General features: G+C 43.7%; 3 protein-coding genes across 3 annotated transcripts; all 3 read right to left on the bottom strand.

The window, feature by feature from the left end:
* Positions 1-25013: 25013 nt before the first annotated feature.
* LOC123122216 (uncharacterized) lies at positions 25014-29323 on the bottom strand. The gene is made up of 5 exons (XM_044542361.1): positions 28888-29323; positions 27043-28658; positions 26757-26968; positions 25720-26673; positions 25014-25639 (listed from the first exon to the last, which is right to left on the bottom strand). The coding sequence occupies exons 1-5, from the start codon at positions 29154-29156 to the stop codon at positions 25202-25204; spliced, it is 3489 nt and encodes a 1162-aa protein (XP_044398296.1). The 5' UTR covers positions 29157-29323; the 3' UTR covers positions 25014-25201.
* Positions 29324-29670: 347 nt separating this feature from the next.
* Positions 29671-31383, bottom strand: LOC123122217 (uncharacterized). The gene has a single exon (XM_044542362.1). It carries the CDS (start codon positions 30981-30983, stop codon positions 29964-29966), a length of 1020 nt encoding a protein of 339 aa, XP_044398297.1. The 5' UTR covers positions 30984-31383; the 3' UTR covers positions 29671-29963.
* A 6152-nt stretch (positions 31384-37535) lies between these two features.
* LOC123122215 (cytochrome c oxidase assembly factor 5) lies at positions 37536-40685 on the bottom strand. The gene is made up of 3 exons (XM_044542360.1): positions 40419-40685; positions 40111-40215; positions 37536-38020 (listed from the first exon to the last, which is right to left on the bottom strand). The coding sequence occupies exons 1-3, from the start codon at positions 40485-40487 to the stop codon at positions 37979-37981; spliced, it is 216 nt and encodes a 71-aa protein (XP_044398295.1). The 5' UTR covers positions 40488-40685; the 3' UTR covers positions 37536-37978.
* Between the last annotated feature and the right edge of the window lie 31404 nt (positions 40686-72089).

Raw genomic sequence — 72089 nt, 5'->3', positions numbered from 1 at the left:
GGACTGTAATAGCATGTACTAATTATGGTTGAGGGGTGCGGGAGAGCAGAATATATAATGCACGAGGATGCGCATTATGGTAGGGTGATAATTAATCTAGTACGTTCGGCATTTGTGTCTTCAACAACATTTGTACTTGCATCCATTAATAGTGAACAACAAGGTAAGACAGGGAGAAAATGACAAATTTGAAGGATCTTGTATAGACAGAGAGCCCATGGGCAAGCTAGTGTGGACCCTTACCTCTAGCCATGTATGGGCGTCCACCGTACAAGCGCATGCACGTACTATTAGGCCTTGTACAATGGGAGGTGCTTAGAAGAGATGCTTAAAGAAATAAACCAGGGTTTTCTTAAGCACCGGTGCTTATTTGTACAGGGTAGACGCTTAACTAAGCGTCTCTCGTATAGAAATAGGTACCGGTACTTCAGATAAATCCGGTTTATTTTTCTAAGCACCTCCCTAAGCATCTCTCATTGTACAAGGCCTTAGGGGTAGGTGGCAGAAACAAGCCTGCAAAAGAGAAATGTTGATGTGCTCTCCTGGACGACGTGTGATGCATATCAATTGTTGACACCTATGTGCCTCACTAGTTATAGGCGACTGTTCAGTTGAGTCGACTGAGATAGACCTTGATATCCAAGTTCCAACAATTGTACCGGGAAGTTATAAAGTTTTCCGGGTCGGGCTAAAGGGCCTAGGCTCGTTTGTAAATAAATGTTTGAAATTGTAACCAACAAGGTGTATCGAGCTATTTGTAGTGTGAGGTTAGTTAGAGTTTATGTCTATCTATAGCAATATAAAAAGACGGGAGCAGTAATCTCAGCCACCAAAACATGTCAATCTAACGATCTAAATTACTTTAATAGTGAGGACTCAACATGTTTAGCGTGCAATTAATTAATATCATACCAATTATCAATGTGTGTGCTAATCACATAATTAACGTGTAAATAATATCCAGTCTAATATCAACATGCAATTAATTTTCCTTCTTAATATTAATGTGCATCGCCCGTACGAGCATTTACTAGTTTCTAATAAAAGATTGAAGCTTTGTTACCATGGCCTCTCCATCCAGACCCGAGGAAATCGGGTTCAGGGAGGACATGATGGCACGCTACAATAGCACTGATTGGCACTATAGCTCCGAGGTTGGCCCAGGAAGGAAATCGGGTTCAGGGCGGACTTGATGGCACGCTACAATAGCACTGATTGGCACTATAGCTCCGAGGTTGGCCCAGGGAGGAAATCGGGGTCAGGGTGGACATGATGGCACGCTACAATAGCACTGATTGGCACTGTAGCTCTGAGGTTGGCCCAGGGCATACCTCCACTAGTAGAAAACAGGGCATGAATCCTGGTTCGAGAGGGTCTTTAGTCCCGGTTCTGCAACTGGGACAAAACGATCGGGACTAATGCCCATTACTTTTAGTCACGGTTGGCTTACAAACCGGGACTAAAGGGGCTCCATGTGGCCGCTGTCTAAAGCGGGGTTGGAGGACATTTAGTCCCGGTTCACCAACCGAGACTAAAGGATTTTATTTTGAATTTTTTTCTGATTTTCAAAATTCTGAATTATTTGACAATTTAATACACCCCTCATCACTGATCCAGTGTGGAGCACTCATTCCAAATCGTCTAACTTCTCGGCCGGTCACCCATCCTCTCATTACTCTAGCCTAAGCATGCTTAATTTCCGAGTTTTATTTCCCCTAGTTTCCAAGTGTGCACTTGTTGTTTTCCTAACAATAGTAAGCTATCAATCCTATTAACCCTTAGGTCTTGATGTCACATGATTTAATTTTTTGAATTCCAAAAAAATACTAAAATAAAATAAGTAATAATATTATTTTATTCATTATTTTTTGCCATTTATTCATTTAATATGGCTTAATTATATCTTTAAATCTGTATATCGAAATTCGACAAATAATATGTCCATTATTATCAAAAAAATGTGAGGAATCCAAATATGACATCATTAATTTTTAAAATTATTTCTCATATGCTGGAATCAATTGCTTGTTATTGATGTGAACTGGATGAGAACTAATGAGCTTTCTATGTTTGGCTAAGCACAAGTGCCTGGTCTGGATTCATTGATAAAATGGTTATAATTTGCTGATATGGTACTAGCTTAGGTATAAAATGGTGAATCCCTGAATCACTATATACAATATCTGTCCGGTTGCAGCAATTGTTGTTATTTGATTTTAGGAGTTGAACTTGAGCATGAAGTCATACGTTTCATCGTTTGAGTTTGAAACTATTATTCTAAAAACCAATAATTAGCTGGTAACATTAATATTTATTGAATAAGTAGTTTGACCATAGTTTGACCAAAGTTTGACCAAAAATTCAAAAAATATAAATTTGGGGATAACTTTTTTTCCTTTCAGAATTTGAGAATTCCAAAAAATTTCAAAACGACCTAAGGTCGTCGAAATCAGAACCGTCTTCTCGTGCTGAACATTTTGATATATTATACGGTTTTTTCGACATCGTATGCAAAAGTTATAGTCGTTTTACTTTTTCATAACACTTTTTTGCAAAACATGTCGAAATTTATAATTTTTTAATTTTCCTAACTAGTAGATGTAGTAATATAATTACATCTTGAAGGATTTTAATTTTTGAAGTTTTTATCATTTTCTTTTGTTTTTCTTTCAAAACTGAAATGGCGATAGGAGGGGGGGTAGAGTTTGAAAATTGCAGAACTTCTTTAGTCCGGGATGGTGTCCATCCAATCCTACCGTCGACTACATCTGCTAGCACCGTCCTAGCCAGAGTCACAACTGAGGTTAACCAAGCCAGAGTCACGTTCTATTAAAGTGGCAAAAGAAACTTGCCATTATCATCACATATTTTTTGTACAACCTTGCCATATATGTTTTCTTGGGCTATCTTTAGTGAAAACAACTCTCTAAGTAGCAGCGTAGCCAGGTCGGAGCATTAGTAGAAAACAGAGCTTTGGTCCAAGCTCGATCTACACATTAGTCCCGGTTGTGTGAGCATTAGTCCCGGTTCGAGCGGCTAGGGCGTCGGTCAGGCATCAGTCCCGGTTCAAATGGGACCTTTAGTCCCGGTTGGAGACACCAACCGGGACTAAAGGGTGCGATGCCTATTAGTCCTGGTTGGTGTCTCCAACCGTAGAAAACATATATGGCAAGGTTGTACAAAAAATATGTGATGATAATGAGCATTTGTTTCTATATTACCGTTTGCTACCATTTCATGGTGTATTGTTCATGTAGCATATATCTTATTACCATATACAAATACTACGAGTACGTTCGGAAATTAGTGGGTGGGAATTCACCCTATGTTTAAGGCTCAAATCTATGGGGTTATATGCGATCTTAATTTGGGTGAGATGAAATTGTTGTACTGATACTGCTTTTATTAGCATGAAAAATTGCAATTTTTAAAGGTTATTTTCATGGCTTCCAGCTGGATCAGTATGTGGTCTTATCTACAGCTAGCAGAGGGTTGGAAGTTCATGGACTCTGGACTCTGGGTGTAACCAATGGGAAACAATAGCTAGGGGCTATGTTCAAACGATATGGATGGTGGTCATTATAGAATTACTGAAGCACAAGGCGTCATGTAATATTATTACCATTTGGGTTATCTAGTCCTTTTTGCCTTCTGCACTGCACATATGTCTGAGATGTTTTGAATTATGAAATTTTTGCAATAATAGAAGACTGTATAAAATAATTGGTGCACAGTACGGTGGCAAGGACTTGCGGTAGAAGTTAAAAAAAACAATTCAAGTAGCTAGTGGTCTAAGTATATAACCGATGATTTTCATTATACAATACAGTCATTTGTAATCTCTGCAGAAGATAATAATCATTTAAGTCTTCTGTGTACATGGCGGGTAGTCATATTCTTCAACCAAAATTCCATATTATATAAGGAGAGCTTTGTAGCGTAGGTGCGGGGGCACGCAACCCTCTTTTTTCTTTTGGTTTTTGATTTTTATTCTTCCATATCTTTTGAACCAAAAGTCTAAATTAAGTTTCATTTGCATATACATGTTTTCGATGACATGCGCTTTCAAATGATATCATTTTGAATATGTTTTGATGACTTTTTTGAAAACTTCATCAAGTTTTAACTTCTGAAACTTGGTACAAGCGACCAACAAAATTGTAAGTTTCAAAACCTACCGACAAAATCGTACGCTTAATCAACTATGGTGTAAAACTTGTGCTCTCCCGCGGGATTCAACGACTTTGCAGGTCACGAGGCACCTGTGTGCCCCTGCGAGTTTTCGTATGTATATACTTTAGTCCATCGCAATTTTATGGAGACAAATTGCTTGGAGATCATCAATCTCTGAAACTCTCTTCACCACTCACGTTCAACTGTGGCCAGTGATCAGTTCTATCAGAAATTGGTGAGCTAGATTTAAGCTTTACGTTTTTCTGTTATTCAACGGGTAATAAGGTCTTTATCGGAAAAAAAACAGGTAATAAGGTCTGATAACCACTCTACTCTTCTCTGTGCGTGCATGCACACTGATTCTGAGCAGCAGTTCGCTCCTGACTTTCTTAAGGCATCTCAAATGCGGACCCTCAAACTGCCTGCATTCGTCCGGTCGCGTTGTCCGAATGTTATATGCCATCCAACACGATACCCCATACGTCGGCAGATCGGTCGGCGCGTCAGATTTCTGCAAAACCGGAAGCAACCAGGGGGCTTTGCGGGCGTCCGAAGCGTTGCCACGCACGCGTCCGACTCCTTGGACCCACCCAAAACCCTCCCCCTCGCTCGCACCCTTTCCTGCCCGAAGTGGTTGCCTCACATTCATGCCGCTCTAGAGCGGCACTCCGCATTGATGCCGGCCCAGAGGGGACGTGACCTCCCACTGGTATCGGCATTGAAGCGACTTGCCAGCCAAGAGTGCCGCCTGCGCCGTGTCTTCGGTATCCGTGCCTGTTTAATGCCGAAGAGGCGTTACTAGACAGGACGGGACAGATATCTACCACATTCAAATGGTTTGCCCATCCGCCCGCCTGCCATCATTAAACACGCACGCCGGCCGAGAAACTAACTCCGGCGCCCGCACTGGCACACCCCGCCGCTTGTCCTCGTCGGCATCCAGTATTTAAACGAGGCCACTCCCAACACAAACGGCACCACAACACGTTCACTCCTTATCCTCCACCCGTGGATCACATCCACCATGACTGCGAGCGGCAATGCGTTGTGGGAGAGCCTCCCGATGGAGCAGAAGCATGAGGTGGCCACCCTTGCCCCCGGCTGGCAAGGCCGCCGTGCCAGGAAGATAGAGGTTGGCATGCTGCACGGCTCCCCGGAGGTCTCCAACGACGACCCGACGATGGATACAGGCTCCGACGATGACTCGGCACACTTGCTTGCGCCGGTACATGTCGCCTTGATCGTGGAGCATGCGCATACGCACTTCTACGACGCCATGGCAGAAGAGCGGGCGACGCTGCCACCGTTGTTGGCGTTCCGGCAGACGCGGGAGGAGCAGCGGTACAACTTCTCCCTCCTACAGAGGGACAAATCTACTGCAAGCGCGTGAGCGAGAACCCCAACTTCGCCACCGAGCAGCAGGCGCTCTACGAGGCCACGCGCGTGTTGGGGAACGTAGTAATTTCAAAAAAATTCCTATGCACACGCAAGATCATGGTGATGCATAGCAACGAGAGGGGAGAGTGTTGTCTACGTACCCTCGTAGACCGAAAGCGGAAGCGTTATCACAACGCGGTTGATGTAGTCGTACGTCTTCACGATCCGACCGATCAAGTACCGAACGCACGGCACCTCCGAGTTCTACACACGTTCAGCTCGATGACGTCCCTCGAACTCCGATCCAGCCGAGTGTTGAGGGAGAGTTTCGTCAGCACGACGGCGTGGTCACGATGATGATGTTCCACCGACGCAGGGCTTCGCCTAAGCTCCGCAACGGTATTATCGAGGTGTAATCTGGTGGAGGGGGCACCACACACGGCTAAGAGATCTCAAGGATCAATTGTTGTGTCCATGGGGTGCCCCCTGCCCCCGTATATAAAGGAGCAAGGGAGGAGGAGGCCGGCCCTAGGAGGGGGCGCACCAAGTGTGGAGTCCTACTAGGACTCCCTAGTCCTAGTAGGATTCCACCTCCCATATGGAATAGGAAAAGAGGAAGGGAAAAAGAGAAGGAAGGAAGGGGGCGCCTCCCTTCCCTAGTCCAATTCGGACCAGACCAAGGGGAGGGGTGCGGCCACCCTTGAGGCCCTTTTCCTTCTTTCCCGTATGGCCCAATAAGGCCCAATACGTATTCCCGTAACTCTCCGGTACTCCGAAAAATACCCGAATCACTCGGAACCTTTCCGAAGTCCGAATATAGTCGTCCAATATATCGATCTTTACGTCTCGACCATTTCGAGACTCCTCGTCATGTCCCCGATCTCATCCGGGACTCCGAACTCCTTCGGTACATCAACATACATAAACTCATAATAAAACTGTCATCGTAACTTTAAGCGTGCGGACCCTACGGGTTCGAGAACTATGTAGACATGACCGAGACACGTCTCCGGTCAATAACCAATAGAGGGACCTGGATGCCCATATTGGCTCCCACATATTCTACGAAGATCTTTATCGGTCAGACCGCATAACAACATACGTTGTTCCCTTTGTCACCGGTATGTTACTTGCCCGAGATTTGATCGTCGGTATCTCGATACCTAGTTCAATCTCGTTACCGGCAAGTCTCTTTACTCGTTCCGTAACACATCATCCCGCAACTAACTCATTTAGTCACAATGCTTGCAAGGCTTATAGTGATGTGCATTACCGAGTGGGCCCAGAGATACCTCTCCGACAATCGGAGTGACAAATCCTAATCTCGAAATACGCCAACCCAACAAGTACCTTTGGAGACACCTGTAGAGCACCTTTATAATCACCCATTTACGTTGTGACGTTTGGTAGCACACAAAGTGTTCCTCCGGTAAACGGGAGTTGCATAATCTCATAGTCATAGGAACATGTATAAGTCATGAAGAAAGCAATAGCAAAATACTAAACGATCGAGTGCTAAGCTAACGGAATGGGTCAAGTCAATCACGTCATTCTCCTAATGAGGTGATCTCGTTAATCAAATGACAACTTATGTCTATGGCTAGGAAACATAACCATCTTTGATTAACGAGCTAGTCAAGTAGAGGCATACTAGTGACATTCTGTTTGTCTATATATTCACACATGTATTATGTTTCCGGTTAATACAATTCTAGCATGAATAATAAACATTTATCATGATACAAGGAAATAAATAATACTTTATTATTGCCTTTAGGGCATATTTCCTTCAGCGCGCTCATGCCACTTCCAACACGGTCGTGGCGCAGCCCGACGCGGAGGCGGCGCTGCAGATCGCGGACGAGAACACCGGCAGTTGTGCGTCATTCGGGCCACCAACAACGCTTCGTTGGCGCCGGTGGCACGACAAGTATGCCGGCCATCCACGTCCATCGTCGACCTCACATCTACAGGCAACAAACAGATCGCGGACTCCGACGAGGAGGATTAGTGCATGGGAGTCGGCGGGGCTTCGAGTGCCAACTGGGCTGGTCCGTGTCTCATGTCCTACTCTTCCTCACCGGCGACCACTCCTTCACTTCAAGGGTCTCATCTCCCCTGGACACGGACACGGCCAACACTGGAGGGGAATAAGCACTTGGAGGTCGGGCGCTGTCATAGATTTAGGGTAGGTTTAAATCCGGTCACTCTTTTTAATGAAATACGTCAAAAATGTAATGAATATGCTCCGGTTTAGATGAAAATCATTTGGTTTGTATGTAATTCGTTCGGTTTGTTCAAATTTGTTTTGAGATGGATGAAAATAGTAGTTTTGAGCATCAAGAGATCCTAGAGGAAATAATCTAACGAAACTAAGAGCATCTACAGTCGCGTCCCTCTAATTCGACCTCACAAATGTCCGTGGACATGCCCGGTCAGTGATCAAGCGTGTCCGTTTTGAACCCTTATTTGTCTGTCCGCGCACAGCCACACTCCTCATTTTCTTTCTCATATGTCCAAGCACGTGGAGATGAAGAAAAAGAAAACAAAGAATGAATAAAGAAAGAGAAAAGATGGTCCGGACGCCCTCATATCCTTCTTATATTTGTCCTCAATATGAGGGTTCGCGGACAGACGCATAGGAATGATATGAGGGTTTCGGTTGAGTCACGGTTTCCCTTCTCTCGCCTGACCGGTCATTGACCGGACGCGTCCGTGAGCATATTAGAGATGGTTTAAGGCGTCCGTGAGCATATTAGAGATGGTTTAAGGGCATCTCCAACGGCAACTCGCAAAAAATCTCCGGCATCCGCTGCGGACAAGGGGGACCAGTCCACGGACACGGGTGTGGGAGGCAGTCATCCAACGCTAGCCGCATACATTTCAAATCGCATTTTAACTAAATTCATACAAACCGACCGATATTCATCAAAATTCGGATAGAAAATATCACAAATCATCCACACATAGCATGCAAATTAAGTCTAGTACAACAAGGTCTTAAATTCGACTAGATCCCGGATGTCCAACAAATTTTTCATGAACGGATCATGTCCTTCCACACATACTTCCCATTCAGCTTCATCCAGTAGCGTGTGCACGTAAATGGTTGTCCCTCTGACCTGTGATACAGCACGGCAGCGCGTGCAAGCTACATATAATGTGTAGATCAACATTGAGTGAATGAATCAATTAACAAGTTGAGCAAGAGGAAGTAAAACTTATCATCTTCTCCTTGTCCACGTGCAATGGCCAGCTTGCTTCGAGCTGACTAACCAAGTTGCAGAACTTGATGAGGCTGACCTGGATAGTGTGGCAGCGATACGACAACGGCCTCACGTTGTGTGGTCGCATGATGTACACGTCGTAGGGTGCAATGTGCTTTCCTGCGTGAAACTTTTCATGCACTTGCTCGCAGAAGGGCTGCCCTCTGGTCCTGCCTATGAAATCTGCGGTTACAGCTAGGTACGCATCGCACAACAACTCATCCTCCATGATCGAGTAGATCACCATCCTTCGTACTCTAAAAAACGACATAGCATTTAAAAATAAGCTCAATGGCATTTGACCAAACACCTGTCGGGCATGGTGTCCGCCATGAAGGTCGTCGACAGGGGGCGGGGTGTACCTAGGTACAAACGGCTCCAGGGTTGAAAGCTTCGTCAGAACGGTGAGCGGGCGCATCGGTGCTGGTTGCGGACGTCCGGCAATGCCTCTGTGGCGGTCGGAGACGAACAACAACGGCGACGAAGATGAAGGGTGCGGATGCAAAGCAAGGGGAAGAAGGGACGGAGTGAAAGGAAATAGGACCGGGAGGGGAGATTGGATGGGCCGGGGGCGTCGGAGTCCTATGTTTCGGGTGTCCGGACTCCCGCAAACCTTCCACACCTTTGTCTTCAATTTACGGGAAAAATCAGGTCCGTCCGCGGACTGATACAAGTCAACATTGGGTTGCTTCCGCAATCTGGACAGTACAGTCCGGATGATAGGGCAAAGTTTACGAATCCGCCTTGAAGATGCCCTAACAAACGGTTGAAAAGACACTCCCTCATAAATGCAAGCACCGTACGTGGTGATCGACCATGATTATGGTGAGCCGCGAAGCCTGGAAACGGAGGCCCTGCAGCCGCCGGCCGTAGAACAGGCCACCAGTCCCGGTGTACACACGTCGGCACATGGGCGTACACGGAGTCGAGCATGGATGGCACACAACGTGCGATCGCAGGTCCGCAACGTGTGATGGACGTCGACGGCGTCCAGCGAGGGTAAGTACGTGAACTTTCTGGTGGTCGACCGATGCTGACAAGTTTGACATCGTAGCGCATAAGGTATCTATGTAAACGTAATACTCCCTCCGTTCTTAAATATAAGTCTTTCTAGAGATTCCACCAAATGACTACATACGGAGTAAAATGAGTGAATTTACATTCTAAAATATGTCTACATACATCCGTATGTTGTATTTCATTTGAAATGTCCAAAAGACTTATATTTAGGAACAGAGTGAGTATATACTAACAAAAGAGCCAGTGCGTTGTAACAGGAGAAAAAAATAACACACACTCTTAATTCAATAACCATCACTTAAGACCATAATAGGTCCACGTCCATTATTTCAACGAGACATCACATTTGTGTTGCCACTTATTCTCCTTCTCACCCTTGATGGTGGTGGCCTCAGTGTCCACACAAATCAAAGCGTGTTTGAATATGATGATAAAAATTTGTTGTTTTTACCCCGCGTGGTTTTTCAGGGTTGTGTATGTGTGGTCATAGACTATTTTATTTTGTCTCTTTATGGTTTTAGTGGGTGTTTATTTGCAATCCGGATCACCGCCGGTACGAAAGAAAAATGGACCTTGCGCTATAGATTATAAGTTTGCTTCCAAAATAATATTTAAAAAATATTTAGCAGGTAAAAATAACATCCTATTCATATTCTACACATCTTTCTAATCAAGTTTCAGATATAACATGTTAAAATAGGAGTTATAATTTAAAAGATATGAATAATTTAGAAAAGCATTTGTTTGACTTGAATATCTTCCAAAATAATATTTAAAAGGTAAAATAACATCATATTCAAATTCTGCATATTTTTATAATCAAATTTCATATATAACATGTTAAAATTGAAGTTAAGGTTTAAAAGATATGGATAATTTAGAAATGCAGTTGCTGGACTTAAATATGATCCGCGGGTGAATTGTCTGAAAAGTCATGGGGTTTCCAAAAAAATGTAAAATAACGGTTTGGTTGTGAATTAAGTGTGTACAGCGGGATAATTTATAGAAAATGTACGTTTTTCTGCAAAATTGCGTGACGGGGGCGCCATAAGCACTCTTTGCTTTATTATTAGAGCAAATATGCCCGTGCGTTGCACCGGGTGAAAATTAATCAGATTATGCAGATGTGGTAGAGATAAGAGCATGTACATGCATAGCCTCAGGGTGATGCCTCGCATGCCATGTAGGATCGGATATCAGGTAAAGTAGGCTCGGATAGGGAAGCGGGATCTTCTCCAGGAGGCGGGTGCTTGGAGAGAAAAAATATGGTCCGGTGTCAAAAGCTGGAAAGGTTGGAGTGAAAGTAGAGATGCATGTGTACTAGAGTCTTTATTTCTTTTTTTTTAATGAGGCCTACTAGTGGTAGCTTGCATTGGGGAGAAAAAAATAAATGTAGATGCCTCAAACTACTTTTTATTATGGGGCATCTGTATCCATATGCCATCATTGTACATGCCCTAAAAAAGTCTGAATCAAATGCCGGGATGAGATAAAGACTTTTAAAATGTTATTTTACAAACTATGTCTGAGTGATGTCATGATGAGATAAGGGACTTTTAAAAATTCATTTCAAAAACTGAAAATGTATCTCATCACGACTTAACTTCGTAAGGCAGCACGAAAACAAAAAATTGACTGAGCAAACTACATTAATGGACCCTGCTTGAGCTAGACCGATGAATTATGTGTCTTGCCTTGACCCAGCGGAGCGGTGTTTTCCATAACCAGATACCGTGGTATCAAAGTAAACATAGTTGTGTATGAAACCAAAAGACATTTAATTAACCACGTGATGTATGTGGTAAACAATCCAAATAATTAAAAAAAGACATTTACTTATTTTTATATAACTTGCAAGAACTAACATGTAGAAAGTTGTGTCAATTTGTATTGGGGCTGAGCACTGTACAGAACACATAAACCTTCTTTTTACCAGATGCACGAGGGACTAAACAAAATCATAAAATAACCTCTACATATACCCTAATAAAACCTCTACCTAAGCGACGGTTCGTTTTGTTTGTTATTTACGAATCTGTTTTAGTTTCTGTGAATATTTTCTATAATTTCTTGGACATTGTTTTGAAATTCCCGAAAATGTTTCGAATACATGAACATTTCTTATTTCACATACAAATTTTTGACATCGCAAAATTTTATAATATGCAAACAGTTTTTGAAATCACGAACATTTTATGATTTCACGGTTTTCTTGAATTCACAAATATTTTTTAGTTCTTAATATTATTTTTCAGAAGTCGCTACTTTTTGAATCTGTTTTAATTTCTGTGAACATTTTCTAAAATTTCAAGGGCGTTGTTTTCAAATTTCCGAATGTGTTTTGAATACACAATTATTTTTTAAATCATGAGCATTTTCTATTTCACGAACATTATTTTGAAATCACAAATTTTTTTAATACGCGAACAATTTTTTGAAATCACAACATTTTACGATTTCTTGATTGTTTTCGGAATTCACAAACATTGTATGATTTCTCGACATATTAAAACTCACAACTTTTTGAAACTTGTTTTTTAGTCCCAAATTAATTTAAAGAAGGAAAAGCAAAAGGAAAATAGAGAAAGGAAAAAGAAAAAATGAAATAGAAAAACATGGGTCGTCAACAAGCGACATATGGGCCGGCCCATTACGGCGTGCGGGAGGAGGCGCGCTTGCTATATAAGAGAGAGAAGAGGCAAAAAGTGGATCGAACCAAGGATCGAACCTAGTCTATCGCGTGGAAGATTATGACCTTAGCCATTGAGCTGCTTGAATGAACATTGTGTATGAGTGTATCAACATATAAGAGCCAAACCTGACGGTGATTTTAGAAATAATCGAATCATTTTCTTCACTTATGGATGGCATAATGGGTAATTTACGACTACTTCGAGGGTAATTTTAATGACGGACGAACAAAAGCACTAATTTTTTTTTTAAAATAAAGCACTAATGGCTTCATTATTAGGTAAAGATGAGATAGTATGAGATTCTACAAACAATCAGAGATATAGTTATGCACATCTCGGGGGGGGGGGGGGGGGGGGGGGGGGGGGGCGCATTGCTCCTGGCCTTGGATCAAGTGGACAAGGAATTATTTTGGGCGAGCTTAGATTGGATTGTTTTTAGCAAACTCCACCACTGCTTACAATAGTTAGTTCATACCCATTAGCAAAATTCCCTGCTTCCGCCACTAAGCACGATAATGTCGGCCTAGAGCATGGTGATTTGGAACAGTTCTTTGGTTACGGCCTCCTTGAAGACAACCATCTCTCAAGGCACCTGCAAGCAACCCCATAAAGCAGGCAGAGCAACACAAGGTCAGTATAGGGAGAAGAACACAAAAATGCAACAGCACAAAACAAGATAAGGAGTGTCAATGGCGTAGAGAGGTGCACAACAAGAACAAGACGAGATAAGGAGTTGGGTGTCGCGAGGCAGTTCAATTGATCTCTCGTGGGGGTGGGAAACAGAGCCACCAGTCGGATTCTCCCGTGGTATTTTTAACCTTCCTGCACTTACTCTCGCGGTGGCTCACATTGAGCCATCCTTCCCTAGTTTAATTATCCACCCGTTTAAATATTACATCCAGCCAGCACATATGATCGCCATGTCCATGTCCAGCTATGGCTCATGCCTCGGTTTACACAGCCGAATTAATCTCACAAACGGCACCCATTACCATTAGTTATTGATTCTTAAGGCTGCTTGTTGATTGTAAATCATAGACCTATATAAATTGGTAGAGCACCATGTAAAGAAACGAGGTGGTAACTATTTAATAATTAGAAAACCTTGAATTTTGCACATTGATGTGCTAGCCCGGTTGGCCCAACTGAAGTGCAGGCCAAGGCCTACTGAATTTCGCACATTTTTTGAGATTTGACGCGCTGACGAGCAGGCCCAACTGAAGTGCGGGCCAAGGCCTAGTGAGACGATGTAGAGTAGAGTAGCGGCGCTCCGATGGTCAGTTTTTTTTAAAGAAACGTGCCAGATCAGACTATAATAGGGACTGCAAGTTCAATAAAGAAAAAACATAAATGCATTTTTTTATAAAAAGACTGCAACGGTGAACTGACAAAAGCAATGCGTGTTTTATTATTAGGTAAAGATATGTGACCACTGCCAGGCTATTTTCAGGGTGCAAGCATTTATATACGAGATATTCATCAGTGGGAGGTGACGTTCCCATCAATAACGAAGTGCATGTAGCGACTTCATCACTGCCGACTCATTCTCGTAAGGTGCTCGTGGTGTGTAAATGCGTTCGTAGAAATGAGCATATTTGTGTGTATCTGGGTCTGTATTGCGTTTAAAAAAACATTTATATACATTTTTTTGTTGAGCAGATCATTCCTATACAAATGTTATAAGGTCACAAAAAGTTCTATCTTGCCTACTACGAAGTGGAAGATAGCCTGGCCACAAAGGGTTTTCCTTAGTGGCCCTGCCCGATTGCACAGTTTTTGGAAAGGTTCTATCAATCCGTGTGAAATAATTTTGGAAAGCGTTTTTTTTCTATCGGTTTTAATGAGTTTTATTTTGGGCTTTTTCAGTAAATTTTTCATATGGTATTCTTTTTCAGCTTTCGTTGTTTTTTTTCTTTTCTGCCTTTAATTTTTTATTCATTGTTAATTACGGAGTTTTTATAATACACCTTGTACATTTTACGTATACATGCTGATTTATTTTTAGTACACGTTTAATATTTTTAAATAGATGTTTGAAAAAAATTGTTAAACATTTTTAAATACACGTTGAATTTTATTTAGTACATCTGAAACATTTTTTAGATATACCTTGAACATTTTTAAAATACATGATGCAAATTTTCTCAAATAGACGTTGAACATTTTTCAAATACACATTATACTTTTTTCTTATACATGCTGAAAATTTCTGATATATGTTGAACATTTTTTTAAATAATTGCTGAATTTTTTAGTGCATGTCAAACATTTTTTAGATACACCTTGAACATTGTTTTTAAATATATGATGAACATTTTTTTAAATACACGTTAATTTTTTTAAGTAAATACACTTGTACATTTTTTGTATACATGTTGAACATTTTTTTAATATATGTGAAACATTTTCTTGAGTAGTACAAACATTTTGTAAAATTTCACACAAACAATTTTTTACACTACATGAACAAATTTTAAATGGGATGAACAATTTTTTTTTGGAAATGATATGAGCATGTTTTACAAATTACAAGCACAATGCACTCGGTCGGCCTGGCAGACACCTTGTGTGGGCTTGGGTTTTAGGGGTCGCCACATGTTGCGGTTCAACCCCATGGCCAAACATGTATCCCACTGTCTGTGGATTTTCCTGAATAAAGTTTGGTTTTACCCCTAAAAAAAGCTGACGGATACCCCTTTCGGGGCAATCGTAGCGGTAACTTTTCTTGCCTCTAGAACGTGCCAAGTTGTTCACCCAGACACTGCCATATGTCACACCATGGGTGCACCTTCAGGATTTTATTTTTTTCCTGCATGCGTTTTCGTGTTTATGTGCTTTTACTTTATTTTATTTTGGGGAGGGGGGTTGTGGTTTTTGACTGATTTTACCTAGGTTTTGCCGAATTTGTTCGCAAAGGAGCGCTTTTTCGCGAGAAGCACAGTTGTGCTTCCCAAAAAAGGGAAAAGCACACAGCTATGCTTCTGCGAGAAGCGCAACATGTCCCTTCATGAGAAGCAAAACTGTGCTTCCCGAAAAAAGAAAAAAGAACACAACCATGCTTTCGGGTTCCAATTTTTTTGGTTTCGTATTTTTGGGTTTTTTGTTTTTTTATTTCTGGTTTTTCCATGAAGAAGGTTTGTCCAAACCTATTATCACGATATCTAATTTCAAAGATCTCAGCACGAGAAATCCAACGATGAAAATGGTTCGTAGATTGTACGGGTGGTTCAAGAGATAAAACATTTTGAAAAAAATGAATCTACGGAAAAAAAAAAGAGAAAAACTCTCGGGTCGTGACAACTGACGGACATGCAGTGTTTCCTTGTCAGCACCAGAGATGGTGGAAGTGACCTTTGCAAAGGCACCCATTAACACTAATTTCTGTTATATGTTCGAATTTCTTTTTTGGCGGGCCATGGGGGATGAGGTTTTACACGGTTCGTCTACATATAAGCGCCCCACTATGGGCAAAGTCCAGTAGCACAAGGCGCGCTCGTTCCAGTGTACAAGCTATGCGCGCTCAGAACCAAATGTAAGTATGATCTGCAACTGCAATGAGGTTGTGGACACTTGGAAACACATCCTTATAGATTATCACATGGCGAAGTGTGTTCGGGACATGGTGGATGAAGAGCTAGTCCAGCATATGGTAACAATCAGAATTGATGATGCTCGTCTTTGGTTGGTTGAACTACATGGATCAGCCAATGAAGAACAGTTCATCAAAGCCATAGTAACACTCTGGTCAATATGGTGGGTTCGAAAAAAGGCCATACACAAACAACAATATCAATCGCGGCATTCGACCTTGTGTTTCATCAACAATTATATTTCTGACTTGGAGCTTGTTCCGGTGAAGCAAAAGTTAGTGCACCCACCTAGGAGGGATCCCATCATGCAGCGCAGGAAGAAGTGAAGGGCACCACCAGCTGGTTGGGCACAGGTGAATGTTGACGCGATGCTAGCTCGTCAACATGATAGAGGAGCAATTGTTGTGGTATGCCGTGATTACACAGGACTTCTCCTCGGTGCTTCAACTGTGGTAATTGATGATCTAACTAATCCAGAGACGCTTGAAGCAATGGCATGTAGCAAAACTATATCTTTGGCGCTCGATTTAAATCTTCAGAAGGTCCAGATTGTGTTGCTACACTCAAGCACATTGAAGAACCATATGTAGTCCCAAGCAAACTGCTTCTGGAGGAGATTAAAGCAAAGATGCAGATGTTCAGATTCTCGGAGCTAGTCCACGAGAACCGCGAATTTAATCTTGAAGCACATATGCTCGCGAAAGCTGCGACTAGTTTAGCCTATGGACGCCATCTTTGGCTCACAAGAACCCCATATATTATTTGTATTCCTATGATTATCGTTTATGAATAAAGCAGCTTTTAGCCCTAAAAAATCTAGTTTAGCGCAGAGTTCTTTTTCCTTTGTTTACATTTTTTAGTATGACTTATGTATTTTTAGAAATGTTCTATAAAACATATTTGGATAATATACTCATAAAGTGTTCATGCATTTTTTTTGTTCACATAAATAAAGGTTTGTGCATTTTCAAAAATGGTGAGGTGTTTTGAAAAGTGGTCCGTATTTAGAAAAGTATCCATCTAAATAAAAAGTGCTCACAAATGTTTTCTTAAAAACGATGCACGTTTTATAAAATTAAGGATTTTCTTAAAGTACCAGTCGAACCGGTCTGAAACATGACACGATGAAGTTTTTTTAATTTGCAAAGAATGTTATTTGAAATACACAATGTATGTATGTAAACTACATGGTGACCATTTTCTAAATATGTGATGAAACACTTTTCTAAAATGCATGTTGACTAACTTGGAAAATACACGATTACCTTTGTAGAAGTTCTCAAAAGGAAATTTTTTTGTTTTTGTTTTTTTCGGTTTTATGTTTTATGTAGAAACGTTTTTCCATATGTCATGAACATGTTTTCCAAAATTATGCAAAACAATGTTTTATGTTTTCAAGAACATCTTTTATAAAAGTATGAACATTTTTAAATACACGTCAACATTTCTTTTTACGACGTGCTGTTTTTACCTTTCGTTTTCCTTTCCAATTCTTTTTTTCTTAGTTTTGATTTTCAAATTCATGAAATTTGTAGTTAACATAATTTTTGTGTAGGCATATTATTTTAATATATCATTAACTTTTTTTGCAAAATTGCGTGAAGAAAGTTATATATTTTGATGAATAATTTTTAATGTATGAACATTCTTACATACACATCGATAAATTTTGAAGTACCAGCTAAACTTCTTTTTCTAAATATTTTCAAATAAACTTTGACATATTTTTCATAATACACATGGAACATTTTTTGAATACATTTTAAACATTTTTGTTTTACTTTTCTCATGATTTTTAAACATGTCAACATTTTTAAGTATTATGAACAATCTTTTAAATGATACAAACATTTTTTGTATTCCATAACGTTTTTACATTAAAACATAAAATAAAATTATGTCATGAACATTTTTATAAATGTGCTAAAATTTTATAAATGAAATTAACATTTTTTTACTAGTAAGGTATGACATACTTTAAAAACCGCGTGAATAAAATTTTACATTACATTGAAATTTCCGAAAAATGTCATGAATAATATTTCCGTGCATATCAATATTTTTTAAACGTTACGAACCTTTTCTTCTCAATGGTGTGTAATTTTTCTTTATTGCATGGACAAATTTTTACATTTCATGGTCATTTTTAGTGTGTAGTAACATTTCAAGAACACAGAAACTATTTTTTCATATAGTAAAAATTTCAGAAATATAAATAAAGTAATAAGAAAACAAGAACAAACTCCAGAATGGGACATGCATGTGTAGTGGATTTTTTTCGAAAAGGGCACTTTTTATTACTTAAAAGATTTAAGTATTACACCCGGCCTCTGCATAACTAAGATGCACACAACCAAATAAATTCTTCTCACACAAACAAAAAATTAAAAATATGAAATACAAAGAGACATGTAGAGTCTGTATAACGCCTAAAGTGTGGGGGTGGGGGGGGGGATCCTAAGATCATGCTGCCACCCATGTTGTGTAAAAGTATCCCCCGTCGTAGCCTCCAACTGTGTACGCACCTCCGTAAACAGGTTTCGATTCTTCAAGCATTGTAGAGAGGACCCTAAACGAAGAGTCCCAGTACATCTATAGATAACCTGCATCAGAGAAGTACTTTTATCATTAAGAACCTTATCATTTCTACATAGCCAAAGCGACCAAATAACTGCAAGCGCTCCCACCCTGAGAAGAGTTCTAAACATGTGATCAATCCCATGTAACCATTTGCCAAATACATTTGCAACACTGTGGGATGGATACAAGCCAGAAGCTATTTGGATGATTGACCATATAGAACGAGCCAATTTGCATTGAAAGAATAAATGTTTTATTGTCTCATCATGGTGACAAAAGACACATTGCGTATTTCCATGCCAATTCCTCTTAATAAGGTTATCTTTAGTAAGAATGACTCCGCGACGAAGATACCATGCAAAGATTTTATTCTTAAGAGGTATTTTCATCTTTCAGATCTTTTTATTATTATCAACTGGCACATCAGACTGGATTGACGCTCTATACATTGACTCCACTGAGAATTGTTCATTCCCATGGAGGTTCCATTGGAAGACATCAGATCCATGTGACAATTGCACCGTGGACAACCGCTGGAGCAAGGTGTTCCAAGATTGGAGTCTGGGTCCAATTAAATCTCTTCTGAACGTCACATTTGGCGGAAATGATTCCATTACCATAGTGATAGTATCACCCTTGTGACACACAATGTTGTATAGAGCCAGATATTGTTCCCGGAGTGTGGCATCTCCTAGCCACTTGTCTTCCCAGAATCTAATTTCCGAGCCATCCTTAATGGAGAAGGATCCATAGCAAAAGAAATATTTCTTCGTAGCCATTAGACCCGCCCAAAAATAAGAATCCCCAGGCTTTCAGTATACTTGGGATACCGCCTTGGAACCCACATATTTCCTCCTTAGGAGGGTTTGCCATACACCATCTTCCGTAGTAATTTAAACAATCATTTGCCGAGGAGGGCCCTATTCTTAACCTCAAGGTCATGAATGCCCAACCCGCCTTGGTCTTTGGGACTGCAAACCACATTCCATTTGGCCAGTCGATATTTCTTTCTCTCGCTATCTCTTTGCCAAAAAGTCTTGATCGGAAATAATCCAATCTATGTAAGACTCCTTTCAGATGCGTGGCAGAAAAGAACGCGCGCCCTACCAAGAAAGCACCAAGCAAGGCGCTCGTTCCTGTACTGGGCCTGCCCATTTAGGGAGGCATGTAGCCGCCAGACATACTGATTCATAGTTATAATTGGCTCAAAGAAAAGATTCATAACTATAAGCCCGTGATCTTGGAGAGTGATTGTGCGGTTGTTCAAATGCCGCTATACCTTCAGAGTCTGGAACATGATTTATGATTGACTGGGAATGTAGTCCACAACGCACTTATGAAGTGATATATAGACGGTCAAGCAATGGTGGTCCGCTAACGTGGGACGACCTAGCTATTCTAGAAAGGCGGGAATCTCCCCGCAAATGCTTGTCTACTGGGAAATCAGGAACGAGAGAAATGCTCGGGGCTTTCGCAACAAGGAATCTCTGCCCACGAGAGTGGTGGCAATAATCAAGGAGGAGGCCAAGACATGGGTGATAGCCGAGGCTAGATCTCCGGGCAATTTAGTTTCGAAAGAGTGATCCCTTCTGTTTTCATTGGACCTGTGTGGTCCTGTAAGCATGAAACCTTGTCTAAACTCCTTGAGGCAAAGCTTTTCATCCGTTTCAAAGAAATAATAATACAATACCATTTCCCTCAAAAAAATATACAATACCATTTCAACAACCTGTCGCGGAAACGAGATGTGGAATACACACAGCGACACGATCAGAACCGTTCAAGGCCGACCCGCACACGTACACCCAAGCTCGATCGATCGGCCTGTTATATAATGTTTGTACGCTCTGGCGATTCGTGGAGGGTCAAAATGCAACCATACCCTTAAAAAAGGACAGAATGCAACCAGCAGCGAGCTCGATCGCGCGCCCACCGGATGCACGTACCCCAGCCGAGCCGGCCGCCGTAGCTCCACCTCCACGGCCCGTGCGCCGCCGCCATTCCCGATCGGGTCCTTTCCAACCAGCCACGGACACGCTGGTCATCGTGACGAAGGGCTTACTCATCTGATCTACTAGCATCTGTGATCTTCCTTCTTCTTTTTTCAGGCAAATCTGACATGTATTCCTTAAACAAATTAATCTGGTCAATGTTTTGTTGCGCGCTCGAAAGTTTGACGGCGATTCTAGACCGGCGAATGTGGATTTTGGGGCACACCGATCTCCATATATTTGAACGGAACCCAGCAAGAGCAGTTCAGTCGCCACCGTAGACTAGACTCATCCCTACGTAGCCGTACGTACTCTCTGCTTTCTAAATGAGCTTGAGGTTAGTTCCGTAAAAACAAAAGCGCGTGGTTATATGCATGTCAGTTGCGTGAAAAAGAATTAGGCCAGTTCCTGTTTTCAGCCGTCTGGTGCGAAATAAATGGCGGGATATCCTTCTTCAAACTCCGGTTGTTCTTCTTCTTCCTTCGAACCGTCGGGTCGCCGCTTGCTTCCACCGCGCATGAAAAATTCTCCGGCAAAGCAGCACCCAACCCGCCACCTGCCACCCTAGCTAAGATAGATAGTAGGGTTGTTCCTCCCCGGCACCGGCGACCTTGCCGTCTCCTTCATTTCCAACGTTTTCTTCTTCCTTCTCAAAATTAAGTGGCCCAAATAAAAAACGTCAGTCGACTAACATTTAGCTATTGTGAAAGAGAGAAAGTAAAACTGTAAAAGCTTCAGGTTAGTGTTACGGGCCACTTGCGTCGTTGGTTGACAGCTTTTTTACATAACTGTGAACATAAAATACGTGACGCCAGCCGCGCGCCATACCACTTGTTTCCCGTCAACGTCCGAGAAAGCCTTGTAGTGGTGTAACCGACAAGACCCACACGTTTGGTGGGACACTCTAATCTGATGAGACAGCATAGTTGTGAGACATGACTCCACTTCCGTAAAGCTATGTAACTATGTTTATGCTTTCGTTAAGAAGGCGCACAGTGACAACAGATGCATCAAAAGATACATCAACGTATGTATGCATTGACCGAGTCGGATATCACGGGCACGCCGGTGTAATGCTGACATAGTCGGGTAGCGACGGCTGCTGTGGAACAGCCAAGCAAAAACGGAAGTATCAAATGGATTTCAGTCCAGAGTTCCTGACTTTCTTGCGTGAGGTTCAGCGCGCGTGGTGCGTCTCCTCCACGCACTCCCAGATCGAAAAATCCAAAGAACCTGCATCCGTCCAGCAGATTAATCCAAGCGGGGTACGTGCGAAGAAGCTTAGCTAATACTACGTGCTCCGTGGGCTCGACCGGTCACAGGAGAGATTGACTTGTAAATCACTCGAAGATGATGATCGAACCAACAGGCAAATTTATTAACGAAGCACCTAACCAGTTTGGCCACTACTCTCTCCCTTTCCCACCATTGCCACTCCCACGCTAAGCATCCAGTACGTACGTCGTCCTCAGCGCTTTCGGTCGCACCGTCACCTTCTTCTAGCTCTAGCTCTAGCTAAAGCTTCCTCCCTCCGGCAGCCGGGAGTAAATAGCAAAAAACTACCAGTTTACAGGATAGGGTTCCAAAAAACTATAACTTTTAATTTTTCTCAAAAACCTACCAGTCGCGTGGTTCGATGTTTCAAAAAACCCAAAACGCCCGTGACTAGCGATTTAACCCTTTTTCTGACCGTCTGGACCCCCATGTCAGGCCACCTGGCCACGCGCGCTCACGGCGCGGCCGTTGACGGCCGTTAGCCCGTGCGGTCCGGTTCGGTCGGAACCAGGGTAAATACCCCACCCTGCTCCCACTCGCTGCTCGCTCACTCCCTTGCTCGCTCTCTCCCCTGCTCCCACTCCCCTGCTCCAGTACGAGCTCGCCGCCGCTCGCCGTCTTTTGAGGTCGGTCGCCGTCGACCTCCTTGCCGCCATGCCTTCCTGGAACGACGAGGAAACGAGCTCGGAGGAGGAGTGCGAGGTCGTCAGCATGGACATGGGACTTATGGTAAGTTCTTTGCCACCTAGGGTTAGGGTTAGGTGCTAGTAGGCCGAGGCTACCGCCATGGATCTTGCTAAGTGTAGTGTTGCTGTTGTAGGATTCTTGTTCAAAAGTGAGGCTGGGGTTTGATTGTAGGATTGATGTAAGCTAGGGTTCATCTCTGTATAGTGTTAGGGTTCATGCTGAGTTGGGGATTTTTTTAGTGTTCATGTTTAATGAACCGTGCAAGTTGATTCTGGTGTTTAGTGGAGATTGAAACTAGTGTTTGTTGGTTATTTTGGTTGCAGGAGGAACCAGGCACCACTGTGGAGCCCCTTTTCTGTGGCCAACTTGAGCTTGCTCATCCCAAGTGCATTCTGCACCAAATGAGGCCTATTAAGCGTGTTGCTTTTGAAGGGCCTGTAACAGGAAGGCGTTTCTATGGCTGCCCAGTCCAGGTTAGATGCCAATAAACTTTTCTGCTATGTATGTTCACTGATGTTTGATATGATGCAGCACTTTGTTTGATATGACAGTCACATATGTATTTTTGTTACTTTGGAAACTTAATCATGGCATTGTAATAACTTATCATATCTCATTTATGTTATGCATTGTTAGAAAATATCAAGTCTATATAAGTTAATCATGGAATTGAAATAAGCTCCTAGTCCATTTGTAATAACTTATCACATTTATAAATGCAGGAAAATGGTGTGAATTGTGGTGTTGTAGAGTGGGTTGATGGGCCTTGGCCAACTGTTCTTCAGAGATGTTTGTGCAAGCTATGGGAGATGTTCCATGAGCAGAACTTTGGAAGGGTACAGGACAAGGAGAAGTTTGAGAAGGAGTTGGCCAGGCTTAAGAGTGAACATGAAAGGGAGTTGGCCAAGCTTAGGACTGAAAATGACAAGCTTTGCATTGAGTACACCAAGCTTGTTGATGATGTATCCAAGATGTTTGATTGGGAGGATTGTAGGGTGGACAAGCAGGTGTACCATAAACAAGTGGAGGAGGAAGAACTTGAGAAGAAGAAGAAGGAGCTAGAGGAGAAAGCTATGTTGGAGGTGCAGATGGAAAAGCTCAAATTGCAAAAGAGCAGAGGTGCATTTTGCAGAGCCAAACTGATATCATCAAGAACACCAGGAAGGCTATGAAGGATGTTGAAGTTGACAGAGATGTTCTTAAGAAGGAGAAGGCAAAGCTTGAGCTTGTTGTTGCTGAGCTGCTGAAAGAAGGGTATGGCAGCAAGGAGAAGTTAGAGCAAATCAAGGCCATTCTTGAGTCTTGAACTTGCTGTGATATGTTGGTGAAGTAAGTACATCCAAAGGCCTTTATATAAGGATGTGGCCTGGCATGACTGCAAGTGATTATGGGTGTACATTTTGGGGAAATGTGAAGTTTAACCTAGTGTAAGAACCTTATTTCCTATGTTGTTAAGTTGTAATGGATCACCTATGCTATTAAGTGTTGTAATGGATCTCCTATGCTATTAAGTTGTGGAAATGGATCTCTTATGCTACTAAGTTGTGGAAATGGATCTTGTATGCTATTAAGTGTTCAACTTGATCTTATATCTTTTATATGTTATTTGTTAGCCTACATATATTATTTCTGTGGGTAATTGGGCTTAGTGGCCCACTAGTCTCTGACCAAATGCAACCCTAGGCCTACTAAACCCAACCCCATCCATCTATCAATATAAACCCCTCCCCACCCCCACCCTTTCCCAGTGACTCCACCAGCCGCCACCCAAAAAAAACCCTACAGATGGATCCTGACATGGGAGATGTCACAGAGGAAGAGGGGGAGGCTGTGGAGGTTAGGACAACAGTAGCAGCACAGAGGAGGAGGAGGCGCAGGCAGAGGGCACTAGAGGTGGCCCAGGATGAGCAGCAAGAGGAGTTCAGCCGCCGACTCTCCGACAAGGTACTGGAGAAGTGCAATGATGAAGAACTAGAGCTGGTTTTCACTGGTGGCAGGGGAAGGTCATTCATGGAGATCATTAGGTGGGCAAGGATGAGGGCAGTCATGGCTCCTCATCCAGCAACTAGGGCCAAGTGGGTCCGTTTCTTCGAGCGCTATGACTGATATGTCAATCTCATCTCATCCATCTATATACCTATCTATCTATCTTTCTATGTTGGTGTTCTATGTAAGATCTGGTGTACTATGTAAGATCTACTCTATTCTATGTAATAACTGGTGTTTGATGCTACTCTGAACCAATGTATCTATGTATTAATGCTACTCTCAATGAAATTATGTAGTGGATATGAAATGTACTGACTGAATTAACTGACAGAAGATACACTGACTGAAATGTACTGACTGAATCAACACAGGAATGACTGTCTGAATGAACACACTGCATAGTAGTTATTACAAACCATGGTAGGTCAACTGACTGAATATCTCTGAAACAAAATAAAGTATAGTCATTACAGACCATAGTAGACCCAAATCCATCCATATTTGTTCACTGACACAAACAGAACCATACCAAATGAACTCAAGTTACCCAAATCCAAGAGCTAGTTACCACTTGCATAAAAATAGTCTTTCAGCCTCCCACTTGGCTTCCTGATCCTCTTTGACCCCTCCTGGACAACAGTTGAATTTGATTGCCTTGGTGCAATGAAAGTTCTTCTCTGGGCACTTGAAGATCTGGTGTTCTTAGCAGGAGAAGCTGTAGATGATCTGGTGTTCTTAGCAGGAGAAGAAGTGTTAGTAGCAGAAGAAGTTTTAGGCCTGCTCCTCTTAGCTGGTGCTCCTTGTGCAATTGCTGCTGTAATAGTTGAAGCAGCCCTTTTTCCCCTAGAAGTAGCAACTGGAGCTGGTGAAGGTGCAGAAGTTGTAGCTCTTGCTGTAGCTGGTCTTGGTTCAGGTGCAGTAGCAGCAGGTACTCTTGGAGGCCTCTGAGCATTTGTAGCCATAGAAGAACCAGCTTGAGAGTAATTTGCTCTATTTTCCTACACAATTAAGAAACATTGTAAGAAATTTAACAATGAAATGAGACTATAATCTGAAATGAAACATGGCCTCAAATGACCTGGTGCTTGTTCATCCTCATCTGAAACTTAGGCTTCAAAGGGTCACCACAATTGTTGAACCTATGACCCTGCTTCTTGCAATTGCTACATGTGACAGTACCAATTCTCGAGGTGTCCTTTTTTGCTGGCACCTCAAATACACCTTTTCTTCTGGCAGTTTGCTTTTTGCCCTTCTTTTCTTTGAACACTGGTGGAGATATGTCATCTTCAGGTGTATGAGGCCAGTGGTCAGGACCTGGAACTGGGAAAATTATATGCTTGTATGTTTCACAGTACATGGGCTTTTTGAAGAAAGCATTGACAAAGTCTTCAGGATGTAGCTTCACTTTCTGCATTGCAGCAATGGAATGACTACAAGGCATAGCTGTCATGTCCCACCTCCTACAGTCACAGGTATGGTTGTTCAAGTTAACACAATATGTGTTCTCAGAGCTACTAGTCACTTGCCAGATCCCTGGACCTGCCATGTATGCATCACAATACTTAGCCCACTTCTTGGCTTCTTCTAAAATTTCTGAGTATGTTGGTGTGATCTCCCATCTGCATGACTCTGTTTTCTCTCTGATTTTCTGAAACTTGATCATCAACTTTGTTCTTATGCCCTCTAGCATAGTCCTGATTGGCTTGTTCCTAACATCCAATATCATCCTGTTGAAAACTTCACTAAGGTTGTTAACAACCAGGTCAGTTTTGCAAACAGTATCCATTTTATATCTAGCCCATGTATGGTCTGGTATCTGTGACAACCACTGCCAAGCTTCAAAACTTTCTTTCTTCAAATTTTCCATCCCTTTTTCATGACCATTCTTAGTGAAGGAATAGGCAGCTTGATCTAAGTGTTTCTTGAGTTCCTCCCCTCTAAAACCAGCAGATTGGAAGTTGGCATATATATGTCTAAGACAAAACCTTTGTGGGGAGTCAGGGAATACATCATTGATTGCATTCAACAATCCCTGTTAATTATGATGGCTTAGAATGATGGCTAAGTATGATGGTAAGTTTAAAGTGTGGTGGTCAAGAGAAGTGGAGCACATACCTTTTGTCTGTCAGACATAATTGTGTACTTGCCAAACTTATTCCCACTCCCAATAACAGTTCTAAGCTGTGTGAGAAACCATGTCCAGCTGTCTGTTTCTTCCTTGTCAACAACACCAAATGCAATGGGGAAGATGTTGTTGTTCCCATCCCTGCCAGTAGCTGCCAATATTTGTTGTCCAGTGCTGAGCTTGATGAAGCAACCATCTAAACCTGAAAATATGATCACATTAGTTGTAAATAACATGAATGCAACCATCTTAGATATATGTGTAAGGATCATGTACCTATGAATGGCCTGCATCCATTTAGAAAGCCCTCTTTGCATGCAAAAAGGCAGTAGAACATGTAGTGAAACCTGGGGGTAGGAGCTGGATTTTCTAGGTCCTCTTTTGTTGTCACTATGCATCTACTGCCTGGATTAGTATCTAGCACACACTGGAGATAGTCCCTTAGTCTGTGATATTGGAGTTTGTGATCTCCTTGCACAACTTCAAGTGCTTGCTTCCTTGCCCTATATGCCAAGCTTTTAGGCACATGAACACCAAATGTTTTCTTTGTGTATGACAGAATTGTCTCAACACCAGCTCCAGGGTTTGATCTAATGGTATCCTCACAAACCTTGGCAACCCAATTGACTGTAACCTTGGTGCTCTCTCCACTTGCTCCACAAGTGTGATCCAAATTCATCTTCTTGATGCTGAAAGTTGACTCATTAGCTATTCTAGAGGCCACTATATAAAACTGACAACCTTGCTTTCTATCAGAGCACCAAGCAATAACCCTAGTTGGTTCATTTCTGTGATACTCAAAATTCCTAAGTGTCCTGACATGGAAATTTCTTAGTGCTTCTCTGAACTCCACAACATTTAGGAAGCACAAATGCAATGCAAACTGCTCATGTGCATCAGGGACTGATGGATCATACCACCTCCTCTCCTTCCTCTTCTTCAACCTTCTCTTCCTACCAGAAGGCAACCTTGGAACTTCTTCTTCACCACTAAGGCCAAAATCACCTGGAAAGCAGTATTCATCAGGTTCAGGCACAAAATCTTCAAACTTGATGTTTTCAGGCTCACTGTGTGAGTTGATAGTTGGGCCTGGTTTCCTGACAGGCTTAAGCTTCTTTGCTCCTTTCTCTGGTACAACTGAGGGTTCTTCATGTTCAGAAAGGATTTGGTCTTCCTCCCAAAACTCTGATGGTTCTGAGTTTGCTCCACAATAGTGCTCTGCAGTATCTTCCTCTTCCCTAGGCTTATGACTTGTCCCTGTGCCAGCCTCATCTTCACCCCTACACCAAGCCTTGTATGATATTGTCTGCCCTTTGTAATCATCCCTAAAAAACTCAAAATCTGAAGAAGATTTGTCCATCTCATCTTCATCTTCCTCATGTTCTACTTCTACATCTTCTTCTTCTTCCACAACATTTTTTCCCTTGTTCAAATTACAACTATGTTGTGTGTTAAGATAGGGCTCCTCAGGGATTTCTGGTGCCAAAGTTGCATTCTGGAGTGGATACAGGACACCTTGTTGGGAAACACTATAAACAACTTCCTCACCAACATTACTAATGGGAATCTGTTCCTCAAGCAAGTTGTGATCCATATTAACATCTGCTGGGCTTGGATCAGTAGGCTTTCTGACAGTGATGTTCAGGATCTTCTTATCAACAAATAAGTCAAGCATTTGCTCTAATGCCTCCTCACTATCCAGGACCTCCACCCCCTCCAAGCCCTTTCCCTCTTCCTTTACATAAGTCAGAAAAGCCTCCATTCCATACCCCTCCAACTTAGCCAATGCTAATATGGTCAGATAACTAATATATGAAGAAACTGAATACTTTCTCTCCATATTATCTGTTCCTTGGAAATGCAGCCTCATTTCCCAAATGTCTTCATCTAAGCTGTAGGAGATTTAATTGACAAACATTTATTTTTCAATTAACTGAAGCTTAAAACAATGATGAAATGTACTGAACATTACTAAAATGCATAAGCATGCCAACAAACAATTACACTGCTCATTCCCAATACTACACTATCTTCTAAACCTAACGAAACCTAAAACTATCATCTTCTAACCCTAATTTTAAAATCTCAACTAAAACTGTAACTGCTACTGAAATTTCTTACCTCACTCCACCAAACGCGGACGCCCACCTGTGCCCGCCATCTGGATCCGCGTGGATGGACTTGGCCACTGCCCTAGCAGCGCGGACTTCCGGATCTGAGCTCTCTCGATCCACCTGAGCCACAGGCAGTGATGGCCGCGGCGACCGCTGCGCTGGGAAGCTAGAGCTGCCTAGCCATGCCTGAACCGCTGAATGTCCACCGCCCTCCTCGCCGGTGACGCCTTGCCTCAAAAGCTCGCCGCCGACGCCATTTCGCTGCGGCGCCGCCATCGCCAACCTAGGTCAGTGTGGGGGGGGGGAGTGAGGGTGAGAGGGAGAGCGAGTGCGACCGACCGGCGGCTTTGGTTCCGACCGGACCGCATAGGCTAACGGCCGTCAACGGCCGCGCCGTGAGCGCGCGTGGCCAGGTGGCCTGACATGTGGGTCCAGACGGTCAGAAAAACGGTTAAATCGCTAGTCACGGGCGTTTTGGGTTTTTTGAAACAGCGAACCACGCGACTGTTAGGTTTTTGAGAAAAATTAAAAGTTGATATTTTTTGAAACCCTAACCTGTAAACTGATAGTTTTTTTGCTATTTACTCCGCAGCCGGCTGGTGCGCGAACCACATCATCCTCCACTACGTACTGTGCACAAGTCCATCCATCACCTATCACCATCTCCGTACCGGAAAAACCCCGCTGCTTTTCTTTACCAGAAGATAAACAATCAATCTCATCTTGGTCGATAAGTAATAAGTTACCAAACATGACAACAGCTTTTCATCTACCTTTGATGTACAATGGACGTGCGTGCAAAATCGTGTTTGTTGATTCCTCGCCGTGTAAGAAGAATGTGTTCTTTGGTGGAGAAAAGAAAAATGGCGGCCCAAACGAACGAACACCTCGATCGCAAGTTCAGAGAGACCGGGGACAAGGCGCGTACGTAAGCTTTTCGTCCTGCTCTGCTCTGGGACGTGGACACGTATGGTGGGTTTCCGTTCCGCTGGATGCCTCGCGAGAGTGCGTGGCAGGCCCCGCCGGTGACGGCGACAAGCACGAGCACGCACACCGGAGAGACCGACCGAGAGCACGCGCGCGTCACCGGCCGTCGCTGCGCGGCTTCGGGGAGAGGATCCAGTGCTGGCCGTGGGGCCGCACGGTGAGGCCCTTCACCCTGGCGAACAGCGTCACGGCGCGCCGGACGCCGCGGTCGTCGGCGGCCGTGAAGTAGTCGTGGCCGAACATGACGCCGCCGGGGCGCAGCACGGCCCACGCCAGGTTGATGTCCGCCCACGCCGAGTGGAAGTCGTGGCCCGCGTCCACCTCGATGAGGTCCGCGTACACGCCCCACCGGCACAGCGCCCCGAGCGTGGACGCCGTGGAGAAGGGCAGCGGCAGCACCGCCGCCGCGGCCTCGGGCCCCGCCGCCAGCACGTTGGCCATGAACTGCGGCAGCAGCAGCGCGTCGCCGTGCCGCTGCTGCGGGACGTCGCGGCGGAAGCGGCCGCGGAAGGCCGGCCAGCCGCGGAAGTCGTCCACGCAGAGGATGGCCGGGGACAGCGACAGGTTCCGGGCCACGGCCGCCATGTGGAGCGCCGAGGCGCCCAGGAAGGCGCCCAGCTCCACGATCACGTCGGGGCGCACCTCCTCGATGAGGTCCGCGAACACCGCCCCCGTCGACCCCCACCCGCGCGGCCGCGCCGCCGCAGGGTGGAGCAGCGCGGCCGTGTGCGCCGGCGGGAAGCTCGCGTACGGGCTCTCGCCGTCGAACAGCTTGTCAAGAAGCGTCTTCACCACGTCCTCGGCCGGCACCGGCTCCCCGCACTTGTCCCCGAACCGGAACAGGTCGTGCGGCGGCGACCGCGGGTAGCTCGCGCTCGCGCCCGCGCCCGTGCCGTTCGACCAGGCCGTGACGCCGGCCGAGGAGGCCGCGGTGAGGTGCGCGGCGTGCGGCCGTATGACGGTCTGCGACGGCTTGGGCGTGGACGGGCGGGCGGACGACGAGACGATGCCGAGCGAGTACCCGACGGAGAAGACGATGAGGAAGGCGGTGACGCGCGGGAGGTGCGGCCGGAGCCTGGCCGCCGCCGCCGGAAGCCCACGCGGCCTCATGATCATGCACGCACCTTCCTGCTGTAGGCTCGTATTCTGAACCGGGAAAATCTCAACTTTCTATTCCGTGGGAGATCAGGATCCTGGAGGTTGGTTCGGGATGTCGCACTTATAGATGGATAGATAGCGGGAGCCGAGGGGCCGTTAGCTTGACGCTGTGTGCTCCCCTTGTTTCGGGGGAAGAGAGATGAGATCAGATATGATATGCACGAACGAAACGAGAGGAGAAGATGGGGAGAAAGTTTTGATCTTTTCTGTGTGTTGGTGAGGGGTGACTGCTCTGCTCCGCTCTGCTTGGACGGGTTGGTGAGCTGTGGGTGGTGAATCTGATCACGGTTAGTTTAGGAGCATCAGGTAGTGGAGTTTCGTGCATGCGCGGGAGAATGCATGGCAGAGGCCTTTCTGTGGCAGGAAAAGAGAATGATAGTGTGGATACTCTGGCACTCACTGACTCTGCCTGGTCCCTGGAGAATCTGGTTCACCTTACTGGCCACGTCCTGCCTCAGTGAAGGTGCAACTAGCCCATCTGAATGTACTTCTTCATTAACCTCAGTACCTCACTGCCCAGCGAAGGTGCAACTTTTTTTTTTCTCTTTAGCAAAACACTTCCAAACTATTCATCAGAAGTAACAGAGATTATATTTAGATCCTTAGACTACCTAGCAATGACTATAATCACTGGAGCGGGCCAAAGACGTGCCGCCGTTATCACCCCTCCCTTACCGGAGCTGGTCAAACCTTGTTGTAGCAGACAGTCGGGTAGTCGTTGTGCTAAGGCCTGACAGGACTAGCGCACCAAAATAGCAACCGTCGCCGATGAAGAGAAGCATAGATCGAAAGGATCCAACATGTAGACATACGAAGATAGACTGGATCCATAAAGTCCACCAAAGACCAACACCGGCAGAGCCCCACGAGTTCCGCCGAAGATACAACTCCACACGCCCTTCAGTGACGCTAGATGCACCGTCGGGACGGGGCTATGGCGGTAGGACCTTATTCCATCTTTAGGTTGCCGTTGCCGCCTCACCTTCTTAAGACGGACACAAACCCTAATCAACCCAAAAGAAACACCTGAAACTGATCAGGAGCCCCCTGCCCCAAGCAAGAGTCGGAGTCTACCGTGCCTCCATGGCCCTAAGACCATGGGAGATGAGGCAGACGGACGACAACGCCAACAGGAGGCAGGAAGCCCTTGTCGACTAGGAATCATCTTTCTTGGGGAGGGTGTACACAAATTAACCACGGTACGATTGGTAAGGTGCATCTTTGGGTCACCGGTTTGTGGCGCCAGACCACAAGCCCTCTTGGGGTTAGTATTTTTGCTCAGTGTGGATCTGTTGTTGCAGTGCATCATGAATTCATATGTGACTTGGTGGCCTGACCGGTCGTGGCCTTGGGCGTGCGAGGCTACCGGTGAAAGCCGTGCTTCGGTTGTGGCCGGAGCCGTTGACGCAGCGTCTATGGGTCTTGTTACCTTGTTGGAAGCGCCTGGTGTGCAATTCTCGCCTTTGTGCCCGAGATTCTCCAGGGAAAACTCTAGAACTGGGTCTCCTGGATCGGATGGTGTAATGCTATGAGCTTTGCTAGGCGTTGTGTTCCCTCTTGGGGGCATAGCTCTGGAGACGTATCCGGTCAGAGGGACTCATGGTTCGAGGTAGTGGTCGTCGGTGGCTCGTGTGACAATATCGATGGGGATGAGCGAGGTCGAGGTCGCGACAAGGTTGTGGTAGTCAGCTCTTCGGCATGTTTGTGGCGTCATTGGGGTCTGCATACGGAGGAGCCAAAGTTGCAATGGCGAGGCCCGAGTTGTGACGATGACCTACGGTGGGTGGTCCGGCTCGTCGATCCTTCACGGCGCCAACCTTGCATATTTCTTCCCTTAGCTTGCCTTCGGACTTGGAGTTTCCTTGTCGCCGACGCTTGTGGCCGATCGTTTGGCATGGCCCAGGTCTTGTGTGTTTATCGTGGCGAGACGTCATTGATGGTTGAGTGCACTAAAATTGGAGTCGCTTGCTCGAATAAAAGTGATGATAACCTTGATATAGTTTTTTTCGTGATGTGTGCGAGTATTGTTTGTGGGCAACCGATTTTTTGTCGAAAAAGAGACCCCCTGCCTACTGGAATTGCCAAAAAAGACCCCCTCCGGATGAAATAGACAAAAAGGACCCCCTCGGCCGTGGCGGCAGGCGCGGCAAGCGACACGTGGCACCTGCCGCCACGGCTGGAGGCGGCGGACCCTGCTGCCACGCCAGGAGGCGGCCGCCCAGGTAAAACGGGAGTTCTACAGCGCCGGGAGCTGGGACGGAACGGGCCAAGCCAGGTGGGCCCTGCCGCCACTGTACGAGGCGGCCAGCGCTGCGGCTGCCGCTCCCGAGCCGACAGCTCCTACTGCACGCGGGCCGAGGCGTGGGCCAGGCCGCCACTGCAGGAGGCGGCACCACTGTAGCTGCTGCACGCGCGTGACAGCGCCCCTGTTGCAGACGGCGCTGATTCCCACGCGCGGACGACGATGATTTTCACGGGCGGGAATCTAATGCTGTGAATTTTTTATGCCCTGTGCCGACACTCAGTGGTGCTCCTCTGCACTGGTTGCTTTGGCGGGAATTACTCACTCCGTTGGCTTTTGCTTCAGCAGACTTTGGCTCCTCCGTATGACAGGGAAGCCAGGTCGGCCAGTGGTGCCCTGTTTGGGTGTATTGTTTCATTTTTTTGGAAATGATAAATCCCGAACGTTCGGATTTTAAGCATGGCAACTCGTACTTTTTTCATGACAACTTCAGTTCACGCGAGATTGGCAAAGAAGGCAATTTTCGGGCAAAAAAAATTGGGACAAAGTTGCCATGTTTTAACAACTAAAGTTGCCACCTCGCATCAACTAAAAGTGCCATGAAAGAATGTTCGGGATGGCATGCTTAAAATCCGAAAGTTCGGGATTTATGGGGGTCTTTTTTTGATTTTCCATAATTAACCAAACAATTCTCATTTTCTTAATTAAATGGATCGTGTCCTTTTTGGACTCCGGGTCAAAAATTCGCCAGTGACATGTGCAGAATATGTATGCACAGTTACACATGCATGACCAGGCATATTATGTAGAAAAAAAAATCTGGATTTCAGAGTCTCGAAGGAAGCAGGCAGTTGGTGGTCAAGTACGGCGCCCTGCTCCTCTAGAAAAAAAAACACACGGCGTCCTTCCCTTGCGGTGTGCACTCCAGTTTGCCAGTTCCTATCTGAATTTTCGTCCGAACATGGTCATCAGCATACGTGACATCACAACCATCACGTTTATCAAATTGTCAACATTAGAGAGAGCCTTACCTTGAAGCATGTGTGACTTAGGGCTCAAGCATGCGTGGCTAGTAGTCAAGCTTTACCTTCAAAGTAGTAGTGCGAGTGTCAAGGAAGGGTGACGGCAGAGTGAGCTACTAAGTCAGTGAGGGCCTGTCATGATTAAGTAGAGTTAAGTGGCTACCGGGTGTGTCGGTAGGTGGGCGCGTCGGTTCGAACCGAGCTGTCAGGCGAGCGAGCCGCGCGCACTGCTCGCTCGCTGCAGCTGCACCAGCAAGCACGGAGCTACAACGCCGGACACTCAGTGGCTGCTGAGTACTGAGTAGCAGCATAATTAGCTCCATTGATCGGGTCTCTCGTCTACCCGAGCAGCTAGCTGCCCCTCGGGTTTAAGCTCCGTTTATTCAGTACTCCCTCCGTCCCGTAATGTAAGACTTTTTTGACACTACTAGTGTCAAAAAACGTCTTACATTACGGGACGGAGGGAGTATATGCTACTCGATCCGATCACGGTTATCCACTGGTCATACTGCATTCCATCCAAAAATGTCTTTACATAGTACGTAGTACCGAATAACCACGCTTGGAGCATTTTCAGCCGCAACTTGCAAATCTGGCGCCTCAAACGCCCGCGGACGTGACTGAGCGCGTCCGCGGACACTGACCGGGCATCTCGCAAATTTTCACTTTCACAACCATGTCTCTCATTTTCTTTCTATACGTCCGGTCACATGCATGTGATTGGTGGAGATAAACAAAGAGAAAAGGTGGGCCAAATTCCAGGTGACGGATGCAGGACCATAGATCAGACACGCCCGGGCGCACCTCAAACTCATCCTATATATGAGTGCAATATAAGGAGTGCCGGACAGCCCGGACATTTAAGGATGCTATGAGGGATCCGGTTGGGTCAACTTTTTCTTTCTCTCTCCTGTTCGGTCAGTGCTCCCCGTGCCCGCCTGGTCAATATGAGGAGTCTGACTGTAGATGCTCTTAGTACCTCCAATAATTCTATATTAGAAGATATTCGTACACAATATACGGTATTCGTTTATCAAAATTAACACGTTTGCTTATTTCATCATAAAAGTTATCATATTAATTTTCACAACTAATGCATTAAATCGGCCATAGGTGCTGTTCACACAAAAGATTAGAGTGTTTGTCAACCAAAGATTTATTTGACGACCAAAATACTCATATACTACCTCTGTACCAAAATATGAGACGTTTTTGTAGGCACAACTGATACGGAGGGAGGAGATGATATTGTTTATTCGCCACTAAAAGCATGAAATAAAAAATGCCTCCATACGCATCTAATCTATATAACGCCAAGAGAGATGAGCAATGCAATGCACACAAAAATACGTATATAAGAAGAGGAAAGCATAAAGGAAGTACCAGCAGGCCTCTCAAAATGTTTTTTTTTCGAGTACTTTTATTTTTGTGGGGTACTTAAAATGGTGGTCTTGAAGAAGAACACAAGCGCTCTGGTTCTGATTGCTCTCATGGTCATTGATAGTCCTGGCCACTGTCCTCTACTCGTGCATCGCAAACAATGAGGTTATGTAACACCCGTCCGTTTCTCACTTCTTTTGTTGTTGTGAATACCGTTTCTCACTACCCGTGAAGACAACTTCATGTGCAATTTGTAGCGGTGAACTCCCCCATGAAAATAATATATATCTAATAATGCGGAAACATAAGACGGCGAATTACGGGAAATGCATGGAGCTCTCGGGTGCCACACACCCCTATATAAATATAGTATTAAAAAATACCAGGAAATTTAGAAAAGAATCTGAAATTTTGGGATATCAAGCGTGGGTGCCCATTCTACCATCACGTCTAGTTTCGTGAGGAATGGATACCTATGAAATGTAGTACTGAGGAATATTTAGGGAAAATTACTAGTTGTACAAGATTCAGTCGTCTAAATCAAAAAATCCTTAAGGATTCTAATCCTGAAAATGCCTTGAATCAAAGGATCCTATGTATAGTTATAAACCCCTAAATACTCCATCCGTCCATAATATAAGAGACACTACACTATTGTCAAAAATACTCTTATATTATGGGACAGAGGGAGTATTTGACTAGCACCAACTCATAAAAATAGTTACTAGAGTACTACACTTTTTTACGGTGAAAATATATTAGGATCCACTGAGGGGGATTAAGAGATCCCTAGGCTATCCGATCCCTTGTGACTTACACGAGGGAGATCCGCCGGTGGCTTGCGCCTCAAACGTCAGAATCCACTTTGCGGCATTGGGACGCCACGCATCGCATCGGCGCAAAAGGTCAGAGGACTCGATCGGCATCCGTCGGGATCGACGTCCGATCCGGTCTAATCATAGCTGCCTCATTAGCCTCGATCCCGAGCAGTACTGGCCAGCTCCATTTTTCCCTTCTCCCTGGGCAGGGGGCACAGGCTTCCATCACGGAAATCGGGAAGAGGAAAAATGAGAGTGCGCTACTCCCATTAGGGTGATCGCATCGATGTGATGGTGAATGGAAAAGGAACCCCCTATCTTAGGACTCACGGATCTGGCTTTCAGGTAAGAAAGGGCTTCCTCGACCACAAAAAGGAGCACCAAATGCTGTAAAAAAACCTGGAGGAAAAACTTTCTATAAAGGACAGAGAAATACAACCATATAATCGTCGTGACTTTGACTAGTCAGCATAAACGGTAGCCAAAACAAACCCAGACATGCCGACATGCGGAACTGAAAACGACTCCAGCAAAAGAGACCACCATCCTCCAAAGCAGACAGCGATGCTAAAACTTACCAGCCAGTAAATTAATCTACACTGTGGTTTCTTTGATTAGTAGGATTTCAAAACCGCCGGAATTAAAAAAAAAACATAGGATTGCAATGTCACCTTCACCTAAATTCTACGGGATTTTTGTTTGCTTGCTTGCGTCATAGAAAAAGAACAAAGGATTCTTTGCAAGTGGTTTGAGGGGACGTTAACATTCACATGGTATGTAATACTTGCAAACGAATTCTGCCAAAAAGAAACATTCCTATCAGATTCAATCCTACGAATCAACGACCAGCATAGGCCACGCGATAACGCAATACGATACTGCGACAGTCGGCATCAGTAGGCTGGGGATACTGTACAATGCAGCGAGCCATACATCACTTGGAAAATGCAACCTGCTTCCAAAGAAGGTCATTTCAACAGAGCGACGGAGAGTGGCTCCATCGTGTAAAGACGATCATGGTCTATTCTAGCAAGGGACGCACTCACTATAAGTGAAATTTCTATCTCAAGCTAGTAGCCAACTTGCTTCCCAGTTAAGAAAAGAAGCAGCTTAGCTGTCCAACATTTTACCCCGTTCTTCTTTCTGAGGAGTTTCAGAACAAAAGTAGTCAGATGGTAACATAGGGATACACCTCACATCACAGTGAAAACTACTCCATGCTTGGTGATAGTTCCGCTGTTCCATATCAGAAAATTGCAGACAAACTGCATTATGATCAAACATTTCTTTTCTCCACAAGACGATGCACCCTCTCATCGACTGAATCTACTCGTGTGCTGAGTTGGTTCTTCTATGCTATCGCGAGGGGGGGGGGGGGGGGAATACATACGATTCTATTGGAGATCAAAAGCATATATAGAACGCAAGATGTCTTGTAGTGATAATTCGGCTACAAGTTTCAGCTGGATAAGGGAGTTCACATGCACACCATCAATACCCCTTGTTCCCACGTATCCGGGCTCGCATGTCAACCTGTTGCAGCGAGTAACAAAATTAGCAATTTTCCATTTGCAAACTTGAGTAACAAAAAGGAGTACAAAAGGCCTAAACAGAACAACGATCAAATTTATAGCAAATCAAGAACCAACCAAAGGAAGTTAAGCATATGGAACAATGGAATTGATAGCCTCCTAAAAAGGAGGGATAGAGCGACAAGCATTCATATCTAATGCAATAGTAATGGGCCAAACCCGCAAAATATTCTTAAAGTAGCTGTATGTCGCATTCATAACTTATACACCAAAGGACAATGGGTTACCATAAATGTGGGGCTATTGAATACATGCTTATATCTATATATGAAGAAATGAAATGAGCTGTTAACGAGAGGTGTTACTATTATCCACAATTCACACAGAAGCTCGATATGAATCAATGATGAAAGATTTGAAGCACTATATAGAAATGGAATTTGAAAGAAAGCATCAAACTACTATGGATTAAGGAAAACAAATACATGATGCATGTATCATCTATTGACTTCATGTACTCAAGTTATCATACTACAGCCTTTTGTAGCTAAATCTGCTCCTTTAATCTACAATGATGGATATTTCAAGATGTAGCATACAGGAGTAGTTACAGAGAGATTCCAATTCTGACCACCAATCACAGATCTTAGCGCCTGTTTGGTGCGTTACCACAACATGCCACAGCTCGCCACACCCCCTGACACATAACCTTAGCTGGTGTTTGCTATAACCAGAGTTGTGGTGTGCCGCGCCTTGCTTAGGCATCACTAGTTCATTTTGGACGCCACATCATGCCAAAAGTCAGGCACTGATTTCGTTCGGCTCACCTGCGGCGCGGCCGCACCATCCGCGTGGCGTGTTCTGGTATTCAACCAAACATGCCCCTGCTCTTCTTATTGTACAAGCAAGGTGAAAGGGAAAAAAGGTTTTTTTGCCTTTAACTGTCCATAGAATTGTAATTTTTTTCCTCTCACGCGTCTTTTGTGCACAGCTTGTTCTAGGGCAAAGAAATACTAGTCTCTTATAACTTGTATAAGATGCATAGATACTACAAAAAAATATACATCAAACAAGAAAGGACCAGGTGCTACAGGCATTTCTAACTAAATCTGGTCCTTTAATCTACGATAACAGGTATTTAAAGGATATTTAGAAGATATGTGGTTTAAAGAGTAGTTACAGAGAGATTATAATTCTGACCGCGAGTCCAAGATCTACTTTTCAGACTGTACAAGCTAGGTGAAAAGGAAAAAACATTTTGATTGCTGCTTATAGTTGCAATTATTTCCTCACATTGCCTACTATCTTTTGTGAACAACCTGTTTGTCGACCTAAAATATAGTCTCTTATAAGCTGTATGATGCATAGATACTAAAACTATTGCATCAAACATGAAAAGGGCCCATTACTTAAATGATTGTACATTACAGTTCAAAGGAAGGAGCTTCTAGTGATCTAACTTTTGTAGGTATTATTAGCTTGCTCGACCCTGCATATCTGGTTAAAGAATCTCATATCTTGATTCAAAGTAAAATCAACAAAGCATACCTATCGACATGTAAAATTCGCCTTCACTCTGAAATCTTGGACATACAGAAGAGACACAAATAAAACCTAACCTATCATACGCTAGAGATATTTGCCTCGGGCATTGTTGTATCGATCTGTAGCATATGAACAGAGTAAATGGCAGTAGCGCATCCCTGGACGTTGGTTGTGATAGCATTAATACAGGCATTGTGGCAGGCCCCAAACGTGTTCAATTGGGGGTCATCGGCCAGCTATATGAACTGCACCACCAGAAGCCAGTTCATAACAAGACATCAGTTAACAAAGTTGCGCCCACAAGGGAGTGGACCAAGTACCATCTCAAGTACCTAACAAGTGCTGGACGCCAGATTCGCAATAAATCGCAGAGAAGCTCATCGCCTATAGATTCAGCAAGCTACTCACATCCACACATAATATCAATATCTAACAGCGCAACAGAACAACGATTGCAAGCAAAATCATCAAAAGGGGAAGTGATGCACAACGAAACATGGATCACAACTGGTGTGGCTGATTCACAGCGAGCAATTCGAGACATGCCTGGCCCCTTTTGCAGTTGAAGTAGGTCTCCCGCAGGCCGACGCACTCGCTGGTGATGTTGGGCGCCTTCTCCCCCGCGCACTCCTTGTACGGCCTCTTCTGAACCTGCATCAGGGAAGAGCAGATGGGTTAAGCACTGCGCCATCTCGCACAGAGCATCCGAGATCGCTTCCTGATTATTCATATAAACTGAACCACGCCAAATCGAATCGAACCAAGAGGGCGGCGGCGGCGGCGGCGGCACGGGGAGGCCCGGGGAGGAGAAAGGGGGCGAGAGAGGGTGAGAGGGAGGGGGAGCCGCGGCTGACCTTGACGCAGTCGGTCTCGCTGAGGCACTTGACGAGCTCCATGGCTAGCCCCTTGCACGACTTCGACATCTTCCTCCTCCGCCTCCGACTCTCGATCGCTCGGCTGCGGTGCGGCTTGCGGGAGGGGAAAGAGGCGAGACGGCGGCGGGTCTCTCCTCCTCCCGGCGGCCGGCGCAACAGGTCGGGTGGGAGATGGCTTTGGTTGGGCCTTCGTGGACCATTTCCCGGCCTGATTCAGTAACTGGTCTTGCACGGTCCACATAGCAGAGCTAGAATTTCTATAAAAAAAATAGCTAGAAGGGGTCATCATAAACTCGTAATCAATAATCATATGATGCTTGTAGGGGCTGTCTACGAAACTTCAGGTAGCCTTGATTTGTACTTCATTTAGTGGGAAAGACGCCAACATGTCGATGTTGACATGTGTGAAACCCGTCTAGATCGGTCTACTGCGAACTATCAGAAGGCACCCAACACCGCTCTAGATCAAACGAGATGAATGAGATATTCCACCCGGTGACATGGTGAAGGTGAACGTTGATGCATTTTAAACCTTGATAGCACGGCATTGGGAGTTATAGCCTGGAAAATCGAGGTCAATTACATCGACATGGCAAACAAGCACCAAAATTGCATAAGATTTAGCCCATGGACTAATAGAAACGGTATATTATTTGTCACTCAAGCGGGGTGTAACTGTGTGATGTTCAACCCTCTTTGCGCCAAAGTTGTCAAGATAATGAATGAAAGGCATGATCTTATCGACCTAATATTGTTATTTTTTATTTCGATAGTAGGAAAGGGTGATGTAAAAACCTCGTAGGCTATGCATTTTTTTTGCGGGGACTCTTAGGCTATGCTTGAATGCAAAGTAATTTGAAAATCGCACTCATGGGAACAAAATACCATCATAATGTATGAATATCACGTGAAGAGCAACAAAAATAAACTGAGAAGTATCATCAAAGGAAACATTTCTCGATTAGAAGATAAAGAGGTGGAGAGTAAGTATTTAAATACTAAAACCTTGGCATTAAGAATGCATGACTTGTAAGATGACTATTTCTTGGAAATAATCACAGTTTCACAAGAGTTAAAAAATTATTGACAATGTGGAGTAGAGGGGTATGCAGCACATGTTTGCTATTGAACATCTAGGCATTTATCTTATTTGAAATGATCCAACAAATAACATTGATGGTAGAAGCTATGTCACTTCAGTTTGCTTTATTATCGTTTGACATGTCGATCAACGTTGCTCGATGGAAGGCTTTGCCACCCAAAGAGATGCATCACGACTTCAAGCGAATCCAATCCTTACAGCATCTCTCGTTGATCCCCTATACTTTAACTCCTTAAAGCATCCTCCAACTTAACTCCCTAAACTTTGAGGAGTTAAATAGTGGCCAAACCTAACTGAATCCCCATATTTAACTCCCTAAATATTTGTTGACTAATTCTTCTATCCCTTTGGCACATACATTTCAAGCAACTGATGGTATTTCATCAATCATTTGAATGATTCAGATTCAACATACGCAAAAATTCAATCATAACACACATATAGCTAATCCAATTGAACAATTCGAACTAAAACATGCATATAATTTATCCAAAATCCACCACATCAACCAAGTTTGATCTAAAAAACCACAACATGGCATATCTTATGCTGTGGACCAAGCCCTACCAAATGCACACACGAACTCCAACACTTTCATGCTCATTGTTGGTGTCAAAACCGGCCGATCTCGGGTAGGGGGTCCCGAACTGTGCGTCTGTAGATCGAAGGTAACAGGAGGCGGGGGACACGATGTTTACCCAGGTTCAGGCCCTCTTAATGGAGGTAATACCCTACTTCCTGCTTGATTGACTTTGATGAGTATAGGGGTTACAAGAGTTGATCTACCTCGAGATCGTAATGGCTAAACCCTAGATGCCTAGCCTGTATGATTGTGATCGCCTCTACAGACTAAACCCTCCGGTTTATCTAGACACCGAAGAGGGCCAGGGTTGTACAAAGTCGGTTTACAGAGAAAGGAAACTATACGACTAGCCGCCAAGCTTGCTATCCACGCCAAGGAGAGCCCCATCCGGACACGGGGAAAGGCCTTCTATCTTGTACTTTCACGACCCATTAGTCCGGCCCACATCACATAGCCCGACCATCCGAGGACCCCTTAATCCAGGACTCCCTCAGTAGCCCCCGAACTTGCCTTCAATGATGATGTAGTATCCGGCTTTATGTCTTCGGCTTTGCAGGGCGGGTTCTCCATTGTACTTCGGATTGACGATAGTTCGGCTGCCCATTAAATACCGTTTCTTCACTGTCGTCGCCTTGGCTTCCACGTGTTAAATGAATGTGAACAGTCTCGGTGTTTTTACAAACAACCCCTCGACCAGGTGGGAAAGGCGCCTATATAAAGAGACTGGATCTCAGAAACCATTCCACACCACGCGGAAATCCTTAGAACTTTGCCATAGGAAATCGCCCAAACATGGCCAGCGCTCCTAGCTCCTCCTCGCGCCCCAACGGCCCTCAAAAAGGCGACTGGGAAAGTTGTTCGGTATCCATGCCCATCTGAGCAAACTTCAGACGCAGGGGTACCTTCCTCCCGTGGATCTTGTCTCCGTTCGGGCTAGATTAACTTCCATCGACGGCGAAGCCTTGGCGGAGAATTTCCCCAATCCTTCTAAAGAGGAGCGGGTGTGCTTTGTTTCCTTCCTCTTGAGAAGCGTAGGATTTCCTATTCATCCTTTCCTCAGAGGTCTACTGGAGTATTACGGCCTTCAACTGCACAATCTGACGCCGGGCTCCATCCTGCATATCGCGGGCTTCGTTGCTCTTTGTGAGCTGTTCCTGGGCTGCGAGGCCCATTTCGAGCTATGGCCAAAATTCTTCTGCCTCGTCCCTCGCTCCCAAAAGGGATCTATATTCGAGGTGGGCGGCGCCGAAGTATGGCGCATAGCTGGGACTGGATACCTGTCCGGCACTCCGAAGAGTGGCCCTTGGAGTGGTTTTATATTGAAGACGTCATTCTTCCAGACCCAATCCGGCGCGGTCTTCCCGAATTCTCCAGCGCTCCTTTAAAGAAGCGCGCCAGCTGGTGTCCCTGAAGCTTCGAAGAAGAAGATAGTGCGGAGGTTTCGAGACTAGCAAACAAGATCAGAGTACTTGCCAACTTCGGGCTGTCTATAATTGAGGTAATGGCAATTTCCATAACCCGATGCATTCAGCCGCTCCAATATAGAGGTCTCCCCATGTGGAATTATAATGGGGAGGAAGATGCGTCCCGTTGTCTGCGCAAAGGTCCAGATAATTTTGCCGCCCTGGCCGCCATCTTAGCCGATCTGTACAAAGGGGAGAAGGAAGACTTCGCTCGTTTAACGTGTCGGGAAGGCTTTTCCATGTACAACCCCATCTCCTGGGTGAGTTTTTCAATTATTGACTTTACTCAACCTTTCTCCAGAGTCTATGCTAGTCGAATTTAATCCGGCTGCTTTTTGACAGGAATGGAGAAAGATCGTCGAGGGGATCTACAGCCCCGCTCCGCAGCCAGAGGACCATATTCCGGACTTAGATCCCGGATATGAAGAATATCCGGACATATTTATAGAGCTTAAGGAGGGAGTTTTTTATCAGGCGAGCTATGACGGCACGGAAGTAGCCATTACAGCCGATTACCCCGGCCTTCTCCTTGTTGGGGAACACAGTATTTCAATAAATTTACCTACGATCACGCAAGATCTATCTATGTGATGCATAGCAACGAGCGGGAGAGTGTGTCCACGTACCCTCGTAGACCGAAAGCGGAAGCGTTAAGTAACGCGGTTGATGTAGTCGAACGTCTTGGCGATCCAACCGATCAAGTACCGAACGCACGGCACCTCTGCGATCTGCACACACGTTCGGCTCGATGACGGCCCTCGTACTCTTGATCCAGCTGAGGCCGAGGGAGATTTTCGTCAGCACGACGACGTGATGATGGTGATGATGAAGTTACCGACGCAGGGCTTCGCCTAAGCACTACAACGATATGACCGAGGTGGAAATCTGTGGAGGGGGGCACCACACACGGCTAAGATCAACTTGTGTGTCTATGGGGTGCCCCCTCCCCCGTATATAAAGGAGTGGAGGAGGGGAGGGCCGGCCCTCTCTATGGCGCGCCCCAAGGGGGATTCCTACTCCTAGTAGGAGTAGGTTCCCCCCCTTCCCTAGTTGGACTAGGAGAAGAAGGAAGAGGGAGAGGGAGAGAAGGAAAGGGGGGCCGACCCCCACCCCAATTGGGATTGGGCTTGGGGGGGCGCCCTCCACCTGGCCGCCTCCTCCTCTCTTCCACTAAGGCCCAATAAGGCCCATTGACTCCCAGGGGGGTTCCGGTAACCTCCCGGTACTCGGGAAAATGCCCGAACTCATCCGGAACCATTCCAGTGTCCAAACATAGCCTTCCAATATATCGATCTTTATGTCTCGACCATTTTGAGACTCTTCGTCATGTCCGTGATCACATCTGGGACTCCGAACAACCTTCGGTACATCAAAACACATAAACTCATAATATCGATCGTCTTCGAACATTAAGCGTGCGGACCCTACGGGTTCGAGAACTATGTAGACATGACCGAGACTCATCTCCGGTCAAAAACCAATAGCGGAACCTAGATGTTCATATTGGCTCCCACATATTCTACGAAGATCTTTATCGGTCAAACCGCATAACAACATACGTTGTTCCCTTTGTCATCGGTATGTTACTTGCCCGAGATTCGGTCGTCGGTATCTCAATATACTACTGCAGGATGCTGCTAACGTGACACTACGATCAGAGATCCTTCGAGAAACTATGTGTGATGCCATAATCGCAAATGGTGCTGTATGAAAACCGTCAGAAATGTGTAAAACGTTTGCGATGACGGATGCATCAAACATGGTAAAGGTTTTAGTTGCGTGTGCGATGAAGGGCATACGGTTCAGTTCAATGAACTGTTTGCGATGAGGAGGAACAAAAGAAACGGGCAGCCAGATGGAGGCGTGTGCGATACACAACATACGGTTCACTCGGATGAACTATTTGTGATTAGGCAACACAAAAGAAACGGTCAGCCAGATCAAAGGTGTGTATGATATACGGCATGCGGTTCACTCGGATGAACTGTTTGCGTTGAGACATGAGAACAGAAAGGGTTCAACTTAACAAGATGTGTGTGATACGCGGCAAGCATGTCTGTAATCAGAAATGTGTCTGAAGACCGATAAGAACACAGACAATTGCTGCTAATAAGACGTCTGTGTTGTGCAATGGGATTGCATACAGAACAACAAAATACACACACACACACACACACACACACACACTTATAAGGACATGCTTGCATAACCAAATTAAACATCCACTTACATAGGTGGCTACTACAACCATGGCATTTGCACACACCAAAGTAAACTATTACATGCATAATTACATAGGTGGCTACTACAACCATGGCATTTGCACACACCAAAGTAAACTATTACATGCATAATTACATAGGTGGCTACTACAACCATGGCATTTGCACACACCAAAGTAAACTATTACATGCATAATTACATAGGTGGCTACTACACACATGACATTTCCACACACACCAATAAAGTAAACTATATATTACATGCATGATTAACTAGCATAAACGATCATCTGATCATCATCTACTTCTTGTGATGCTTGCTCTTCTTGTGGCTCGATCCGGGCTCGTCGATTTGGGTAACGAGGCACTTCCTCATGTCAACGATCTGCCTGTGCATCCCGTAGCATTTGTACACGCTCTTGGCCGCGAACCTGAGGTGAGGTTCATCCAGTTGCCGCATCTAGGCCTTGTGCCAGGATACGGGACTTGTTCTCTGGGCATCCTGCTTCATCTTTTCATAGTAGGGGTCGATGATGGCCGAGGCGAGTTCGACCAGGGAGTCCTGCTTCATGCTGCCCCAGACCCTGTAGTGGTCACGAATTTCGACAAGGTTCTTGCAAGACAAGCCCGTAACACTGAGCGCTTTTACATCGTCTTTGGTATCCACCGTGGCGAACTTGTAGTCGGTGCTGTTGACAAATCTGTTGAAACGGTCGCAAGGCTCTGTGGCCATGCAGTAGTGGTAGATGAGAACATGATGGCACACGCACAACTGGGCGACGTCAACCTTCTGATCTATGCCGGGACAACCGGTGGTGTACTGGAGGTCGATGCCGACCACCTTGTACTTGTCTCCAGCAAGCAACTGCTCAACGCTGTTGATGTAGTCGTCCACCACGGCCGGGTCGATGGTGTACACCACCGAGAGATCCGTCTCCCTCGCGTGGGTCTCCACTCTATGCTCGCCGAACTCCATTGGAGCGCCGTCGGACATCCCCTCTCTATGTGTCATCGTGGGTGTGCTTGTTGTGTTGTGGGGCCCGATCGAAAGGTTGAAGCGACTAAGGTTATAATGGCCACAGGAATTAAAGGGGAAGCCGGACGGCCAGGAATATCGGCAGGCCCTGATGGCAGTTCTAATTTGCAGCGCGTAACTCCATCGTGCCGCACGTAACTGCATCGCGTGGCAACGCGCGCGGCGCAACCGCATGCATATGGGCCCCCCTGACGTGATCGTGCGCACGCCCAACCGCTGGCAGAGCACGCGCGAAGGGACGCGAGCAGAGCGCTACGCCGTCGCCTCAAGGAAAAGTTGTCCACAAGACGAGCGCGCCGACGGACGCGAGCAGAGCGCGCCAACGGACGCGACAGAGCGCGTCGCGGTGCCTAACGGTGAGCACAACACGCTGCAGCGCCTAACGGCGAGCAGAGCTTGCCGAGGGACGCGAGCAGAAGATGGCACAGTGATACGTGGCAAATAAGACGACCTATGCGAGCGATGTCGGAGACATCAAGCACGAACCATATTAGAGTTGCGTGTGCGATACGTGGCAGACAGTTGATCCATCATAGCTGTTTGTGATGGATTAAGCCGTGTGTGTTGCGGGCAAACGACTGCTGGTGTATAACCTTAAATTTATCCAAAAAAGTGTTAATGCATGTTACAAAAATTGTATAGCTGGAAACTATGTTCAAATACAACTCCAACGATATAATCTATGGCGACATGCATTCGTATTTTATTAGTTAAATCCTACTTATAAACCAGGACGGGGTATAGTAGGTAATTAAATCGCAAACGCTTTTTTATTAACTGTATGTGTACGTGTCCTCTCATCCTCCTCTCGCACGTCTTGTCACCCTGCTGCCGCAGACGGATTACAGCGCAAGCTTGCGCAATGCGCGGGGGCGTTCTTTTGGCCAAACGGTGGCGCCAATGAATCGTCGGTGAGCCCGTTCCCGCGCAAGCTTCCCGCCGGAATCGATGAAATCCCCCAAAATCCCAATGCTTACCGGCCTGCTATAAAAACCCTCACGGCCGGCGAGTCCTGCATCGCATTTCCCCTCCCTCCCTGTAGCTTATCTCGTCTGCTTCTCCCACAATCGCCAATGGCACCGGTCCGTCGTCGTCGCTCAGCCACTCCAACGTCATCAGAGGATAGCTCCAGCTGGGAGGCTACACCACGGCGGCGGCGCAGTCCCCGACATAGTGTAGTGCGCGTGGCGTCCCTGTTGGGTGTGCGCGGAACACCCACCACATGCTCCGCCGCCGCTGCCCGTCGGCAGTTGTTGCCGGCCGCCGTTGTCGCCACACCACCGTCGAAAGCCAGGGCCATCTCCCGCTCTGCCGCCGTGGCCCAAAGGCGGGAGGTGGCCGTCGTGGCCGCCACCCCACTGCCGGCCACCGGGGCCATCACCCGCTCCGCCACCGCGGCCCGAAGGTGGGAGGTGGTGGTCGTGGCCACCACCCCATCGTCGGCCACCATGGCCGCCAGCCCATCTTCGACCGCTGGGATCATCACCCACTCCGCCATCGCCGCCAGAAGGAGGGAGGCGGAGTTGGAGGACCGCATGTGCGTCAGCGACCTTGCGCGCTACATCGAGTTCCTGCGGGAGGAGGAGGAGCGCCTCGTCGAGCACGCAAAGAGCCTTACCGCAGTGGTGGCCGCAGCACACGCCGACGCAGAGGTGAGGAATCAGGAGATCTATGAGCAGTCCGGCCGCTTCGAGAGGGATCGTCTGGAGTGGCAGTGGGCGTTCGAGCTGGAGACCTTCGCTGAACGTGCAAAAGCGGCAGGCACCGTATTGCATTTCTCTGGCTCGTCGGTAGGCTCCTCCTCCTCCTCTGCCTCTCACTGAGCGCGCTCGACAGAGGAGAGGCTGCCGGAAGTAGCACAAAGCCCCTCTGTGGAGTACTATTTAGGGGCTATTTTGTTCAGTTCATCTGACTATAGATGTGGTCTCGAACTATACAACGTACTTAAAATTAGGTAGTATATATAGTTGAACTAGCTATTTCAGTACGTGGTTGGCAACAATTGGGGAGAAGTTTAGTCGGTTCAGCTGTCGAGTTGAACTGTTTGTATAAATTAAGAACGACTGCTTAATCTATGAATGAAATCTATGCTTAATTACTGAACTTTAGTTGCAAAAATTACATAGTGCTAATGATTTCTAGCTGCATATTCTGACAAATCGTAGTGTTACAAGGATTGACAAATGGCAACGTTACTAGATCAACAAATGTAAATCTTTCCAGTTTGATAAATGGCAACATATCAAATATGACAGATGCAAATCTTACCAAATTGTTTGTACGTGGTTGCACACGGGTCATCCAGAACAACCGTTTGCGTTGAAGGGATGCACAAATCATGCGCTGCTCTCACTTTGCATACGGGTGTTCTATCTAAATCGTTTGCGATCAAGAGCTGCAGAAATCCTGCTTGGCACATTTTCTCTTGGCTTCCTGGGGAAGCTGTCGGTTTGCATACGAGTGTTCTAACTAAAACGTTTGCGACGAGTGTTTTATATTTAAAAAGCAAATTAAACTGCGGCTTGGGCGCCATTAATGGAGAGGATGCGAGCAAGGCGGGCGGCCATGAAAGTCAAAGGGCTCGCTTCCTAGTGAGCCTGCGCAGCGTACAGCTCGCACGCTTCCCGGTGAGCCTGCACACTCGAGGACAGCTTGCACGCCTCTCAGTCAGCCTGCACACCGGACGGCGCTCGCATGCCTCTCGTTCAGTCAAGGTCAAGCAGCTGTCCGCACGGCACCTCCTACAGCCATTAAAACCAAGACACGTGGCGTCACGTCAATGGTTATCAGAATTTTGGATTTACAAGAATTTAAAAACCAGGCATCTCAATGTTTTGCCGGCAATCAACGGTGCCCTGGTGTCTGAAATTCATTCCCATTTCTTTCATGGGACCTAAGCATGCACCCAAGGACACAGATTTGATTTTTCAACCAATTTATATGCACTGGAGCATGCGCATGTAGTTCAAATTTGAATTATGCACATAAATGCATTGAAAACTCGGTTAATGCATAAAAATTTCCAAACGAACCCCGAAAAATCACAAAAATTCACACAACACTCCTGTTGTTCTATGTTGACATGAGAAAAAAAATTGAAAGCAATAAGAGGCAATGGATATTGTTTCGTCCCCAAAGGTGGGACATTCCCTACCGAAAATCATCATGCTTGTTGTGAGAAGCATATAACCAAACCTGCACCAAATGGGACAAAATTTGTACCACGGCATGTTGATGCCGCTCCATGATAGCATGCCAAGTTTCATGAATTTCAGACGAGTTTTGGATTTACTAGAATTTAAAAACCAGGCATCTCAATGTTTTGCCGGCAATCAACGGTGCCGTGGTGTTTGAAATTCATTTCCATTTCTTGCATGGGACCTAAGCATGCACCCAAGGACAAATATTCGATTTTTCAATGAATTCATATGCACTGGAGCATGCGCATGTAGTTCAAATTTGAATTATGCACGTAAATGCATTGAAAACTCATTTAATGCATAAAAATGTCCAAACGAACCCCGAAAAATCACAAAAATTCACACAACACTCATGTTGTTCTATGTTGACACGAGAAAAAAACTTGAAAGCAATAAGAGGCAATGGATATCGTTTCGTCCCCAAAGGTGGGACGTTCCCTACCGAAAACCATCATGCTTGTTGTGAGAAGCATATACCCAAACCTGCCCCAAATGGAACAAAATTTGTACCACGGCATGTTGATGCCGCTCCATGATAGCATGCCAAGTTTCATGAATTTCAGACGAGTTTTGGATTTACTAGAATTTAAAAACCAAAGGGGGTTCACGGGGGGCCCCAAAGGGGGTTCCTTGATCCCCAAGTCCTTCTAGAAACCTTTCGGGAAAAGCCCTAAAAGGTGGCTCTCCATAAAATATCCCAAAAAGCACTTTTACTATTCACGACGATATTTTTCAGCGTCAGATCGAACTGAAAATATTTATGTGGGCTTAGAACATTTCCAGTGCCCACTAAAATAATTTTCAACGCGTTCTGAAACAATTCCGGATTAGTGATTTTCATCTGCGAAAAGCATCTGAAGTGGTTCCGGCAGCTCCGGAGCATTTCTAGCTTTTATCCCGGAAAATTCCAGAAAGTTTCCAGAATGACTCTGGCACCCTCCAAGAATTATTAGGCATGTGCCGAAACCAATTTGACTTAGTAGTATATCCCAAAACAACTTTTCGGTTTCACCGAAACTCGTCCGATGACCTCTCTCTGCAGAACTTTTCCGCTGTCCGAAACTTTTTCGATGATTTTCTCTCAGACTCCCTGTCTAGTATTCAACAGATAGATGACCCTTAAGCGTGTGACCCTATAGGTTCGGTGAAGTATAGACATGACCCGGAACCCCTTCCGATCAATGATCAACATCGGAGCCATGGACACCCATATTGACCCCTATACCCACACGAATAAATATTTGAGTGAACCTCCAGTTGCAGTGAGCTATTCCTGTTGCTTCACAATATGTCACAAACACCCGAGGTGAGATTTATTGCATCCCCGTGGACGAACAATTTGTCCACCATGCAAGTTACCTCGTTACCGTTTTTGTTCTCTTTTCTCGTTTCCGTGTTCCGGCATCCTAGTGATCAAATCACAAGGTGTCTGGCCAGACGATTATGGATACCGTAAAACCGAGAGGGCCCGAGAATATCTCTCCATCATCGGAGGAGCAAATCCCAATCTTGAGCTATCAAGTTACTTGACATACTTTTCCATGAACCCGTACCGCCGTAATAGCCACCCATTTACGGATGACGTTTAACAAACCCCAAAGTTCATGAAGCAAGCATGAAGAAACTCGATACTCTCATGGTCTAAGGAATCATGCAAACGTTAACCATCTCTGTGTTATGTACCATTAACTTGTGACGAATGAATCTCATAGCATAACATCAATCCGGGTCGATTCAACACAAATGTTCTCTTTACATTGTGCCCTCAAAGTTGATGGCATAGACATGCCCATGATCAGGAAAACAGAACCATCATGCAACACTTGAGCTAGTCTTAGAGGCCAAACTAGGAATACTTCTTACCGTTTATTATTCCACACGTGCATATGAGTCTCCCTCCGAGCCTCGTGGATATTGCAGACTCAAGAATCATTGCAGTTATAGCATGGAACATAAACATAATTATGAACTTGGAGATAAATAATATCATTTATTATTGCCTCTAGGGCATATCTCCTACAGACTCCCACTTGCACTAGAGTCAATAATCTAGTTAATGCTAATGCACTTTATACCTATGGCATACCGGTGTAAAAAATGCTTCGCATGTGGTATAGCCTGATGTCCATCGGATCTGACAACTTCAGCTCCGTGTGTATCTCTACATATCCTCGTGTTTTCACGCTTTCACAAAATTCATATTTTGTGCGGACTTGGCTTTGTATATATGTGAATCATTGGTCGAAACCTGATTCCTTAGACTGAGTTATGGAGCAACTATCTGCAATAGTGTCCCATTGACCAAAGCCTTCTTGGAACCATACTAAGTTCATGAATGAACTATATGATTCAACATCTTTGTCTTTGTCGCTTCTAAAGCGGCAACATACTTAGCCTCTATTATAGAATTCGCCACAGTAACTTGTTTGGAACAATTTCCAACTAACTGCACCACCATATTGTGTGTTACACAAAACCCTCAATTTAAATCGAAAATCGCATGGAGAAATGATGAAGATTGTATCGATGTAACCTTTTACAACGAACTCTTCATGATCTCCACTTGCGAGAAAACATGTCATCAGTGCTACTTTAGTACTCAATGATCCTTTTTTCACTGTTGTCCCATGATCAGTACTTTTGATCACTTTGGTATCTATACTCGCAACAGCTTGGGAGTATTGGACATATCTGGTTGTTTTACATACCATGTAATACATGATTAATCCAAACACATGAGTGTGTGGAATCTCCATCATGTATTTTGCTCATCAGTGTTTTGGGACACCGATTCTTGCAAAAACTCTTTCCATGTGACTTCGGCAAGAATCACTCCTTGTCGTTCTTAGTGCTAAACGGTTTTAGCATCTTGTCAATATGTATTTTTGCTCAGCCCTATTAGGTAAATCTATCTCCATAGATCATTATGCCTAATATCAAGGCTATTTAGCTCAAGCACTTCATCGAAAAACTATTTTCAAATGAAGTCCTAATTCGTGTCAAGAAATTTATTTCCAATTAACAATGTGTCAAGCACACAAGGTTTTCAGAAATATTATTATGCTCCCACTTACTTTCTTGAAACCACAAGCATCTTCGTTACCCATTGATGAAGTCAAACCCCTTTGACCATTCCATCAAAAACGAAGATTCCAACTCCATTTTGCTCTCTTTTGTCCATTGCTGGAACTCTGAAGTTTGCATACTTACTAGCATACTCTGGACTGACAAAATACTTTGGATTGTATCACATACAAGTCCTAGGTTGTATTTCCATTTCATGGAAATTCTTTTGTCATCCATGTTTCATATCTCATGTTTGAAATATGTATTAATTGCTAGTTTAACCCGAACCGAATTTAAGCATTGCTACGGTGAGACAATCTCATTGTAGTCAACTCCTTGAACTTGTTCTTGCAACAAGTCGAGCTTAATGGATAAAACATTTTTATCCGTATCAGTTTTAGTCCCATTACAATCCGTTAGACTCCAAGTCTTTCGGAGGGTTTATCAAGATTTAAATCTTGAATCATTTATGGAAACTATCTCGGATTATATTGGCATTTAGCCAATTCCGGAGTCAGGGCCCATCAACGCTTCCTTGTGTATCATAGGTATACTGTTGTCTAACAACAATATCTCGTTTGCGCACCTGAGAGGTTTGCACGAGCTTTGCCTACGTTGTTCAGCTGCAAGTTCGACCGAAGTCCATACATCTAATGTAGAGGCTTCCGTATCAGTCGCAGTAGGAAACTCTGGAATCACTTCCAAGGTTCCTTTCCTTTGACCTGATGACGAAGATACTTGTTATCTCGTCGAGTTGCACTGTCCTCCCACTTACCCTTTTGCAAGAACTATTCTCTTTAAAAGCATACCGTTTTGTGGCAAAAATCCTTTGCCTCGGTATAGTGGTGGGGGAATACCCAATGACTTGGGATAACTTACAAAGTAGCACTTGTCTGATTTGGAATAGGTTTGTAACCTTTTACACAAGCCCCATATTCCAAATGTTAAGAAAAGATATAACATGGTTGGGCGTACCATACCATGCCGTCATTTCAACAGACCAGATGGAGCTCTTTTCAGTGTAAAAGCCCAGTCTCTAAAGAATACTCTTTAAAAGTGATAATGGCAAATTTATTTATGTCATCTTTGATCTTACCATGTCATAAATGGTTTGATTACATCTTCACAAACATTCCACTCATAGTGGTGTTCCGGGAGGTGTAAGTTATGAAACTCTTTTCACAACTCATCAGACATTCGCTAAACTTGTAACTCAGATATTCCTTTCTGCAATCAAATTGTAGAAACATAATTTCCTTGTTACAATAACTTCTACTTCATTTTTGAAAACCTTTCGAATGATTTCAAAAGATCTAGACTTACGTCTTATCAAGCAAATATCCATATATCTACTTGATTCATTTCTGAAGATAGATTAATCCACTACTTGCAACAACATTTATTGAACTACACACATCAAAATGTATGATCACCAATAAGTTTGTTGCTCGTTCCTTATGGCCTGTGAACGGTATTTCAGTCACTTCACTTTTCGGAGGAAAGTTGCAAGTGTCAGATGATTAAAAATCAAACGATTTCAAAATCCATCATAATGGAATTTTTCCGTGCAGGTTTCTCCAATGTGACCAAATGTAGTGCCACATATGTGTGGTATTCTCATAGTATTGCGACATTTAGCGTCAGTGTTATGGATGTATCATTTTACCATCAATATTCATAACATACATCCCATCTTGGATGGAAGCATGGCCCTTCATGTTATTCAGAATACTGAACAACAATTGTTCTTTTATGAACAACCCTTTTGCAATAAACATTGTGCAATGGGCTAGAGTGTATGAAACTCTAAAATGAATTATGAAAGTAAACACAGAGGTAATATATTAATATCATTATTCATAACATACATCTCATTCATAATGAAAGTATGGCCCTTATGTTTATTCATAATACTGAACATCAAAAGTTTTCTTATGAGCAACCTTCTTGCAAGATACCTTATGCAAAGGGCTAGAGTGTGAGAAACTCTAAAATGAATTATGAATGAAAATACATAGGTAATACACCGATGGAAGGTATAGTAACTTTTACTATGTTCCCAACACGTATTAAACCTCATTCCTGGCTAGTCTTTTTAGGCCATAGTAGCTCTTACATTGATTCGCAACAGAATGCAATCACGCGGGTATCTTTGTGATTAACTCACAATACCCAAGAATTAGTGATTAACATGTTTAACCATAATTCCCAAGAACTATATCTTTGACCAGCCTTCTATACATCAAAAACTTGTATGACATTCATACATGAGCTGAATATTCCAGTCATCTTTCTTTCTGCCTTTATACTTCTAATAGTTTAACTTTTAGTATTTCTCCTACTCTCAGAAGAAGCACCCAACTTAAGAGTGGCTTTTAGCCCTGGACATCCTAGGGGTGAAAGTCTCACTAACACCCTTTTGGATAATCCCTTTCTCTTTAAGTGGTGGTTTTATTCACCATCAGCACATGACCGGCGTTCTTCTGGATCCCTCTCCTAACAGTCAAATGCCCAGTAAACACTTTACTAATCCTTTGCAAAAAAACATTGCTTTGTTTGTATCTGAAAATGATTTTCAGTTCCATGAATATCACATAACTATCCCAAACTTTTGAAGTTCGGGTCTCATGGAAGCAAACATTTTGCACTTGAGCGTAACAGAATTCTAGCTTTTGGATCGAAGGACGAGAGTCACATCATCCATAGCATTTGCGGGAGGATACCGAAAGCATGCGATAGGACAAAGTCCTTCTCGACACTCTTGAGGACAATCCTCACATTACGTTACCAACCATAAAGTTTTAACCAGATATTTAACAGCTTATTCAATTTTAACAGGAAAGGTGGAAACACGAGCCATTATTCTACAACTATTTTGCAAGAAACACTTAGACAGTGTTCATAATTAATTGCACTGGGAATTAAACATGTTAATTCAACAGTGCGCTCCCACTCAAATCAATATCTCTCATAATTGATTTAGAGTGATTCAAGATCCATATTTCTATTCGATGCCATTGACGGGTTCATCACTCATGACACGAATTTCAATCGGTAGGCCAACTTGCCAATCACATCTCCATGTGATTCTTGTTCATCTTTCGATGGGCGTGTTCCGAGCTCAGGACTCTCCTGCCTGAACGTCAAAGACAACCAAGTGATCTTGCTGCGAGGTCTGACCTCACCGGCCTCATTCCTCTCGATTTGTTCGTGCTAATGTGTACATGGCGCACCCCGAAAGATACGAATTTCAGACGGTGCTACACTTGGGTGAACACTAACTACTTTGATATTTTAAGTGAGAGATCACCCTAATAAAAAGAGACTACCGCACAATCAAGAAGGGTGCATCATAAGGGATAAACATATCAGGAAATTCATAATAGCATGATATGGTATAGCCCTTTCTGATGGAGAAGTATTTCATTTCTTCGCCTTCGGTATTTGCGTCGGTGTTCACCTTCGCGAAGATTGCCACCACCTTGTCGATGCACCAGATAATATTGCTATCTCTATAGCTAATAAAATACGTGCATTAATTAAGGTTGACATGCAGGTCATTAAAGTGACAATCATATGGCTCCGGCCATCATGCCGAATCATGACACGCAGGTCATGTTAATCAATTTACATCATATAGTCATTTCATACATAATCAAATTATTATGAGCAGTGCTATACCACATCACATGCACATGCAAACCCTCCTGCAAAACCAAGTTAGACGTCTCTAATCGGTTCATGCAAAAACTTGTTTTTCATGGCTTCTAAGGTTTCAAAACAAACCGAAGCTACCACCGCCCATCATCAAGTATGATAGTTCATGTCGCTAGATTAACTTTGCGGGTTGTATGAAGCATGAGATAATAAAATCTCGAACCCCATACTAAACTTCGACATACACATGACCCCCGTGCAGATCATATCTGCATTGCCCTTTCGTCTGCGAAACATCCATCTTTCTTTAACTATGGTGGAACCCAACGAACTGTTAGCACTTCGTTGATCTCTCAAGCAGCATACTCAGGAGCAGCATGAAAGGATCGCGGATTGCCAGAACTTTGTGAGATTCCACCATGCCGTCAAGATCAGGATTATGCAAATTCAAGGGAAGCAACAAGAACATCGGGTAACAGATTTCATCTGCTACCCGCACAAATAATTTTTAGTAATAGAACTCATCTATTACCTAATTATATTGTGCAACACCCATACATCTCTATGTATTCTAGATCGCTACCTACATCTACGCATAGCACGGCTCTGATTCCACTGTAGGGCAATGCAGCAGAAAACAAAAAATTTCCGACCTACGCATGAGCCCAGGACCACTATGGAGACTGCATACATGGTTTGATCTTTTTCGTTACCGACTCGTAGCGCAGCGGAAGTAGAGTCGATGACGAACGGCGATGCAGATCCGCGCAGCTAGGATTTACAACCTCCCAACCACGAGGATGTATACCCTCATCTGCCCCTCAGACAGCCCTCCGGGAGGTGGTCGGACAGTCCCCCGGACGGTGTCGCGGACAGCCCTTCGGGAGGACCTTCGAAACTCGGACGGTCACTCGGACAACCCTTCGGGAGGACCTTTGAAACTCGGACGGTCACACTGACAGCCCTTCGAGAGGCACTCTTGAACTAAGACCAAAACTACGATCTCTCTACAGAGTTGCAAACATACGGTGTCATCTATCCGGCAGGGCTTCGCCGTCCAGAACTAGTTCCCATCGGAAACCAGACAACCTTTCGGCTCTATGAAACTATTTCGCAGGGAGGGAGAGAGAAGCCAGATCATTGCAATGGCACTTGTATGTGAGAAAGAGTGAGTGTGGAGAGTGCCTCTCCACCTCTATTTATAGGAAAACCCAAGGGGTAGGGGGCACATGAAAAACCCAAAATGCCCACACTTTATGTCACACATAAAGGGCATAAAGGGATGACAAGTGGAGCCCCATGGAGGAGCTGCACCCTCCAACGTCCCACCTTCATGGGGGGGGGGCCCAGGGGGTTCCTTGATCCCCAAGTCCTTCTAGAAACCTTTTGGGAAAAGACCCAAAAGGTGGCTTTCCATAAATATCCCAAAAAGCACTTTCACTATTCACAACAACATTTTTCAGCGTCCGTTCAAACTGAAATTTTTTATGTGGGCTTAGAACATTTCCAGTACCCACTAAAATAATTTTCAACGCATTCCGAAACAATTCCGGATTAGTGATTTTCATCTGCGAAAAGCATCTGAAGTGGTTCCGGCAGCTCCGGAGCATTTCCAGCTTTTATCCCGGAAAATTCCAGAAAGTTTCCAGAATGACTCTGGCACCCTCCAAGAATTATTAGGAATGTGCCGAAACCAATTTGACTTAATAGTATATCCCGAAACAACTTTTCGGTTTCACCAAAACTCATTCGATGATCTCTCTCTGCGAAACTTTTCCGCAGTCCGAAACTTTTACGGTGTCCGAAACTTTTTCGCTGATTTTCTCTTAGACTCCCTGTCTAGTATTCAACAGATAGATGACCCTTAAGCGTATGACCCTACAGATTTGGTGAAGTATAGACATGACCCGGAACCCCTTCCGATCAATGATCAACATCGGAGCAGTGGACACCCATATTGACCCCTATACCCACACGAATAAATATTCGAGTGAACCTCCAGTTGCAGTGAGCTATTCCTGTTGCTTCGCGATATGTCACAAACACCCGAGGTGAGATTTATTGCATCCCCGTGGACAAACAATTTGTCCACCATGCAAGTTACCTCGTTACCGGTTTTGTTCTCTTTTCTCGTTTCCGTGTTCCGGCATCCTAGTGATCAAATCACAAGGTGTCTGGCCAGACGATTATGGATACCGTAAAACCGAGAGGGCCCGAGAATATCTCTCCATCATCGGAGGAGCAAATCCCAATCTTGAGCTATCAAGTTACTTGACATACTTTTCCATGAACCCGTAAGCCGCCGTAATAGCCACCCATTTACGGATGACGTTTAACAAACCCCAAAGTTCATGAAGCAAGCATGAAGAAACTCGATACTCTCATGGTCTAAGGAATCATGCAAACGGTAACCATCTCTGTGTTATGTACCATTAACTTGTGACGAATGAATCTCATAGCACACCATCAATCCGGGTCGATTCAGCACAAATGTTCTCTTAACATTGTGCCCTCAAAGTTGATGGCATAGACATGCCCATGATCAAGAAAACAGAACCATCATGCAACACTTGAGCTAGTCTTAGAGGCCAGACTAGGAATACTTCTTACCGTTTATTATTCCACACGTGCATATGAGCCTCCCTCCGAGCCTCGTGGATATTGCAGACTCGAGAATCATTGCAGTTATAGCATGGAACATAAACATAATTATGAACTTGGAGATAAATAATATCATTTATTATTGCCTCTAGGGCATATCTCTTACAGCATCGACGTAAGTCTTTATGACGAACTCTTTGTCACCTCCATAATCGAGAAATATTTCCTTAGTCCTCTAAGGATAGTTTTGACCAATGTCCAGTGATCTACTCCTAGATCACTATTGTACTCCCTTGCCAAACTCAGGGTAGGGTATATAATAGGTCTGGTACACAGCATGGCATACTTTATAGAACCTATGGCTGGGGCATAGGGAATGCCTTTCATTCTCTCTCTATCTTCCGCCGTGGTCAGGCTTTGAGTCTTACTCAACTTCACACCATGCAATATAGGCAAGAACTCCTTCTTTGACTGTTCCATTTTGAACTACTTCAAAAATATGTACTCATTGAAAAAACTTATCAAGTGTCTTGATCTATCTCTATAGATCTTGATGCTCAATATGTAAGCAGCTTCACCGAGGTCTTTATTTGAAAACTCCTTTCAAACACTCCTTTATGCTTTCCAGAAAATTCTACATCATTTCTGATCAACAATATGTCATTCACATATACTTATCAGAAAGGATGTAGTGCTCCCACTCACTTTCTTGTAAATACAGGCTTCATCGCAAGTCTGTATAAAACTATATGCTTTGATCAACTCATCAAAGCGTATATTCCAACTCCGAGATGCTTGCACCAGTCCATAGATGGACCGCTGGAGCTTGCACATTTTGTTAGCACCTTTAGGATTGACAAAACCTTGTGGTTGCATCATATACAACTCTTCTTTAATAAATCCATTAAGGAATGCAGTTTTGTTATTCATTTGCCAGATTTCATAAAATGCGGCAATTGCTAACATAATTCGGACAGACTTAAGCATCGCTACGGGTGAGAAGGTCTCGTCATAGTCAACTCCTTGAACTTGTCGAAAACCTTTCGCAACAAGTCGAGCTTTGTAGACAGTAACATTACCGTCAGCGTCAGTCTTCTTCTTGAAGATCCATTTATTCTCTATGGCTTGCCGATCATCAGGCAAGTCAACCAAAGTCCACACTTTGTTCTCATACATGGATCCCATCTCAGATTTCATGGCCTCAAGCCATTTCGCGGAATCTGGGCTCATCATCGCTTCCTCATAGTTCGTAGGTTCGTCATGGTCAAGTAACATGACCTCCAGAACAGGATTACCGTACCACTCTGGTGCGGATCTTACTCTGGTTGACCTACGAGGTTTGGTAGTAACTTGATCTGAAGTTACATGATCATCATCATTAGCTTCCTCACTAATTGGTGTAGGAATCACAGGAACTGATTTCTGTGATGAACTACTTTCCAATAAGGGAGCAGGTACAATTACCTCATCAAGTTCTACTTTCCTCCCACTCACTTCTTTCGAGAGAAACTCTTCTAGAAAGTATCCATTTTTAGCAACGAATATCTTGCCTTCGGCTTTGTGATAGAAGGTGTACCCAACAGTTTCCTTTGGGTATCCTATGAAGACACATTTCTCCGATTTGGGTTTGAGCTTATCAGGTTGAAACTTTTTCACATAAGCATCGCCGCCCCAAACTTTAAGAAACGACAACTTAGGTTTCTTGCCAAACCACAGTTCATATGGTGTCGTCTCAACGGATTTAGATGGTGCCCTATTTAACGTGAATGCAGTTGTCTCTAATGCATAACCCCAAAATTATAGCGCTAAATCAGTAAGAGACATCATAGATCGCACCATATCTAATAAAGTGCGGTTACGACGTTCGGACACACCATTATGCTGTGGTGTTCCAGGTGGCGTGAGTTTGTGAAACTATTCCACATTGTTTCAAATGAAGACCAAACTCATAACTCAAATATTCACCTCCACGATCAGATCATAGAAACTTTATTTTCTTGTTACGATGATTTTCCACTTCACACTGAAATTATTTGAACTTTTCAAATGTTTTAGACTTATGTTTCATCAAGTAGATATACCCATATCTGCTCAAATCATCTGTGAAGGTCAGAAAATAACTATACCCGTCGTGAGCCTCAACACTCATCGGGCCGCATACATCAGTATGTATTATTTCCAATAAGTCAGTTGCTCGCTCCATTGTTCCGAAGAATGGAGTCTTAGTCATCTTGCCCATGAGGCATGGTTCGCAAGCATCAAGTGATTCATAATCAAGTGATTCCAAAAGCCCATCAACATGGAGTTACTTCATGCGCTTTACACCAATATGACCTAAACGGCAGTGCCACAAATATGTTGCACTATCATTATTAACTTTGCATCTTTTGGCATCAATATTATGAATATGTGTATCACTATGATCGAGATTCAATAAACCATTCACATTGGGTGTATGACCATTGAAGGTTTTATTCATGTAAACAGAATAACAATTATTCTCTGACTTAAATGAATAACCGTATTGCAATAAACATGATCCAATCATATTCATGCTCAACGCAAACACCAAATAACATTTATTTTGGTTCAACACTAATCCCGAAGGTAAAGGGAGTGTGCGATGGTGATCTTATCAACCTTGGAATCACTTCCAACACACATTGTTACTTCGCCCTCAACTAGTCTCTATTCACTTTGCAACTCCTGTTTCGACTTACTACTCTTAGCAACTGAACCAGTATCAAATACCGAGGGGTTGCTAGAAACACTAGTAAAGTACACATCAATAACATGTATATCAAATATACTTTTGTTCACATTGCCATCCTTCTTATCCGCCAATTATTTGGGGTAGTTCCGCTTCCAGTGACTATTCCCTTTTGTAGTAGAAGCACTAAGTTTCAGGCATAGGCCTTAGCTTTGGGCTTCTTCACGGGAGTGACAACTTGCTTGCCATTCTTTTTGAAGTTACCTTTCTTTCACTTGCCCTTTTACTTGAAACTAGTGGTCTTGTCAACCATCAACATTTGATGCTTTTCTTGATTTCTACCTTCGTTGATTTCAGCATCACGAAGAGCTCAGGAATTGTTTTCGTCATCCCTTGCATATTATAGTTCATCACGAAGTTCTAGTAACTTGGTGATAGTGACCAGAGAACTTTGTCAATTACTATCTTATCTGGAAGATTAACTTCCACTTGATTCAAGCAATTGTAGTACCCAGACAATCTGAGCACATGCTCAAAGCTATTCTCCTCCATCTTGTAGGCAAACTACTTGTCAGAGGTCTCATACCTCTTGACTCGGGCATGAGTCTGAAATACCAATTTCAGCTCTTGGAACATTTTATATGCTCCGTGGCGTTCATAACATTTTGAAGTCCCGGTTCTAAGCTGTAAAGCATGGCGCACTAAACTATCAAGTAGTCATCATACCGAGCTTGGCAAAGATTCATAACGTCTGCATCTGCTCCTGCAATAGGTCTGTCATCTAGCGGTGCATCAAGGACATAATTCTTCTGTGCAGCAATGAGGATTATCCTCAGATCATGGACCTAGTCCGCATCATTGCTACTATCATCTTTCAACATAGTTTTTCTCTAGGAACATATCAAAAGTAAACAGGGAGCAACATCGCGAGCTATTGATCTACAACATAGTTATACAAATACTATGAGGACTAAGTTCATGATAAATTAAAGTTCAATTAATCATATTACTTAAGAACTCTGATGTCTACTACACATTGTAGACGTTGTTGGGCCTCCAAGTGCAGAGGTTTGTAGGACAGTAGCAAATTTCCCTCGAGTGGATGACCTAAGGTTTATCAATCCGTGGGAGGCGTAGGATGAAGATGGTCTCTCTCAAGCAACCCTGCAACCAAATAACAAAGAGTCTCTTGTGTCCCCAACACACCCAATACAATGGTAAATTGTATAGGTGCACTAGTTCGGCGAAGAGATGGTGATACAAGTGCAATATGGATGGTAGATATAGGTTTTTGTAATCTGAAAATATAAAAACAGCAAGGTAACTAATGATAAAAGTGAGCGTAAACGGTATTGCAATGCTAGGAAACAAGGCCTAAGGTTCATACTTTCACTAGTGCAAGTTCTCTCAACAATAATAACATAGCTGGATCATATAACTATCCCTCAACATGCAACAAAGAGTCACTCCAAAGTCACTAATAGCGGAGAACAAACGAAGAGATTATTGTAGGGTACGAAACCACCTCAAAGTTATTCTTTCTGATCGATCTATTCAAGAGTCCGTAGTAAAATAACACGAAGCTATTATTTCCGTTCGATCTATCATAGAGTTCGTACTAGAATAACACCTTAAGACACAAATCAACCAAAACCCTAATGTCACCTAGATACTCCATTGTCACCTCAAGTATCCGTGGGTATGATTATACGATATGCATCACACAATCTCAGATTCATCTATTCAACCAACACAAATAACTTCAAAGAGTACCCCAAAGTTTCCACCGGAGAGTCAAGACGAAAACGTGTGCCAACCCCTATGCATAGGAACCCGCAAGTTGATCACCAAAACATGCATCAAGTGGATCACGTGATATCCCATTGTCACCACAGATAAGCACGGCAAGACATACATCAAGTGTTCTCAAATCCTTAAAGACTCAATCCGGTAAGATAACTTCAAAGGGAAAACTCAATCCATTACAAGAGAGTAGAGGGGGAGAAACATCATAAGATCCAACTATAATAGGAAAGCTCGCGATACATCAAGATCGTATCACCTCAAGAACACGAGAGAGAGAGAGATCAAACACATAGCTACTGGTACATACCCTCAGCCCCGAGGGTGAACTACTCCCTCCTCGTCATGGAGATCGTCGAGATGATGAAGATGGCCACCGGTGAGGGATCCCCCCTCCGGCAGGGTGCCGGAACAGGGTCCCGATTGGTTTTTGGTGGCTACAGAGGCTTGCGGTGGCGGAACTCCCGATCTATTCTGTTCCCCAATGTTTTTAGGGTATATGGATATATATAGGCAAAAGAAGTTGGTAAGGGGAGCCACGAGGGGCCCACGAGGGTGGAGGGCGCGCCCAGGGGGGTGGGCACGCCCCCTGCCTCATGCCTTCCTCGTTGCTTCCCTTACGTATACTCCAAGTCTTCTGGATTGCTTCCGTTCCAAAAATAACTTTCCCGAAGGTTTCATTCCGTTTGGACTCCGTTTGATATTCCTTTTCTGCGAAACACTGAAACAAGGGAAAAAACAGAAACTGGCACTGGGCTCTGGGTTAGTAAGTTAGTCCCAAAAATAATATAAAAGTGCATAGTAAAGCCCATTAAACATCCAAGATGGATAATATAATAGCATGAATACTTCATAAATTATAGATACGTTGGAGACATATCAGCATCCCCAAGCTTAATTCCTGCTCGTCCTTGAGTAGGTAAATGATAAAAGAAAGAATTTATGAAGTGTGAATGCTAGCAGGTGCATAAGTTTGATCAATGATAATTTCAATCACCTTTTCTAGCAGCATTATATGTCATAACAATAGCTCAACTCATAAAGCTTCTCATGATCAAGTAACAAGCTATCCACATGTTAAAGTATAAATCATAAACCTTCTTGAAAACTAACAAACCGTGTTATTAGTCATCAAACAATTATAATTCATCTTATTTTCAGGAAGAGTCTATGTCAGAGCTTTGATTTAGCAAACTCCACATACTCAACTATCATTTAGTATTTCACAATTGCTAACACTCACGCGATATTTATGGGTTCAAAGTTTTAATCAGACACAGAGAAAGATAGGGGCTTATAGATAGCCTTTTACCTCAAGGGTAATGTCAACAATAATAGTTCATGATGCCTTACATCCAATTGGATATATATATCAGAATCTTTCCAACACGAGGTGTTTGCCAAAGGATAAAATGAAAAAAGGAAAGGTGAAGATCACCATGACTCTTGCATAAAAGTAAAAGATATGCCCTTCGCAGAGGGAAGCAGAGGTTGCCATGCGCTTTTATAGTTGGATGCACAAAATCTTAATGCGAGGGAACGTCACTTTATATTGCCACTTGTGATAAGGACCTTTATTATGCAGTCTGTCGCTTTTATTTCTTCGATATCACAATGATCGTATAAAGCTTATTTTCTCCACACTAAAAGATCATACATATTTAGAGAGCAATTTTTATTGCATGCACCGATGACAACTTACTTGAAGGATCTTACTCAATCCATAGGTAGGTATGGTGGACTCTCATGGCAATACTGGTTTAAGGGATGTTTGGAAGCACAAGTAGTATCTCTACTTAGTGCAAAGAATTTGGCTAGCATGAGGGGGAAAGGCAAGCTCAACGTGTTGGGCGATCCATGACAATATACTTTATTTCAGATATAAGAAAACATAATCCATTACGTTGTCTTCCTTGTACAACATCAACCTTTTATCATGTCATATTTTAATGAGTGCTCACAATTACAAAATATGTCCAAGATAGTATATTTATATGTGAAATCTCTCTTCCTTCAATATTCTTTCATGAATTGTTCAAGTGACCAATACAATGTTTGCTAACCTTCAAAAAATTTACCACCTCTACTTCTTATATGTAAAGTCATTACTCCCCATGGGATAAGCATATGAAACATATATAATTTCAGATTTATGATATTCAATTCATTCAACCATTTACTCATAGGATATAAGTGAAGCACACGAGTAAATGACAAACTACTCCAAAAAGATATAAGTGAAGATCAATGAGTAGTTAAATAATTATGTAGCTATGTGAAGACTCTCTCTCAGTTAAGAATTTCAGATCTTGGTATTTTATTCAAACAGCAAGCAAAGCTAAAGAAAATAAAATGACGCTCCAAGCAAAACACATATCATGTGGTGAATAAAAATATAGCTCCAAGTAAAGTTACCGATGAATGAAGACGAAAGAGGGGATGCCATCCGGGGCATCCCCAAGCTTAGGCTCTTGGTTATCCTTGAATATTACCTTGGGTTGACTTGTGTATCCCCAAGCTTAGGCTCTTTCCACTCCTTATTCCATAGTCCATCGAATCTTCACCCAAAACTTGAAAACTTCACAACACAAAACTCAACAGAAAACTCGTAACATCCGTTAGCGAAAGAAAAGAAAACACCACTTCAAGTTACTGTAATGGACTCATTCTTTATTTTTATTGGTGTTAAAGCTAATTTATTCCAACTTCTCTATGGTTTATAAACTATTTTACTAGCCATAGATTCATCAAAATAAGCAAACAACACACGGAAAACAGAATCTGTCAAAAACAGAACAGTCTGTAGTAATCTGTAACTAACGCAAACTTCTGGAACTCAAAAAATTCAGCCAAAATAGGAAGACCACAAAAATTTGTTTATTGATCTTCTGCAATTGGAATCAATATTTTATCACGTTCTGGTGATTTTTAACAATTGTTTTCGTGAACATAAAGTTTCTGGAATTTTCAGCAATATCAAATAACTATCATCGAAGAAGATCCTATAGGTTTAACTTGGCACAAACACTAATTAAAAAATAAAACCACATCTAAATAGAAGCTAGATGAATTATTTATTCCTAAACAGAACCAAAAAGCAAGAGACTAAAATAAAATTGGGTTGCCTCCCAACAAGCGCTAACGTTTAACGCCCCTAGCTAGGAATGATGATTTCAATGATGCTCGCATAAAAGATAATAATTGAAACATAAAGAGAGTATCATGAAGAATATGACTAGAACATTTAAGTCTAACCCACTTCCTATGGATAGGGATTTTGTGAGCAAACAACTTATGGGAACAAGAATCAACTTGCATAGGAAGGCAAAACAAGCATAACTTCAAAACTTTAAGCACATAGAGAGGAAACTTGATATTATTGCAATTCCTACAAGCATATAATCCTCCCTCATAATAATTTTCAGTGGAATCATGAATGAATTCAACAATATAACCAGCACCTAAAGCATTCTTTTCATGATCTACTTGCATAGAAATTTTACTAGTCTCCACATAAGCAAAATTCTTCTCATTCGGAATAGTGAGAGTATCATAAGAGACTCGAATACTATAAATTGTTTCCACATTAAATGAGTAATGTTCAGAAAAATGGTAATCATAATCATGACAAGTTTTATAAATATAATCATCACTACTTTTTATAGCATAAGTTTCATCACAATAATCATCGTAAGTAGCAACTTTGTTCTCATCATAATTGATTGAAACCTCTTCCAAGATAGTGGACTCATCACTAAATAAAGTCATGACCTCTCCAAATCCACTTTCATAAATATTATAAGAGTCAACATCCTCCAAAATATTGGGATCATTACTTCCTAAAGTTGACACTCTTCCAAACCCACTTTAATCAATATAATCATCATAAGTAGGAGGCATGCTATCATCATTATAAATTTGCATATGAAAACTTGGGAGGCTAATAACATCATCTTCATTAAACATAGCATCCCCAAGCTTGGGGAAAACATTAATTTCAGCAAATATATTCTCAAATATGTCATCCTCATCAAACATAGCTTCCCCAAGCTTGGGCCTTTTCATATCATAAAGCATAATCATTCTCATCATTGATAGTATGGATAGCATCAATAGTATAGCAATTATCATCATCACAATGAGTAGTAGGAACAACATCATTTGGGAGGGATACCTTTTTACCTTTGCTTCTCCGTTTTTTGTTTTTCTTCTTCACATCATGTGCGGGTTTATCCCTCTTTTTTTGAGCTCCTTATTGATGAGATTGGTTGAATAGAAAGCTCCTCCTCGTTACCTAATTCATCATAAGAAATAATAGGAGGTATTGGGAAGTCTCTTCCCTTTCATTAGTATTCTCTTCATCTTTATTTGTTTTCTTTTCTTTATGTAATTGGCAATATAAGTATTTTCAATGCAATTCACCGCACAATACATATAAATCTCTTCTAGATCAATATCGAGGAATTTCTCGAGGTTATATTCTGGAATAAACTTAGTTTGATGTTTCAATTCTTCACAACCCAAAAGCAGACTAAGTTCATTATGATGTGCAAGGGAAATCAAGTCATCACAATTTTTGGACACGATTCGATCATGAAACAATTTGCATTTGATATTTAAATGACCATGTTCATTGCAAAGTTCACAAGTATGGCTAAGATATTTTAAATTTTCAGCACTAACATTTAGCCTCTCTTGCAACCATTTAGTTTCTAAGTACTTGTGCCTCTTACAAAATCTATCTTCCCTTTTTGGTATGTATTTGCAAACTCTATGCACTCCACAAAAATTGACATGCTTATAAGAGATATTTTCATCATGTCTAGTGCAATCATCATTAGTACTATGGATATTCAAGGAGTTCATACTAACAACATTGCAATCATGCTCATCATTCAAAGATTTAGTGCCAAACATTTTATAGATTTCTTCTCCTAGCACTTGAGCACAATTTTCCTTTCCATCATTCTCACGAAAGATATTAAAAAGATGAAGCGTATGAGACAAACTCAGTTCCATTTTTTTGTAGTTTTCTTTTATAAACTAAACTAGTGATAAAACAAGAAACAAAAAGATTCAATTGCAAGATCTAAAGATATACCTTCAAGCACTCACCTCCCCGACAACGGCGCCAGAAAAGAGCTTGATGTCTACTACACAAACTTCTTCTTGTAGACGTTGTTGGGCCTCCAAGTGCAGAGGTTTGTAGGACAGTAGCAAATTTCCCTCAAGTGGATGACCTAAGGTTTATCAATCCGTGGGAGGCGTAGGATGAAGATGGTCTCTCTCAAGCAACCCTGCAACCAAATAACAAAGAGTCTCTTGTGCCCCCAACACACCCAATACAATGGTAAATTGTATAGGTGCACTAGTTCGGCGAAGAGATGGTGATACAAGTGCAATATGGATGGTAGATATAGGTTTTTGTAATCTGGAAATATAAAAACAGCAAGGTAACTAATGATAAAAGTGAGCGTAAACGGTATTGCAATGCTAGGAAACAAGGCCTAAGGTTCATACTTTCACTAGTGCAAGTTCTCACAATAATAATAACATAGCTGGATCATATAACTATCCCTCAACATGCAACAAAGAGTCACTCCAAAGTCACTAATAGCGGAGAACAAATGAAGAGATTATGGTAGGGTACGAAACCACCTCAAAGTTATTCTTTCTGATCGATCTATTCAAGAGTCCGTAGTAAAATAACACGAAGCTATTCTTTCCGTTCGATCTATCATAGAGTTCGTACTAGAATAACACCTTAAGACACAAATCAACCAAAACCCTAATGTCACCTAGATACTCCATTGTCACCTCAAGTATCCGTGGGTATGATTATACGATATGCATCACACAATCTCAGATTCATCTATTCAACCAACACAAAGAACTTCAAAGAGTGCCCCAAAGTTTCCACCAGAGAGTCAAGACGAAAACGTGTGCCAACCCCTATGCATAGGTTCATGGGCGGAACCCGCAAGTTGATCACCAAAACATACATCAAGTGGATCACGTGATATCCCATTGTCACCACAGATAAGCATGGCAAGACATACATCAAGTGTTCTCAAATCCTTAAAGACTCAATCCGGTAAGATAACTTCAAAGGGAAAACTCAATCCATTACAAGAGAGTAGAGGGGGAGAAACATCATAAGATCCAACTATAATAGCAAAGCTCGCGATACATCAAGATCGTATCACCTCAAGAACACGAGAGAGAGAGAGATCAAACACATAGCTACTGGTACATACCCTCAGCCCCGAGGGTGAACTACTCCCTCCTCGTCATGGAGATCGCCAGCATGATGAAGATGGCCACCGGTGAGGGATCCCCCCTCCGGCAGGGTGCCGGAACAGGGCCCCGATTGGTTTTTGGTGGCTACAGAGGCTTGCGGCGGTGGAACTCCCGATCTATTCTGTTCCCCAATGTTTTTAGGGTATATGGATATATAGGCGAAAGAAGTCGGTAAGGGGAGCCACGAGGGGCCCACGAGGGTGGAGAGCGCGCCCAGGTGGTGGGCGCCCCCCCTGCCTCGTGCCTTCCTCGTTGCTTCTCTTATGCATACTCCAAGTCTTCTGGATTGCTTCCGTTCCAAAAATAACTTTCCCGAAGGTTTCATTCCGTTTGGACTCCGTTTGATATTCCTTTTCTGCGAAACACTGAAACAAGGGAAAAAACAGAAACTGGCACTGGGCTCTGGGTTAATAAGTTAGTCCCAAAAATAATATAAAAGTGCATAGTAAAGCCCATTAAACATCCAAGATGGATAATATAATAGCATGAATACTTCATAAATTATAGATACGTTGGAGACGTATCAAACTTCCACTTAGATAGACATCCCTCTAGTCATCTAAATGATCACGTGATCCATATCAACTAAACCATGTCCGATCATCACGTGAGATGGAGAAGTTTTCAATGGTGAACATCACTATGTTGATCATATCTACTATATGATTCACGCTCGACCTTTCGGTCTGAGTGTTCTGAGGCCATATCTGCATATGCTAGGCTCGTCAAGTTTAACCCGAGTATTCTTCACGTGCAAAACTGTCTTGCACCCGTTGTATTTGAACATAGAGCTTATCACACCCGATCATCACATGGTGTCTCGGCACGACGAACTGTCACAACGGTGCATACTCGGGGAGAACACTTATACCTTGAAATTTAAGTAAGGGATCATCTTATAATGCTACCGCCGTACTAAGCAAAATAAGATGCATAAAAGATAAACATCACATGCAATCAAAATATGTGACATGATATGGCCATGATCATCTTGTGCCTTTGATCTCCTTCTCCAAAGTACCGTCATGATCTCTATCGTCACCGACATGACACCATGATCTCCATCATCTTGATCCCTATCAATGTGTCGTCACATGGTCGTCTCGACAACTATTGCTCTTGCAACTATTGCTACCGCATAGCGATAAAGTAAAGAAAATTATTTGGCGCTTGCATCTTATGCAATAAAGAGACAACCATAAGGCTTCTGCCAGTTGCCAATAACTTCAACAAAACATGATCATCTCATACAACAACTTATATCTCATCACATCTTGACCATATCACATCACAACAAGCCCTGCAAAAACAAGTTAGACGTCCTCTACTTTGTTGTTGCAAGTTTTACGTGGATGCTACGGGCTGAGCAAGAACCGTTCTTACCTACGGATCAAAACCACAACGATTTTTCGTCAAGTGTGCTGTTTTAACCTTCAACAAGGACCGGGCATAGTCACACTCGATTCAACTAAAGTTGGAGAAACATACACCCACTAGCCACCTGTGTGCGAAGCACGGCGGTAGAGCCAGTCTCATGAATGCGGTCATGTAATGTCGGTCTGGGCCGCTTCATCCAACAATACCGCCGAATCAAAGTATGACATGCTGGTAAGCAGTATGACTATTATCGCCCACAACTCTTTGTGTTCTAATCGTGCATATAACATCTACGCATAGACCTGGCTCGGATGCCACTTTTGGGGAACGCAGTATTTCAAAATTTTTACCTACGATCACGCAAGATCTATCTATGTGATGCATAGCAACGAGCGGGAGAGTGTGTCCACGTACCCTCGTAGACCGAAAGCGGAAACGTTAAGTAACGCGGTTGATGTAGTCGAACGTCTTCGCGATCCAACCGATCAAATACCAAATGCACGGCACCTCCGCGATCTGCACACGTTCAG

Source organism: Triticum aestivum, chromosome 5D, assembly GCF_018294505.1.
Source record: "Triticum aestivum cultivar Chinese Spring chromosome 5D, IWGSC CS RefSeq v2.1, whole genome shotgun sequence".
NCBI lineage: Eukaryota > Viridiplantae > Streptophyta > Magnoliopsida > Poales > Poaceae > Triticum > Triticum aestivum.
The sequence above is the reverse complement of the archived record's forward strand: the minus strand, read 5'-3'. Positions and strand labels throughout refer to the sequence as shown.

What these genes read in the sequence shown, in the direction of transcription:
- LOC123122215 (XM_044542360.1), bottom strand. Translation starts at nt 40,487, where the DNA reads ATGTCGAAGTCGTGCAAGGGGCTAGCCATGGAGCTCGTCAAGTGCCTC. An exon ending in GCGAGACCGACTGCGTCAAG is followed by an intron (nt 40,216 to 40,418) that starts GTCAGCCGCGGC and finishes TCCCTGATGCAG; the next exon opens with GTTCAGAAGAGGCCGTACAA. An exon ending in TCAACTGCAAAAGGGGCCAG is followed by an intron (nt 38,021 to 40,110) that starts GCATGTCTCGAA and finishes TCGCTGCAACAG; the next exon opens with GTTGACATGCGAGCCCGGAT.
- LOC123122216 (XM_044542361.1), bottom strand. Translation starts at nt 29,156, where the DNA reads ATGGCGGCGCCGCAGCGAAATGGCGTCGGCGGCGAGCTTTTGAGGCAA. An exon ending in TGGATGCAGGCCATTCATAG is followed by an intron (nt 26,969 to 27,042) that starts GTACATGATCCT and finishes TCATATTTTCAG; the next exon opens with GTTTAGATGGTTGCTTCATC. An exon ending in TTATGTCTGACAGACAAAAG is followed by an intron (nt 26,674 to 26,756) that starts GTATGTGCTCCA and finishes CATAATTAACAG; the next exon opens with GGATTGTTGAATGCAATCAA.
- LOC123122217 (XM_044542362.1), bottom strand. Translation starts at nt 30,983, where the DNA reads ATGATCATGAGGCCGCGTGGGCTTCCGGCGGCGGCGGCCAGGCTCCGG.